The sequence below is a fragment of the Protopterus annectens genome, chromosome 8.part0 (genome assembly GCF_019279795.1).
Source record: "Protopterus annectens isolate FY-2018-M chromosome 8.part0, PAN1.0, whole genome shotgun sequence".
NCBI classification, from domain to species: domain Eukaryota; kingdom Metazoa; phylum Chordata; order Ceratodontiformes; family Protopteridae; genus Protopterus; species Protopterus annectens.
The window spans coordinates 1,613,950,329-1,614,022,417 of NC_056741.1; positions in this window are offsets into that span (position 1 = coordinate 1,613,950,329).

Sequence of the window (72,089 nt, forward strand, 5' to 3'; positions counted from 1 at the left end):
ATTTCTCCTCTCTTTATGCTGATCTCCTTTTTATCTTCCACTCTCTCATCTTGATTTATCAATACAATTTTGATTTTTTCTTTATTTACTTTATATCCTCACTCGATCCCATAATCCATCCATATGTTCTAGTCTTTTCCTATGTCTTTCACATAACGTGTCAATATTAGGTGGATGTCATCTGCACAGAGCATTATTTTCTTCTTGATAATCCCCCATATGTATCCCTTACCCCCCATTGTTTTATTGCTTCTGGCAATGGCTCTATGTATAAAGCAAATAGTAAAGAGGATATTGGGCATCACTGCCTTGTCTTTCTCTCAATTCCTACCTTGCCTGGCAATCTAGCTGCATGTATTTGCATAAATAATTTGTAGTTGTTGTAGAGCAGAGTGTGTGATGTGTCTTTAAGAAGCATAACAAAGGACTGAATGTGCTATATAAATAGCAGGCACATGCTATACCTAGTGCCATTTTGAAAGTGCCGCCAGAGAGTAAAAATGCGAGAATGAATGTAGCTAATTTGCATCCAAGTTACCTTAGTTAAAGTTAATAAACTTCAACAATAATGTGTTTGTACATAATAAAGCTGCTTGAACAGAACCCGCAAAGACTCGCCTATTACATCCTGACTAGATGAGTGACATTGCGTCAGAACTGTGATTCCAGAGATTGATATTCAGAGCTACAAGATGCAGAGATAACAGTGAAGGTAAACCAAGTGAAACAAGCATGAAAAAGAGCCAGAAAAGAACCAAAGGTAATGAAAACCTGCACAGTTTACTCTAAAAAACTGAGCATTGCAAGGGCACAAACCACACTATTAAACAAGCAAGAAGCACAAAAGGTTTATTAATTAAGGGAAATGCTTAAGATTAAAATATTTGATAAAATGATTATCAGTAAAGTAAAATGAGTATGTTTAAAGCAAAAGGAGTGCATTTAAAGCAAAATGGGCATGTTTAGAGTAAAACGAGCAGAAGAAAAGTACAATGGGCATGAAAAGAGATTTAACCAGCAAAATGAATATAATAAGTGTAAAAAAAGGGCACATTGAGCATAAATATGACAAGGCGACAGCATGTTTTTGATAAAGTGCTGTGCTTTGGCATAACTACAACTTTGTATCATATCAAGGGCATAACTAGAGTTATTCAAAGTATCTCAAAGTGTGAGTGCTTATTACTGTGCATGTATTCCAAAGAGTTTATTTGTGTGCAAACTGCAACTATTTCATGAAGTACAATCAAAGTGCAGCCATTTTGAAAAATTTCTTGTACTGGGTGTGTCTATTCGCAGAGTGTCACCATTACAGAGTGTTTCTTGCACTGTAAAGAATTATCTAGCAAAGTATCACCATTTGAGGAAGTTTCAGTGTGCCATGTACTGTTTAATCGTAAAGTGCAGTTACTTCAAAATGTTTCTCACTCCAAGCTTCTTCTGCCCAATTCATTTGCACAATGTAGTTATTTGAAATGTTTCTTAAAATGATGATAAATTACTATTGCAGTACAGCCATTTTGAGAGTGTTACAGTGCCCAAGAGACTTATTTTGCAAAGTTCAGTTATTCAGAGGCTTGTTGTCCCATTGGGCAACATTACAAATACTGGCATAAATTTCTGGCATATGTGTATGTGTGTATTCATGCATATTTGCACAACTCTTCACTGGTATGTGTTAATATGGCATGAGATAGATTTCGAAAGCCCTCACCACTTGTATTTGATCAGAATATTCCAGAGAATTGGAGAATATTTGAGCAAGAATGCAATATTTTTATACAAGCAGCTTATTCTGACAAAGTTGCTCACACCAGGGCATTCATTTTGTTAAACCTAGCTGGGTCAGAAGCCATTGAAAAAGAGTGTTCATTTGTGTATGCACCAGCAGTATATGAAGGGGAAGGTGAAAATCACCATATTGTTGTACAGGCTAAATCAGGGAAAGACCCTGAGTGTTTGAAGTGCAAATTCAGGGAAATATGCAACCCCAGACAAATATTACATTAGAGAGGCATTTGTTTTACACAAGAGATCAGTAACCAGGGGAAATGTTTGCAGCTTATATTACTGACCTGAGAAACAAAGCAAAAATGTGTTTGTTTGGTGATGTCAAATATGAGTTAATAAAGGACAGGCTTGTGTGCTACATTACAAGTGCTGCTATGAGAAATATTTTGCTTTGTGAGTAAAGACATTGAGATTTGTCAAATCCATGAAGTTACAGAAAGAGACACAAGTATGCTTGCAGGTAACAAGGGCATGGTTTCAGCAGGCTCCAGGGCAAATGTAGATACCATGCAACACGTGGCAAACTGAAGCAGGCCTAAGCACATGGCAGCTACAGTCCCTGGTGGTTCACCAGGGAAACCATATAGTTTTCCAGAAAGTTCTAAGAAAGGAGCATGTTCAGTGCAGTACAAGTGTGAGTCAGCAAAATCCAAATCCAGTTTTATTGTTAAGTGTCACAACTGAGGTGCCAATCATGAGTCTAAAAGAGAAAAATGCTTAGCATTTGGTCAGCAATGCCACAAGTGTAAAAAATGGAACCATCTTCAAATGTTTTGTAAACCAATTAAGCCTCACATGGTTACAAACTAGGGTCACTTAAGAAAGCAAGTTGATAATATACAGCTACAATTCTACTTTCTATGTAGGTGGTGTATTAGTAATTGGTTAAAGGGCTGACTCAGTGAATTTGTTAGCAAAGAACAAAGTGTTTTGTACTGTCCAGATCAATGGTAAATCCACTGAGTTCAATGTAGACACTGGTTTAAAGTGTAATGTTATATCAGCAGGCACATTTGCTAAGTTGAGAATTAATGAAGAACTGAATGTGGCTAGTAACGTGAAACTTGTTGGTTATAGAGCTGAAGCAATTCAAACCGACGGCTCAGTGATGCTTTCATGTTATTTGGCTAAGAACTGTTACAGCTTGTTATTCCATGTAGCTCAAAGAACTGTGCAGTCATTATTGGGTCACAGAGACAGTTTGATAATGAATCTGCTTTCTTTTACCAAAGAAGTTCATCATATAAGTGCATATCCTAGTTCCAATTTTTCTGTAGACATTTTCTCAGAGGTATGCTGATGTTTTTGATGAGAAGTTGGGCAAACTTCCAGTTCTGTATTCTATGAAGTTAGACCCAGAGGTCAGTCCAGTAGTCAGACCAGTGAGAAAAGTTACAATAGCTATGCATGATAAAGTCAAAGCTCATATCAGATAAAATGGTTCAGCAAGGTATAATTTGTCCAGTTACAGAACCAACTGAATGGGTGTCGTCCATAGTAGCAGCCCACAAGAAAGGCTCAGATTAAATCAGAATATGTATTGACCCAACAGATTTGAACAAAGCATTAAAGAGACCACATCATCCAATGCATACAGTTGAAAAGGTCACAGCCCTAATACCGAATGCCACTTTTTTTCTGTCTAGGATACAAAACGTTCATTTAGGCAAGTGATGCTTGATCGCAAATCCTCATTACTAACCACTTTGGTACCTTGTTTGGCAGATATAGATTCCTGAGGATGCCATTTGGAATAAATTCTGCAAGTGAAGTCTTTCAGCGTGCAATGAATTACATTTTTCAGGATATCCTTGTGCCATAATAGTAGATGATTTATTGGGTAGACGCAATGGTGAAGCAGAGCATGATAAAAACCTTAAGAGAGTGCCAGACATAGCACGTGAAGTGAACTTAAAACTCAATCTTCTAAAGTGCAAATTCAGACTACCAAAAGTTACATATGTAGGCCATTTATTTACCAGCACTGGCTTAAGACCAGACCCATCTGAGCAAGCAGCTATCCTTGACATGTCAGCACCTGATATTATTCAAGCTCTACAGCATTTCCTTGTCATTGTCAACTATTTAGGCAAGTTTATACCAGATTTCAGAAAGCTGACAGCACCTTTAATAGAGCTAGTGCTCAAAAATGTTACACGGTTTTGTCTGGAACAGCATCAAAAGGAATTTGAAGACCTTAAGCAGAAAACTGCCAACCCACCTACATTAAGATATTATGCTGTGAATGAACCAGCCACTCTTTCCTTTGATGCTTCAGAATTTGGTCTTGATGCAGTTATTCTTCAAGAGGGTAGTCCAATAACCTATGCACCTAGAACACTTACCCAAACTGAAATACAGTATGTTCAAATTGATAAAGAACTTTTGGCAATAGTATATGCATGTTCAAAGTTTCATGATTATATCTATGGCTGAGCTATTCAAATTGAAACTGATCACCAGCCTCTAGTTGCTATTCTAAAGAAGCCTATGCATTCAACTCCAGCTAGATTACAAAAAATGAAGCTCAAATTTCAAAAGTACAACTTTAAAATGGTCTATACAAAAGGCAAACAACTTTATCTGACTGATACCTTATCTAGATCACCCAGAAATACAACTGAACAGTTTGATGCAGAGAATTTTGACTTTGACATAATGGCAGTATGTAATTTTTCTACCACAAGACTTGATGAGCTGAGACATCATACAAAGACTGATCCAGTTTTGCAAAAGGTCAACCACTACATTAATGCTGGATGGCTGTCAAAGCAATCCAATATAACACCTGAAGTGCAAACCGATTTTCCTTACAGAGATGAGATGTTGATGGAAGATGGCATTATTTTCAAAGGTCCTAAAATTGTCATTCCTGCTTACTTACAACATGAATATATTCAGATTTTGCACCATGGTCACCCAGTTTCCATATCTACCAAAAGAAGGGTGAGAGAATGGCCTTCATTTGTGAAAGACATTGATAAAGTACTTTCTTCTTGTCCAGTATGCAATAATACTAAACCACATTTGCAAAGAGAACCACTTCAGCTAAGTCAAGTTCCTGAACTACATTGGTCAACAGTAGCCATTGACATATTCGAGTGGAACAATCAGCATTACTTTGTATTGGTAGACTCTTATTTGAACTGGTTTGAGATTGACTTACTACTTAATCTAACATACACTACCATTATTACAAAATTGAAACGTCATTTCTCAGTCCAAGGTAGTCCACACAAAGATATTTCTGACAATGGTACTCAATTTACTAGTCAGTTATTTCATAATTTTGCAAGAGAATGGGACTTTGTGCATGTTACTCATCATTCTCTTTCGGCTTTTCCCGTTAGGGGTCGCCACAGCGGATCATCTCTTTCCATTTCTTCCTATCATCTGCATCTTGCTCTGTCACACCAACCGCCTGCATGTCCTCTCTCACCACATCCATAAACCTTATCTTAGGCCTTCCTCTATTCCTCTTACCTGGCAGCTCCATCCTTAGCATCTTTTTCCCAATGTACCCATCATCCCTCCTCAGCACATGTCCAAACCAACACAATCTCGTCTCTTTTGCTTTGTCTCCAAACTGTCCAACATGAGCTGACCCTCTAATATACCGATTCCTAATCCTATCCATCCTAGTCACACCGATTGCAAATCTTAACATCTTTAACTATGCCACATCCAGCTCTGACTCCTGCCTTTTTGTCAATGCCACTGTCTCCAACCCATATAACATAGCTGGTATCACTACACTCTTGTAGACCTTCCCTTTCACTCTTACTGATACCCGTCTGTCACAAATCACTCCTGACAATCTTCTCCACCCATTCCACCCTGCCTGTACTCTCTTCTTCACCTCTCTTCCACATTCACCATTACTCTGAACTGTTGATCCCAAGTACTTAAACTCGTCCACCTTTACCAACTCTACTCCCTGCATCCTCACCATTCCTCTACCCTCCCTCTCATTTACACACATATATTCTGTCTTAGCCCTGCTGACCCTCATTCCTCTGCTCAAGTTGTTTATTGAGGCCCATACGTTGTACATGTTACTAGTTGTCCAAAATATCCACAGACAAACGGACTAGCTGAATGTGGAGTGCAGAATGCAAAGCAATTACCTGAAAGCTCAAAGCGTGACAATATTGATGTTTTTTTTTAATTTACTTAATCTCAGAAACATACACTGTAATAATATACCTGGCTTGCCAGCTCAGAGACTTCTGTTCAGGCAAACCAGAACAATATTGCCTATTAGTTCCAGTTTATTGAGGCCCAAAGCTAAACACAACAGAACCATCAGACCCCAATTATTCAGGAAGCATTCTATCCAGAAGTCCAGTTATGATAAATCAAGCAGATTTCTTCATCCAATGAAAGAAGAAGAGGCAGTGAGGATACAAACAGCGAAAGTTTTCGACTGGATTGGTCAAGTAACAAGTCTATGTACCAAGCCAAGATCCTACTTCATAGAATCTATGGGTGTGGAGTACAGGAAAAATCACACACTTCTTCTTCCTGTACCAGAATCATTATCGCAGCATTGTTCCTGTGATACAGACTCTAGATCTCAGAGCAGTACAGACAATGTTCCTGTACCAGAACATGTCTTACATTCTGATTCCATTCCTGATGATGTTCCCGATACTCCTAAGGTTAAACATTCAGCAGAGATAGTTCCAGTTGCTAAGCCTTCTTCTCCGTTTTATGTTACATGATTTGACTGCACTTTTAGACCTAGTGTGAAATACACAACGAGTTGGACATAACTGTATACAGTTTTGTATAAATGCATGACAAAAAAGCTATTTGCATTATTTGCATGCCAATTGATATTCTCAGCATCACATGATGCATTTCTCAAAAGGGAGGATGTAGAGTAGATTATGTGATGTGTCTTCAAGAAGCATAGCAAAGGACTGAATGTGTATATATAAATAGTAGGCACATGCTATACCTAGTGCCATTTTAAAGTGCAGCCAGAGAGTAAGCATGTGAGAATGAATGTAGCTAGTTTGTATATAAGTCACCCTAGTTAAAGTTAATAAGCTTCAATAGTAATGTTTTTGTACAGAATAAATCTGCTTGAACAGAACCCACAAAGACTTGTCTATTACATCCTGGCTAGACAAGCTGCAGTTGTGTTTCAAAATGGATATGGGCCTATAGCAAGAAATTACTAAGCAGCCATCCCCCTTTTTAAGAATTGCTGTTATGATTGCTTCCTCCTCTATCTGTATGCTATTATATATCAACTAATTTAGTTATTACTCTTTTTTCATCTCCCAAACCTCTATTAGTATCTCATCATTTCCCAGTGTCTTCCCTCTAGCTGTTCTACTCCACGCCTTCTCTACTTCTTCCTTCATTATTGGCTTTATAAGATCTGCTGCTTCCTGTTTAGTTAGTTCAGTAATAGCTGAAAATTATCAGCCTTGTCATCTTCTGTCAGAGTACCAGCCTCATTTCTTCATTTATATAGATTTTAATCCTAAAGTCCTTTCTAACATCAACTATTCCCAAATCTTCCTAAATTTAGTAAAGTCCAGTTTTTACCTCCTGTTGTCTGAGCCTTATAACAAGGGATTTTGTTGACTTTGGATTAGAGAGTCATTCAGTTGTTACCTTGTTCTTCCATATTCATTCATTTCACCTTTTTTAATCATCTGCTCAAGTTCCTCTCCCTTTCTTTATTCTATGTTCCCCTGACTCTTTTTCTTTTTGTATGGCCTCTAACTCTCCACATGCTTCTCTTGTTAATATTCCTAACCCCTTGTTTTGTTAATTGTCATTGTATTTCTTATGCAACTTGTCTATTTATCTCATTTCATGCCATGCCCATACCTTTCTCTGCTTTATGTAACATTATTGTTACTGAATCTTCTATCCCCCCACGCCCTCCTCCTTATCTACAAATGTGGGCATTCTCCATGCCTTCCAAGTTCTTTCTCCCTACATAGATGTAGCTCTATTTCTAAATGTGCATGATAGGACAGCACTATTAGCTCTGTTTTTATCTGACATACTGCTTCCTTATAGTTTACCTTTATGGACCCTCTATATAGCCTTGCTCAGTTGTTGTGTCTATGATGCCTCAACACTGGCCCAGTAATCAAGGAGCCTCAATCCTCACCACTGGCAACAGTAGGTAATATACACACTGGGAGGCACAGCTATAGAGTCGAGTCCTTAGCCAGCATTCCAAGCCAAGTCCACTCAACACTCTCTCTGTCCAACCAGTGCTTCATATTCCTGTCCAAGTAGCTGACACACACTCTTGGAGATTTGTTTTACACACGCACACCTGGGAAAGGCTGGCACAGGTTTACTAGCTATGCCCCCTTCTGCCCAGACTATAAGGTAATTATCACTGCCACCAGAACCCCTTATCAGCTACTTTAAGGCCCTTAACAAAGGGTGTCCAGTCCTACCATATAATGTTACTAGTAATCCAAATGGTAGTTTGACCATGAGCAAGGCTTTTAGGAGTGGCCTGTACAGTGTCACCAAACAGATATGCAAGTACTCTAGGAGCTTAAATATGTCTCAGAAACATCAGTCACAAAAGTATTATCTCAAATATTGCTGATGGGATACTTGAAAGATGACATCACTTTTGTCATCTGACTGTCTCAGGTGAAAACCCCTGTTGCTAGAAATTGCGAGCATTTAGCATCTCCCTGTGAAAAATACATATCCCTCAGATTGTTGCAGCTGCTATAAGACATTAAACAATAAAACACTTACAAAACAATGCAGAAGTTGAGACATCCTGTCTCCTTGCTGCATTAAAACCATCTTTTTTCTGCAGTTATAAAACAATTTAATTTCAACTGTTTTCATGAAGTTTTGCAAGTTAACCCTTTATGTTCTAGTTTTCACTGTTAAAACATGCACATTTACACAGTTACAATAGTTTATATACATTTCTTTTCTTTTCCAGTAGGGTACAGTGTGGATACATCTTTAAGCTCAGTACTGTACAAACCTTTTTCACACACACTTTTGTACCAGCAGCTTGATATACACATAACATATAGTTCTAATACATTTGTAACACAAGCATATGAATCATGTTGACATTCAAAATTGACATATAATCATTTACAAAATTCCAGATAGCTAGGCTGACAATATTTCCTTTTGTGACAGTGCCTTCATGAAAAGATTGTGTTATCTACTGTTCCAGTTCCCTTATCTTTGCTTATCCTCCCCACATCCATTTTATCTATATATATATATGTATGTGTGTGTGCGTGTGTGTGTGTGTGTGTGTGTGTGTGTGTGTGTGTGTGTGTGTGTGTGTGTGTGTGTGTGTATATATCTTTTGGGTCTTATCTACCTGTCTGTTAACATAATCCACTCCCTCATGTACAGGCACATAACATTCTCATATCTTGCAGTCTAGGTTAGAAGTTCTTTGTGATGGTATGTGCACTGTCATTATGGCAATTTTAAAGCAATCTAGTGTTCCTTTAATTCCTGCATACTTTCTTTCCTGTCTTCTAATTGCTCTTCTACTTCTATTGGCCACATTTTCTTTTTTTCAGAATCATAACCCCCTTCTCTTCCATGTTTCCCAGGAAGAACTTGCTACTGTATGTTTTGCGATTCTGTTGTGAGAGATGTGTTTTTTCTATGGCTAATGTTTGGGCACTTCCTTTCCTCATGTGAGTTAGCACTCTCAGCTTATTTATGTTCCAGGACCTACATTTAACTAGTGTGTCTTCCATCCTTACTTACCTGACTGGAATAAATTTTCTCTCCTTTTTTCTCATCTTCTTAGCCCCTTTTACTCTTTTTTTGCTTTGCATTTCTTCAGGATTTTGGTCTTTCCTCCTTTGTTATGTTCAGTTATGAGAAGCCAATTCTTTCAGCTGTTGTATCTGTTTAATATTTTCCCATCCCTAAGAAAGCTGTATAAATATATACAGTTAAGATTTCCTTCTACAGAGATTTCTCTACAATCTGTAGTATCACCAGCTCTTTGAACATTTATTCTGTCGACTCCACAACAGTACAATTTATTGCTCAAAGGGTCTCCTTCTGTACTCATCATTCTAGATTTTGTACCTCTTACCATTACTTAAATCTTCCTCCATTTATTTTTTTTTAGTTTCTTTCCTCACCTCAACGCATACCTCTCAAACTCTTAGTGCAATAAATCTGGACAGTGCCTAAAATAATTTTGGGGGGAGGGGGAAAAGGCCCAAAATAGGGACATATTTTAAGTATTGCTCTTATAAACTTAGAAAGTTGTTAAAATTACAGGATTTATGTTAGTATGCATTTTCTGAAAGATACAAAGTTTGAAATTCAAATGCATTTCATTATTTAGTGTCTTCATTCATTAGTAATTTGCCAGAAAACTACAGGTTTTATGAGGAACAGATTAAAATATGAGGCAAAAATCAGGACATTCTGCAAAAATCTGGACAGTTGAGAGGAATGCCTCTGCCTTCCATCCAATAGTTTGGTAGCATGTCTGTCATTTCCCCTGCTAACTGCTTCCCTCACCATTTAATAGTGATATATAAAACTACTTCCCTTAAGGCAGGGAACTTCTCTGTTTACCTTCCGACTTCCCCCAACTGCTTTTTATAACATCCTAACCTACCTTCACTTTATTTTACTCTAGTTCCTTTACCTGCTATTATTTCCTGTCTTAAGTCAGTTTTCTTGGCCTTCTGACCCTTATTTATTGTGTTTACTGTCTAGTATTACCTACTATGTTCTTCCATCTCTCCCCATCTCTCTCTTAAAAAATGTTCTGCCTTCATCAGTGATGCACAAGTGCCCTAGTATATGCCCAATACACAACATATACAATTTAGATATTGTTCATTCTCACAATGTCATTATCATATTTCATTTTGATTTTCTGTTCATCGAGAGCATTAACTGGTGTGTTCCCTGGTGCGACTATTGCCTCACTGATTAAAGAAACAGCACATCAATTTTGGCCTTTAGATATTTATTGTTTGTTTTGCATTATTACACTCATATATGACTGTTCGTTTGCTTAACATTCATACTGACACACATTAAATGCATTATTTTACTAACCTACATACCGCCACCCATCCAAAAGCTTCTTAACTCATCCCCCCCAATACAGCTCTTTTGAGTATGCACCTTTAACTCCTAGTGGGTGTGGCTTGAGACTTTAAAAATAAGTTATCACCTTACAGTTCTAACAAATACTGATTGGCAGAGGTCAAATATCAATATAATTGTGTTTACCATCATGAGTGCTTCAAGATAAAATATTCTAATACCTTGTATGTAGCATGGTTTGGGAATTATTAATGCAGATATGAACACACAATATTTGATGCCTAGAGGTGCAATAGGAGGTAACTGCAGAAACTCCTGGAGGTGCACTCAGCTGTAATAAGTTAATCATTTTATTCACTGATCTTCCCCTTAGTCAGTGCCCCAGCGACCCCTTATTCAGTGCCCCCTCATTCTGTATCTTTCCAACAGTCATTCTCAGGGCATGTCCATGTCCTCCTCCACATGATTTAATTCATAATGGGGGACCATACAGATGAAGTCATTGTTTGTTAGGTTGCATTAGACCCAAACCTGAATATGGAGTAAAAATATGGAAACCTTATTAAAAAACAAGCATGAGTAAACTGGAAAGAGTATATCGGAAATATGCCAAGGGCATCCATGAATGTGAAAACTTAAGTTATTATGAATGACTGAAACATCTCAACTTGTACAGTGTTTCACACAGATATTTAAGAGGAGATCTTATTCAGGTATATAGGACATTTAGAGACAACTATCTCTGAGAATGTTTGGGATTATCTAAAAGTAGTAAAGAATCATCAGACAACCTACAGTATGTAGATAGTTCCAATAGTAGTAGGAGCAGTGGGTCTTATAAAGAAAAATATCCAATCATATTTAGATATGTTACCAATACATGTAACTCCATACAAATTACAGAAGGAGTCATTACTGGGCACATTGCGGGTGCTGCAAAGAGCACTTTTGGCTGACATCAAAGAGTGAAACAATTTAAGTTCATGCACTTTAATTGTACTTCGACTTAGGAATGGGGTTTATTCCCATCATGGTATTAGAAACCCAAAGGATTTGGAGAAATTAAAAAGATTTTGTAGGAATGAGAAGTGTACTAACTGGTTCCCTGAGACAACAGCTGATGCATGGAACAGACTACCAAACTACATTAAAGCAAGCACTAGTCTAGATATAGGATCATGAGATCATAGTCGGTTACTAGGCTAATGATCCTAGGGCACTTACAAGCCTAGCCAACTTTTACTCTTATTTCCACAATTAGCACCTATCACCCCTGTCCAAGAGGGACATAGTTGGAACCCCTGAGGTAAATTTATGATTACCCATCCAATTGTCCAGACTGTATTGAAGAGCACCAATGAGGTGCTCTACTTGACATGAAGCGGGAGGCTGTTCAAAAGGTGTGGTAACCTCTGAGACAAATCTGTCCCTCCAGCATGTTCTATTAATGCCACATACTGGGCAAAGACCATTAGAGTGAGTAACCCGTGTACCATTTGACTTACGGATATGCAGCATTTTGAATAAAGCAGGGTCAAAGATTGCCTTATATGCAAGACAGAGATTACCTCTGAGTAGTCTGTATGAAACAGAATAAAGTTACAATAATTTCAGAGAATCATCATAGAACAGATGCTGAAGACCTTGAATTTTCTTTGCTACAAGTGCTTGGAAAGGTACATACCAAAAGGGGCATTGTACTCAATTATTGACCTGATGAGGGATGAGTACAGGGAGGTTATAACCTTTTTTTTCTGGAGGCAGTCCCTTACTTATGAGATGAGCAATATTCTTACTACTATGGAGACATAGTGATCAAACGTAAGGCTGCTGTCAACCTGTTTGCCCAGGTCTGTCACCACTCAGTGCGTACTTAGGGAGTCCTTACTGATGTGGTAGTTAGCAGGAACATCTCTCTTACTGAAAGGGATGAAAATGTGCTTTTTTGTACTGAGTTTAAGACCATGACTTTGACAGCAATCATTTGTTTGTGTAGGACCCTCTTGTAGGATATTGACATCATTTGGAGTTTCTATGACTACTCCCAGTTTGCAGCCATCAGCATACTTTGTCCGCCAAAGTCCTTTAGTTTTAGCTTGCACTTCAGAGAAATAGATTCCAAACAGTACAGGTCCCAGGACTGAACCCTGTGGAACATCACTGGTTACAGGTCTGCTATTGGGGGTGGATTCCCCTATTTTGACTATATGGATTCTATCAGTGAGCCAGCTTGCAACTCATGTAATGATATATGGCTTGATACTTAGCTGGGTGAATTATGCCTGAGTGGGGGAAAGAGTCAAAAATCTTGGCTAAGTCTAGGTAGGCTATATGCACAGATTTCCTCTAATCAAGGGCCTTGGTGACTGTCATGAAGAAGTCCACTAGTTTTAACAGGCATGATCTCCCTTTGACAAATCTAAATTGATTAGGGTCAAGTGTTTGGAGATTACCAATATCCTTGTTGAAAAGTTCTATGATGATTCTCTCCATGGCCTTACAGATAAAGCTAGTCAGGCTAATAGCTCTATAGTTCCTGGGATCAGTGGAAGCATGCCTTTGTCCCAGAGGATAACTACAGCCTTTTCCCATTCAGCTGGGGTAAAGCCAGTGCTTAGTATATGAGTGAAAAGGGTACCCAATGGTGTTACTAAGTCTTGTTTGAGCCCATGTAGGATACAGCCTGGCATGTTCTCAGATCCTATGGATGTTGTATTTTTGATCTTAGAGAGGGCATTCATGACTTGCTCTTTAGAGATACAAGGTACAGGACAGGTAGTAGAGATGTCTTGGGGGTAAGTGTGGCAGGGACAGGGGAGTGATGTTTTCGCAGAACCTGTCAGCTAACAGGTCATCAATGTCCACCGGCTCAGTATTTGTGCTATCATTGACTACCAATTTGGCACAACTCTGGGCATTTCCTTTTAGGTTATGGATGAAACTAAAGAATGCCTTATGGTTGCCATTAGCTAATTTAGATTTGTAGTTAGTTTTGGAGGACTTCATAAGAAGTCTTACTTGCTTGTTTGAGCTTAGGAGGGGGGTGTTTCTAGTTTAGGGCTTGCTCCGTCTTACTTTTAGACAGCAATTTCTTCCTCTTATTGTAAAGCCTGTTAATGACAGTTGTCCACCAGACAGGTTTGCTTTTCCTTGAGGAGCTTGTTTTATCCTATCAGGTATGGCCAAGTCAATGCAGTTGTTCAGGTGTTTGTATAAAACAACTTGGCATTGTTGCAAGTTCCGTCTGAGGGGGGAGGTGCAGTGAAGCTATTTATACCATCCTGTAAGAGGTTATAATCTGCTTTGGAGAAGTTTTTTAGTTTAGTTTAGTTAGTGCTGGGGGGGGGTCAGGTCAAGTCTGATTGTTACTTTGAATGAGACTGATTTGTGGTCAGATCTCACCAGGAAATACCTCACAGTGGGGGTGTTACAATGGTCCCCCATATTAGTAAGCACCAGATCCAGGATGTTGGCACCCCTTCTGGGAGTGTCAACTAGCTGGTCCAGGGCGCTGGAGTTAATGAAGATGACGAAGCTTTTGGCAAGTGAGTTTGTGCATGAGTAATGTCCCCAGCCAATGGATGGGTAGTTAAAGTTGCCCAAAGCCATGGTGCTCAGATGTATCTTGATAGACTCAAATAGATCCAAATAGGGAGAGTGAAATGTCCTGATTCATGGAGGTGGTCCTGTAGCTGACAATGACTTGAATAGGTATCCTACCAAAAGTTAATTGCACTTGAAGTATCTGCAGAGAATCATGCTGTCTAACCAATATGAAGGTGTATTTAGCTTTAATTAATATTCATACACTGCCTCCTTTAGTTTTCTTGTATTCAGTTTGTGGTCTGAATGTGTGGAAGCAGGTGTAGTCCAATATTGCTGAGGTGGTCTCCACAGCCTTGAACCAGATCTCCATGACTGAACAAATGTCTATATCTTCCAAGGTGAGGACTGTTTCTAGTGAATGCATTTTCATGTTAAGACTCCGAGCTTTTAGGAATTTTGTCCTTGAGACAATGCCTAAAAAAGGCACTATGGTGGTGGCAAGAGCCTTGGCAAGTAGCCGAAATACCAGGGGTGACAGATGAAGACCATCTCTGGTAAAGCATCAAGGTCTGTTGAACATGTAATCTCAGGTTGACAGATACTGTATCCCCTTGGAGTGATACCAGAAACTAAGCCAATTATTGAAGTCAACCATTTTCTGTTTGTATTGCACTGTATTTTTAAGAACAGCCTGGACACTTATTATGGGAAGACCTGTTTTGGTATATTAGCAGTTTAGAAGTGCATTAGCACCCATTCTTGAAAAATTTATATGTATACAGTGATTGATAGTCCAGGTTTCAACATTTTATCATATCCTATCTCATTTTAATTGGATAGGCTCCTAGATTCTTCAGCTACATGAAGTCTCTAATCTCCCAAACTGGAATTTATATTAATCCCTAGATCTATTTAATTTTGTTTTAATGTGCAGCTTAATGGGGGTGATGCACTTCTGAGTGAGTCATCCTTTGGATGAGATGTTTAACTAAGGTCCCATCTGCTGGATTTGAAGATAGCTCAGGTGAATGTAAAAGATCCCTCAGCACCTGTTGAAAACAGTATGAGAAGTTCTTCAATGCCCTGGTGAAATTTTCCCTAGTTGTAAAAATACCACCTCGGGTCTCCCCTGAAAAGAGGCCACCAGCTATTGAGACTAACCCAGTCAACAAAGGATAAATAAGAAATTATAATAAAACAATGCAAATTAAATAGGTTACCTCTCTCACCTCCTCCAATGTCCAGTAGTAAGTTAAAGGAGGACAGATGTCAATGAATAGAATACTTTACCCCTCACTAATATATGTGCCATCACTTAGTCTTTTGTTTAAATTGCAGCTACTTCCTCTTCTGATTCTGTTTCTCCTCTGCTGTTTTCTGTCTGGATTCTTTTATTCAGTCTGCTTTCTCCTTCATTTTCTGCTGTTGCCTGAACAGGAGGATAGCCTGTTTTCTTTTTGTTATTCCCCTATGACGGCTGACTTTGTTTACTTCCTCTTATATATTATGTCCTTCTTTGACCAATGGACTTCTCCTGTGGTTTCTTGGCCTTTTGAGAAATTCCTGGTGCAGTACTGGGTCCATGAGTGAACTGGCCGTATGTTAAATAAAAATGTGGATTTTCACCAGCTAGATTAACTTAAATGTTAGGCTGTTCTCTCATCAAATCCTTGTAATAGATATGAAAGCAGTCCTTTTTATCTCTGTACTGTATGAAAAGTCCTAGTCTATGAATATATGTACTTATATGTTTATTGTATTCACTGGCTTCCATATTTTTTCTCAAAACTTTTTTCTTATCTCATAGTTCTGGATTCTCAGTAGGACATGGCAGGTTTGTTGGGTACCTTCACTTCTTGGTCTCCAAGCTTTCCAGTCTGCCTTTTCAATTTTTATCTCTGTTAATGGAATACAAGTCCAATTCTCCAATTGCTCACTTGTAAACTTAATACAGGCTGCACTTGCCTTTCTTCCTGGTACTCCAACCACCCTGTTTTTGCATCTGTACCTATCTCCCAAATCTGTGGTTTTGTCCTCCAAACAGTTACGGAGAGCCTCAACAGAATTGGCCCTGGTTTTAAACTCTACATTCTTGGCCAGATGTTCTTATATCACATTTGTGTGGTCACTAAGGCCATCTGCTCGTCTGCCAATTTTTATTCATGTGTATTCATATAATCCATCAAACACTTCTTTACTTCTGTTAACTTCTTCTATATCATTTCGAGTGTTTTCCAGTGAGAAAAAAAGTAAATTCTATTTTAATTTTTCACACCATTAGTAATGGAACAGTAGCAGATCTAATGAAGAGGGGGCATTAGAAGTGATAGGGCATAACTGGGGTGTTTATGAAATTTAGTGCTTGGAGACTACACCAGACAGAAACATAACATTGTCTCTGTATCGTGCAATTGAAAAGTTCCATAGACTATTTAAAATAAAACATAGTAGAAATATAGTCATACAAACTGAAAACACTGTTGACTGTACAGCATGCAGGAAAATGCATAACACCATTTACTCCTATGCAGCATGAGGATCACACATGTACTCCAGTCTGTCCACAACCGGTACCGTTATAACTCCGTCATAGTCCATGCTGGTGTGAGTGCCTTGAAATGTTCCTCAGTGAACTATATGAAGAGAGACATGACTAAGCTCTTTGAATATGTGTCTCAGGCAGATATGTCACTAGCTTTGAGCAGCATAATACGTCCACCTAAGATGATACCACAATATAAACAAAAAAAGATTGACTTCAATGATTGGCTTAGTTGCTGATATCATTCTAAGGGGATCCAGTAACTGTCAGCCTAGAATGACATGATAGATAGACCATGCTGCCTTGCCAGAGATAGTCTTTATCAGTCACCTCTTGGATTTTGGTTACAGGTTAAAGCTCTAGTGCCCCTTTTAGGCAATGTCACAACAACAAAATTCCCATCGTAAAAATATCTTCAAAAAGTATCCTCAAGCTTATGCTGCTAAACATTAGGAGTCTAAACATAAAATTGGTTATCACTGGAAGCAGCCCTCATCTTAGAAGATGCTGATCTTTGTGCAGTCACAGAGACAAGGCCGTGGAAACACCCCTGACCGTACCAGGTTATAACGCCTTCCACACATTCAAACCACAAACTGAAAGTGATGAACTAAAGAAGGTAGAGTATTGATATTCATCAAAGACAAATCCACGTCTAGAGTGGTTAAACAAAATGAAATAATGGTCTCTGAACTGGAAGCATTTCACCCTCAGCTTAAACAAGTATATAAGACACCTCGTAAGGCATTCTAAAGCTAACAATGAATTCAGATTAGCCTGTGTTGCTAAGGGTAACCATAAGGACTTCTTTAGCTACATCAGAAACCTTAAAGAAAAAACAAATCTGCATAGAACTGGTGGTTAATGCCACCACATATAATGAACCTGCAGAAATAGCCAACCTGCTAGCTGACAGGTTCAGTGAAAACTTCTCCCCCATCCCTGCCACATATCCACTAAAGCATCATTACCACCTACCCTCTACCTAATATCTCCAAGGAGCAGGTCTTAAACACTCTCTCCAAAGCCAAAAACACAGCCTTTATGGGACTTGATAATATCCCAGGCTGCATTCTAAATTATTAAAGCAGGAACTAGCAGTACTGCTGGGTACTCTTTATAACCACAGTCTAAGCACTGGCTTTGTATCTGCTGAATTCAAAACAGCAACCATTATCCCGTTACATAAAAGGAGGTGCGTCCACAGACCCTGTAAACTGTAGACCCATAAGCCTGACCAATTTAATCTGTAAGGCTATGGAAAGAATAATCATGGACCTTAGCGACAAAGATATAGTAGACGGCCAAACACTTGACCTGACCCAGTTTGGCTTTATTAAAGGGAGATCCTGTCTCTTGAACTTGGTGGACTTCTTTGAGACAGTCACTAAAAGCCCTGGACGAAGGAAAATCCATGCATATTGCCTACCTGGAACTTGCCATTGCCTTTCACACTATTCCCCACTCAGGCATCATTGATAAACTCAGCCTGCTGGAGATCAACCCGTATATTATCAGGTGGTTTGCAAACTGGCTTGCCGATAGAACATACACAGTCAAAACAGATGAATCTACCTCCACCAGCACACTCGTAACCAGTGGTATTCCACAGTGATTGGTGTTGGGCCCCTATAGTTTTGAATCTATGTTTCAGATGTACAGACTAAAACAAAATGCCTTTGGCTGACAAACATACCTCTCAACTGTCAAAATTTTGGCAGAATGTCCAGATTTTTGCCTCCTATATTAGGTCTGTTCCTCATATAATTTGTGGTTTTCGGTCAAATCACTGAGTACTGAAGGTTCTAAATAATAACATACATTTGAGTTTTATACTTACATTGTTGCCTCACAGCTAGAGGTTCTCTGGTTCGATTCTCGGCTGGGGTGCCTTCTGTGTGGAGTCTGCATGTCCTCCCTGCATTTGTGTGGGTTTCCTCTGGGTGCTCCAGTTTCCTCCCACATTGCAAAGACATGTATCTGGAGTGTTTCCCCCCGGGAATCCACTGAAAATGGCTCATTCCAAGTTGGACTTTCCCAGTTATTAAATGTAAAATAAATAAATATCCTTCAGAAAAGGGATGTTAACACAAATCTTGTTAATTTAGCAACTTTCTAAGTTTATAAGAGCAATATTTAAAATCTGTCCCTATTTTTGGGGCTTTGTTTCCTCATTATTTTAGGCTTTGTTCAGATTTCTTGCTCTAAGAAGTTGAGAGGTATGCTGACAAAGTTTGCTGATGACTGCAAACTGGGTGCAGTCACTGAGTCCCCAAATGATGTCAACATCCCACAAGAGGAACATAGATAGACAAACGACTGGTGCCAAAGACATGGGCTAAAACTCAATGCAAAAAAATGCATTATCACCCCCTTCAGCAAGGGCGATGTCCCTGCAGATTACCACATTAATAACAGCACCCTAAGCATGCAATCAGTAGTGAGAGATTTAGACACACAGGTTGACAGCAACCTTTCCTTTGACCACCACGTCTCCACAGTGGTAAGAAAGGCTTTCTATGTCACCCACCTCATAAGTATGGGCATTGCATCCAGAACAAAAGAGGTTATAACCCCCCCCCCACTGTAATCCTCACTTATCAGGCCAATAATAGAGTACAATGCTGCCCTTGGTATGTACCTTACCAGGCACCTGCAGCAACTGGAAGGACGTCAAAGGTTTCTTACAAAGAAAATTCAGGGTCTTCAGCATATGTCAAATATTGACAGACTGAAGTAACTGTCACTGTACTCTGTGTCTTATAGACTACTCAGAGGCAACCTCTGTCTTGCATATAAAGCAATCTCAGATCCTCCTCTAATGAAAATGTTGCACATTCGTAAAATAATATGGTATAAGATGCACTCGCTCTAGGGAACTCAACCTAGTATATGACACCAACAGGACTTGCTGGAGAGACAGATATGTCTCACAAATGTTACCTCTCCTCTGGAACAATCTTCCAATTCAGGTGAAGCAGAGTCCCTCGCTGACCCTATTTAAGCATAATTTGGATGACTGGATGGGAAACTGTAAGTTCACTTCTGGAGTTTCACTAGTGTCCTTCTTGGACAGGGGCAGTAGTTGTTAACATAGTTCCACTTAATTCTTTGATATTCTTGAGAACAGGGATTGTATTTGGCTAGGCTTGTGAGGGACCTAGGACCATTAGCCTAGTAACCTCCTATGAGCCCATGATGTCTGAAATTGTTATAATTTACAAATCACTAATGTAGAGCTATAGCAGCAGTCATGTGATGACATTAGGCATCTTACAGCTCTCTTATCAGTGACATCTTCATCAACATCAGAATCATTCAATATGCCTTTCAATCTTTCCATTCATATATCCGCAATCCGTCTTGCTATATTTCTGAAAAACAAGTAATTCCTTATGCATAGGATTCACATATGTACATTTCGTAATGCAATATCAGTTCAAATCCCTTACAGCAGTTGGCCTTGCACAGTAGTATTGACTAAGGCTGCGTATGAGTCACAAGTGACCAAAAGATGTTCATGATTAAACTGGCCAGTAGTAAGGATATATTAATAAAATTAAAGTTGGAAATATTTGTTTGGGAAATACTATGATATGTTAAATAGGCATGTTACCAAATATGGGAAATTACTATTAGCAATAAACTACTGGAAAAATAATTGTGAAGAAATCAATAGAGGCATTCAAGAGGCCATTAGACAGATGAAAAAAGGGAAAGTGGAAAGGCTATGATGGATGGGGAATACAATATTACATGTACTTATACTACAGGCAAGATAGACTTTTGCTGTCAATCAAATGTAAATAATGTAAATTGTGTTTTCTTTTATTGGTTCTGTATTATTTTTCTGCTGAGCTTCTGCTACTAGTTTATTGTATAAGCCATCATAGCTGACCATATAGTAGCTTTTGCATTCTTGTTAGAAAGTTGAGTTATCTCTATACAGAACAGCTACATGCTAAATGGGGACAAAGGCTAACAGATGCTCTAAAATGCTATTACACTATTTAAAATCATTAATGACATGAGAACGTTTATAGAACCACTGAAGCATAATTGCAATTATAGTAAATGTATATGACCACCCCCCCCCCCAAAAAAAAAAAAAAAAAAAAGCTTTACTAAACTGTATTTCCATCCCTGGTAACGGCATTCCATACTGCTAGTATAAAATGTCTCATTAAGGTGTGATCTTAAAAAAAATGGCATGTTTCATATATATGAACAGAGTGAAATTAAAATATCTCAGAGTTATGTATATGTATTTACCAGACTACATGTACTAAATGAGAAAATGTTGTTCCATTAGTGTAACTTCCCATTATGAACATTAAATCTTAATTCAAGTTAAAATGTTTGTAGAACAAGCTACATTATAAGCTTGGTGATGAAATAATGAACACTGCTAATGCTAACAAGGGATTTTTGTATCATATGTAATATCATAACACCAGTTATCTTCAATTATTTTTGCCCAAATTTTGATTAAGTTGATGACCAATATGTAGGAAATTGTAGAAAGTGATAAATGATCATCTCATGCCCAGATATTTCAAACAGTAACTCTGGGAATGACTTTAGGATGGATAAAAGAAAATGTGTAACAAAATGCTGTAGCTTATGAACCCCCCCCCAAGTTGCATGTGAAAGTCTTTGTCTAAAATATTCAGGAATTCTCAGGGAAAATATGTGAAATACAATGTTATGGGGAATATGAACACAACATTTTCAAAAAATTAATGTTGTGTGTATCTGATGAGTCTCAAGTATCTCCCATGGATTGAGTTGCACTTCCTATCTGCTGTTAACTTGTAGGGTAAGGTATTATAGTTAGGACAAAGAAAAACTTCACTTACCATCAGAAAAGTGTTGTACTTGGATGCTCCAATCTCCTTCATCCTCTTTGGAGAAGCTAAAAAGCAAGTTCTGGTATTTGACAAAATGCTGGATATTGTGAGAGAGGGGTAGCAAAAACAAATGTGACTAATGCTCTGAGGTTGCCACATAGCGGAAGAGAAAAAAAAAATATGCGGGGTTTCTAAAGATCAAAGTTTTCTTTTGCAGTCATGTGACAGTTTCATACCAAGAAAATGGCAGATTATCTTTTAGTTAACACTGTATTTGTGATGCCCTGAATGAGAAGTGTCTCTGACATGCACAGTGCCACTCATCTGTATTCATCACTCAGTTACAGGAAGCAAGCTGGAAATATTTATGGAAGAGGATAGCCTTCTAGCTCTAGAATGGAAATGTGGGAGAACTTAGACATGCTTGTACTCATCTGCATTTTGTGTCTCTATACATTTTTCTGATTATTTACATGTTTTTGTGAGTGGTTGTGTGTGTTTGTGGAACAGAGAAATTTTGTAGCTAGTATGGACAATAAAGCAGAATCTAAAGATCTGAACAGAGGACAATGTTCCATTTTACCAAGGGGAAGAAAAATATCTTCTTTTAATGAAAGTACAGAATTTTATCCCTAATTTTGACACCTGGTATGCTCTCCCATCAGGAAAGCAAAATAAGACATTGAAGAATTTTACATCCCATCCACAATGACCATAAAAATAATGTTGCATGAGAGCATTTTTGCAAGATACTTTGTTTTTGCTTTATCGGCATTTGATTACCTGAAAAGTCCGATTGGGTTGGAGCTTTTTCAGAGGAGGCCCAGGCAGAAAAGCTACAAAGTATTACAAAACATTTTAAGAGCAATACTTTACAGTCTTTAAACAAATGCAAAAACAAATACAGTTGAACTTATTATACCATATTAGGCATAATATAAAAACATTGGTTAGGAATAGAGTCAAGTTGTATGAAAATGATATAATAGACAAATTATAGCCAGTTTATAGAGAAATTAAAAGTAAGTTAGTATAATATAAACAGGAATTGCAATGCAAAGTGAGAGAAAAGCAGGCTTACAGTATATTTAGACAGAAAGGCCGGGGTCATAAAATTGACAGAAGCAAAGAAGTGACTTAAGAAGGGAGATTAAGGAGATGTGAGGTATGAAGAGGCATTTGTTCATATTTAGGGATATAGTTTATCCTGGTGTTGAGCATGAGCAGAGCCAGCGTTTGTCTATTAAGTCCTTCAGAATGATTTTGAATGATAGGAGGGAGGGTGTTGACCTGACAGAGATAAGGAGTTCCAGGCCATAGCCACAAGGTATGAGTGCAGACAATGATTTGGTTTGACCAAAGAAAAAACTTTGTTTTTTAGGAGCTGTAAAATTGGGAGACTGCATTTATAAGTATTTACTTAAATCAGAGAAAGCTTTCTTTTTGTTCTGGTGTCAGGCCTCATGTTATGTCTATGATCAATTTTCCTTTTGTAGAATTTACTAAAAGGACACAGGAAGGCTTGTTCACCAGAATTTGGGTTGTTTTGCCTTGTTTGAAGTGGAACAAAATTCTGGGAGAATGCACCACCAGTGTCTTTTTAAATTTGTGAAAAGGTATGACACAATCACTGCTTGATGGTAGGAAGAGAAAAAATTCTCCATTGTCTCTTCCTCTTCCACAAAGAAAAGGACATGACTTATTACTGCTCAACATTAATTTTCAGAGCACCTGCAAAAAAGTTCAGGATTTCTACAGATGCATTACTCACTACTCCCCAGATATAGCATTTGCAACAGAAACCTGGATAAAACCAGCAATAAATTATAATGAAATGCTTCCAACAGGCTTCAATGTAATCCGGATAGACAAAACAAAAACATGGAAGAGGCATAGCTATTATATATAAAAAACAAATGAACATAATCTTGTAACCCTATCACACTCTCCCCCACACTTTCCAGAATGGTGAAATACTAATGGCATTTTTAAAAATTAACAATTAAAAACATTTGCATTACTAGCTTATACACTCTCCCAGACAACAACTCATTCACTGTGGAAAAAAATCTACTGTAGCTACATAACAACATCAAAGAAACCATTATTATGGGGTATGTAAACTTAGATTTGAAGCAAGTTAAGTTAAATAAATGTGGCTTTACACTAGTAGATGTCACAACACAAATACACAAATAACTTAAATCTATGTAGCTTCACACAATTAGTAGATGCCATAAAACGAGTACATAAAAAAGCAAACAAGGAATCCACTCTAGACTGGATTCTTACAATCAGAACTACAGTTATAAATTCAGCAGGAATGTTACCAGACATCAGAGATCACCTTCAACTTATAACATCAGACAGCAAATAAACAGCCATAAACAAATCATCTGTTAGCAAGTTCACAACCTTACAAAATTCAACCCAGAAAACTTCACACTAAGCCTTAAACAATATAACTAGGATATCCTTAAAACATTGCCTTTAGACAAAACAGTGGCACACTTTAACTAAGCCTTCTCAAACACAATAAAGGAACATGCACCCCAAAGAGGGTTACATCTAACCCAGCTCCATGACTAACTAGATCCAGTATGCAACTACTTAGACAGAGGGACCTTGCTTGGAAAACATGAGCCAAAAATAAGAACCAGGCCACTCTCCAAAGATTTAGGCACCCAAGAAACCTTCCAAAACATCACATTTGAAATAAAAAATCCTATTTCTCCAACCTACAAACCAACAACCGAAATAGTTTCAAACAACTCTGGGCTACTGAATAAAATCTATTGCAAAGAAGACAAACCAGCTGTTCCTCTTCAAATATGAACCCCTCAGACAGTATTGCCACACTTTTCAATTCCCACTTCATTAACTTGATTATATCCCTCAGCAAATAATCATCCAGTACCCTCAAAATCCAAATGGCTCAAAATAGTAATACAGTATTATTAACTTCAATCAAGTCCCCACTTCAGTAATAAAAATAAAGCTACTAACCTTAATCCAACTACAGTGGCAGCAGACAATGGTCCTACAGAATACGGTACCTGAAAATTGCAGCTGAAACTATTGCATATCTTGTCTCTATCTGTATCAGCAGATCCCTAACAGAAAAACAACATCCTAGAAATCTAGAAAAAAAATCTTTCATAATACCACTCCACAAATGTGGCAACTATGCTGACCTAATTAACTATAGTCCAATTGCCATACCAGCACCACTGTCTAAAATTCTTGAAAAATGTGTCCACTCCTAACTTCTGCAAAACTTTAACAACAGTCTGCAGTTCTGTTTGTATGAATCCTTATATACAACATGGCTTCCACCCAAGAAACAGTATTACAACTGCTGTCCTCAAATATACCAACACAGTTAACCACCATAGGAAAAATGGCAGATTGGTTTCAACCTTCTTCCTTGATGTATCAAAAGCATTCAATACAGTATCTCATCAAAAACCTCTCTGTGAACTTTCTTCCCTAGGATTTACTTACCTAGCCCTTTCCTGGTTTCTCGGCTATCTATCTCATAGACAGTAAGCTATAAAATAGCAACATGAATTCTTCCCTTTCCTAACAGTTAAAGTCAGAGTACCTTAAAGGTCTATGTTATGGCCTATCCTATGTAAGATATTTATTAATAAACTTCACACTGCCACCAAAGAAGAAATCTTTGTCCAGTACACAAATTACGCCACACTCATCTGCTCAGCTAAGACAATAGAAAACCTCCAGGACATTATATAAGAAGCATTCCTTTCCATTAAATCTTGTCTGTTGGATCCAGGCCTACTGGTAATAAAACCAAACTAATACTCTTTACCCCCAGTTGCTTCTCTGTACAAAACAACAGTTCCAAATCTTATCATCAAACAAGATGGCAACTGAAACTGTGTTTCAAGCTAAACTTCTAGGATTATTACTCAGTGATGATTTAAGATATGACTAACATATACAACAAGTCTAGAATCATTCTACAGAGTCAAACAATTACCCACAGATAGCACCAGAAGGTCCATATGTATAACGTGTCTACACCCTCCCCTCTTTTATGTGTCACTAATCTTATTCAACCTAAACATCACTATCAGAGCAAAATTAGGCTCATGCTATCACAAAATAACAAACCTTACAGTAAAACCTCAGAGCCAATACATCACTGTAAGGCCCAAAAAGACATAAACTGGCTCAAACTACCACAATACCTATAGTATGCCAAACTACTAATTGTCTACAATCAAATATACTGCCCAGACTAATGCCCATCTTTAAAAAAAACTTACTACAACCTTATGCAAACATTAGATCCTTATGTTTCAACAATAAATCACAATGGCATCTTTGGCAACACCTTATACTTCAAACATCTAAACAATCTGTGGAACTCCATACCACTGTAAAAAACTTCTCCAAAGCCAATTTTGGGCTTCTAAAAATAGAGGTCGCTAACCTCACGACACCCACGCAAATGGAAAAGAGGTGCATGACTGCTAAATCATACACCAATGCACTGTATGAGCACATACACAAGCGCATGGAACGGGCCATACCAAACAGAACCAAGACGCTCTCCTCCAAAGAAAGGAAGCCAATATGGTGCCCCCCCCCCCACCACTATAAACAGGCTCTACAACAGATAGAAAAGACTGTTGCAGAAAAGGGTGAATTTCCAAGACTGGAAAACCTCCCTTGTTAGCCTCAGCAATAAAACTGAGATCCCCTCTAAAGCGAGCTATGAAAACAAAATTGCTGCAGATTCTAAAGACAGCCACAAGGCATTCTATAGTTATATCAAGAATCTACATGACAAGACCCAGATCTGCTCTGAGTTACAGCACAATGGCAATACATATACAGAACCAACTGATATTGCCAACATATTGGCCAACAGGTTCAGTGCGAACTTTACCCCTTTCATCCCCTAAAGGGCCTATCACAATACCTGAGGAATGCCAAGTCCCTATTATCGCAGCTACACAGGTAAAAAATGCACTGTCCAAAGCCAAGAATACAGATTCCATAGGACCTGATAATATCCCTGGCTCTGTTCTACATAAATTACAAAGTGAACTGGCACCATACCTGAGTACCCCATTTAATCACAGCCTCATTTCAGGCTTTGTTCCTACTGAATGGCACACTGCTATGATTATCCCACTCCACAAAGGGGGAGTGACTACAGCCCGTGGGAACTACCGGCCCATTAGTATGACGAGTCTGATATGTAAGGCTATGGAGTGCATCATCATGGACCTTATAAATAAGGATGTAGGGAATCTCCAAACTCTGGACTCCTTGCAGTTTGGGTGTGTGAAAGGGTAGATCATGCCTGCTCAACCTGATAGACTTCTTTGAGTCTGTCACCAGAGCTGTGGATGAGGGCAAGGTAGTTCACACAACCTACCTAGATCTTGCCAAGGCCTTCAACACCATCCCTCACTCAGAAATCATAGATAGACTCACTAAACTAGTCATAAACCCCTATATCGTAAGATGGGTTGCCAACTAGCTCACTGATAGAACCCACACTGTGAAAGTAGTGGACTCCAAATCTGACTACCGACCAGTTACAAGTGGTGTCCCACAGGGATCGGTCCTAGGTCCTCTCCTGTTTGGCATCTACTTCTCTGAAGTTCAAGCTAACACAAAGGGACTCTGGCTGACCAAGTTCACAGATGATTGCAAACTGGGAGCCATTATTGATTCTCCAACTGATGTAGACATTCTACAAAAAGACCTCACTGGCACCAGTGACTGGTGCCAGAACCATGACTTAAACTCAATGCCTAAAAATGCATTGTCATTCCCTTTGGGAAAAATTCGGAGCCCATGAACAACCACAAAGGCGGTAGTCCACTAAATACCGAAGGTGTGATAAGAGACCTGGGGACACAGGTTGACAGCAACCTCTTTTTTGATAACCACATTGTCACTGTAGTCAGAAAGTCCTTCTATGTGGCACATCTCATTACAAAAGGTTTCTCAACCAGGAAGAAAGAGGTCATAATCCCTCTCTACTCATCTCTCATTAGACCTATTATAGAATACAATGCCCCATTTGGTATGTACCTCACTAGACACCTACAACAACTGGAAAGGCCACAAAAATACCTCACTAAGAGGATCCTAGGCCTTAGACACATGCCCTATATGGATAGACTCAAAATACTCCAGTTATATTCTCTTATCGCCTACTTAGAGGCGATCTCTGCTTGACCTACAAAGCCATATCTGACCCACAGCTGCTAGATATGCTACACCTAAAGTAAAGTAAAATGGAGTTTAGAACTCTAAAAGAAAACAGGTCTAACTTAATGCATAACAACTTGACTAAGGCGGAATTCAATGTGTTATTAGATCTAACAAAGAATGACACCATAAGAATTATGAAACTAGACAAGAGGGGTGGTGTAGTCATTATGGCTATGACTACAATGCCAAGATGTTTGAATGACAGCATATATTTCACAATGGCTTCCCTTAATGAGATAAATATATTTAATACAAAGCTTGACATGATGCTGGAAGAGCTTTTACAGGAATATACATTTAGTGATGCTGAGATGAAATATCTCAGGGTGGGAAATCCTCTGATTCCATCCTTCTTTGGGATCCCAAAAATCGATAAATCGGTTGAAAATCCATCAATAAGACCCATAGTGGCAGGAAGGGGTAGTAAGACAGAACCCCTAGCCAAATTGGAGGACTTTCATTTAAAGGTATTCTTTGAAGGGAAAGAACATGCATTAAAAGACTCATTGCATCTGTTAAAATGCTTAGCTAAAAGTGAGTAGAAGGAGGATATTATATTCCTCACTGTTGATCTAAAAGACTTATTCCTGACTATCTCACATGAAGATGGAATGGAACTGTTTCAGGACGCACTTAAAGTGGGTTCTAGATTTTCTAAAGATACTACATATGTGTTGTCCACCCCGATGGAACTGGTATTAAAAAATAATTATGTATGGTTCCAAGAGGAGTATTTTAAATAGACTCAAGGGATGGCAATGGGTGTGGCGGCAGCACCCATTTTTGCTAATATAATATTATGGCAGTGGGAGATTACGTTTATGTTGGGTTCTAATTATATGAAGATCCTTTTCAAATGCTATAGATTTTTAGATGATATACTGGTGTTGTGGGCAGGTGGAATGGAAGAGATTCCAAACTTTATTGATAACATCAACAACACCACAGATTTTTTAACATTTACTAGTAGAGTTGAGGATGAGGCTGTGGACTATTTGGATGTCCACATTTATAAGAACAGGCATGAGGGTTGCTATGAGTCATCCATTTTTAGGAAACCAACTTACTCAAACAGCTTTCTACATTTTAGAAGTGACCACGCCTTTTGTAAAAAAGGAACCTAGTCAAAGGACAAATGATTAGGTTATCCAGATTAATAATGAAGGAGCAAATGTTTAGGAATAAATTGGAAAAACTGAAAGAAATGTTTAGGTTGAGAGGTTATTCTACAGCATTATTAGAGAGACAGGAACAGTATGTCACCAGTAAGTGAGTAGATACATATCCCCTTTTACTGAGAAATCCAGAAAGTGAGATGGGAAAGAATAAAACACAGTATGAGTCTACTTGCCATGAGCTGATTTACGACCAGTATTCCCCAGAAGTGAGAAAAATAGTAGAGAAGAATTGAAACTGTGTCTTTGGGGCATATGGGTTAATTGATAAATCATGACACAAACTATACTTTTGCACTGTGTATGAACATTATGCTTTTCAATGAACTCACTGCTTATGTCATGTGGGTCCTACTGATGCTAAGGATTGATTTATTCTTGTGGAATCCATCAGTCACATTTGATGTAGAGTCATCAGTGACTTAGAGATAGCTGGAGTGGTCATTCCAGGATAGCTCTCTTTCCCAAAAAATAGACAGGTAAGTGTTTACAAGGCACAGGAGCCCTGAATGAATTTTCTATATGCACAGTATGCTGAAACATATAGGTCAGTAGAGTTTCTGCAGGATTCAAGAAACTCCATGTAGGGTTTGTGTAGAGCCTATACAGAGCGTTTCCATGTGCACAAAGTTGTGCCTGTGGTGGTGCTGCAAAATACATTTTAATGAAGTTCCTTGTACTTAGACAGGGCTTTGTGGTGTGCAACAGTGTTTTTATAGCCACATAAACTCTTTAGGAATCTGGATAGCATTTCGGTGTAAGGTTGCTGTCTGTAGCACTGCATTCAGACCTCTCAATCTCATACAGCAAGAAATCTGAACAAAGCTATAAATAATAGGGGGACAAAGGCCCCAAAATAGGGACAATTTTTCAATACTGATCTTACAAACTTAAAACATGGATAGAATAACAAGATCTGAAGTAGTTAACTTCATTTGTGCAGCAACCTTTGGGAATCGGATCCAACCTCGGATCCGAGCCGGCAGTTTTCAACAGCTTTAGATCCAAGCTCCAAGCACCTCCCCCTACCCATAATTCCCTGCCAACCCTGACTGACCCCAGATCTAGTTTGCCGTGGTTTCATTCAGCAGCTTGATCCTGAGTCTCCTGGTGTTCTCATCTCTTCGTGAGAAAAAAATTTAACTTTTTCAAATCTTTTACCTTATTAGTTTTCCTTCCCCTACTCGTGGTTCTGTCAGTGTTGTGTGTGTGTGTTGGGGCCTTGTGTGTGTGGGTTACCTTCTCAATATGTCTGAGGCCCCAAAGTTAATGTTCTCTAAGTGCACCGAGTGTCCCCAGCGGATGGCCACACTCGGTGTGTATTGTGCCTTGGGGTTGAACACCTGTCCTCTGGTTGTACCATTTGTGCAGCGTTCAACCCCAGGGCACTTAAGGACCGGAGGTCTAAGCTGATTCTGGTGGGTCTTCTGCCTCCGGATTCAGCTTCTACCTCTGGTCCTTCCATGGCTCCCGCAGCGGCTGCAGTGGCTGCCACTCCTGCCTCCCTCCCCCCGGCCGGGACTCAACCTCCCACCTTAGGCTCGGAGGAGAGGGAGGCCAGGAAAGAAAGGAAGAGGGAGAAGCACCACAAGCGGCAGGCCGAGGCTTCAGCTTCGGCCCCCCTGGCTAAGCGGTCTTCTCCCTCTAGGTCTTCTGGTTCTCCTCCTTCTCGGATCCGGTCCCCGTGCTTTTCACCGGGTCCTGAGGAGGAGGAGACCTGATCTCCATCGAGGTCATTGAGGGGACACTCCCGGCCCGCCTCAGTGGCCTCATTGAGATCCACAAGAAGTCTCACAGATGCAGATTTGGACCGGATGATGAGAAGATTCCTCCAGGCCCAACTGCAGATGGGAGTGCTCCTGCCTCCCCCCCCTCGGGGGGGGGAGCTTGACCCCCTTCTTTACCCCGAGAGCTCCTTCTCCAACCCATTTTCCAGGTTCGGAGTCTTCAGAGCCGGGCAGCCTTGGAGCCGGGGGTGTGTCGGCACCGATAGTCTCGGGTACTTCAGCGCCGACACTTCCATCGAGTCTGTCGGGTCATTTTCTTCGGATCCAAGCTCTCAGAGCTGAGGGCTGAGCTTCGGATCCAGTGGTATTGCTATTCCTTCGGCTCCGTCCGGGTCGGAGCATGCTGGTCCGTCGGATCCGATCGCTTCGGCACCGGCCCCGATCCATCCATCAGATCCAAGGGAGAGTCTGCTTTCGGATCCCAGAGAGAGCAGCTCTGCCTCGGCATTCAACGTGGTGGAGAGGGTTCTGTCGAGGGATTCCAGGCCCCTGACCCTTGCCACGGCTCCACCCTGCACTCCTTCTCAGTTGGGCCCGGCTTCCATCACCCAGCCCCAGGGACAGCCTGCTTTGACGTCCCAGGAAGTTCCGGTGGAACAAGACGTTGCTGGTGAGACCTCCTCGGACAGACCCCCCGAGGTGGTCCCTCACAAGTGAAGGTGCAAGAGGAGGCACCTGGACTCCCCCGAGTCCTTGACTGAGGACACGGATTTGGAGGAAGGGGAAGGCTCCCCAAGATCACCCCCAAAGATGTCTCATTTGGTGACATAATGGAGATGCTTAGAATAAAGGGGGGGATGGTCTGCCCCAAAGCCTACCTCGGACAAATCCATGTTCCTGGAGGTGTTTGAAGCAGGCCAGTTTACCTCTTGGGTGTCCCCTCCGGCCGACCCCCTGGTAGATTTGATCACTACCAGGGTGTGGAAAGAACCGACACTGTGCAGCCAGTCCCCAAGCATCCAGACAAGATCCTTAGCCCACCCCCTGACAAGTCACACTGGAGTAAGGGTCCCCCGGTAGATGCCATGTTGGTGGCGGTGGCCACCAAGAGGGAATTTGCTCAGGAGAGTCCCTCGGTTCATCCCCCTAGCAAGGAGTCTCGGTCGATGGACTACCTAGGAAGCGGGTGTTTAGTTCAGCGACCTTCTTGGTGAGGTCACTGAACTACATGGCACACGTGCTCCAACTGCAGCGGGACCTTATTAAAGAGAACGCTGCGTCACCCCCCCGAGTCCATGTCAGCGGAGGACAAACAATTGCACTCCACCTGGATGGCCACTCTACGATCCATATCTAACACCTCTATGCGGCTTCTGTCTCATGCCACAGAAGGAGCTGCTAGAGCCAGTGGAGCGGGCCTCATTATGAGATGTCAGGCCTGGCTCCGACACTGTGATTTCGTGGAGCCCTTCAAGGCGTCATTCACTAATGCCCCTTTTGATGGTTCTGACCTCTTTGGCAAAACCATGCGAGATACCTTGGTCCAGAGTGAAAAGGACGGGAAGACGTCTGCCGTTGGAGTCCGCTTCTCTGCTCACCAGAGGTCCTTTTCTAAGAACCAAAAGGGACAGAAGAAGATGTGGTTCCGGAAGTCGCAACAGTCCCGTTCCGCTCCAGACTCCCAGCCCTTCCACGGCAGAGGAGAGCAGGGTAGACACCACCCTAGAGGCAGAGGGGGCCCGCGGAACTTTGAATCCAGAGAACCCTTCTCAGACCAACCCACGCAACACCCCTGAGGGGTTGCCCGACTGCTCCACTCTGAAGGCAGTCGGGGGCATTTCTCGAAGCACCCAGCAGCTTGGGAGTCCATCACATCAGACTGCTGGGTGCTTTGCATCATATCCAGAGGATATCAGATTCCCTTCTCTCATTACCCACGCAGCCCCAGATACCTCCCCGATGTCCCACCCGATCAGAGGGAGGCCACAGCAATGGAAATCCAACATTTGCTGGGAAAAAGAGCCATCTAACACGTCTCCCCAGACCAGTGCGGGTCCGGGTTTTACTCCAGGTTCTTCTTGGTGCCAAAAAAGACGGGGGACTTAAGACCAATCCTCGACCTTTCTTCCCTGAATCTGTCACTAACCAAAGAGAAGTTCCACATGGTCACTCTTCAATCCATTCTCCCCCTCTTACGGGAGAATGATTGGATGTGCTCTATAGACCTCAAGGATGCGTACTACCACATTCTGATGGACAGGCGATCCAGGAGGTTCCTCCGCTTCCGGCTAGGAGCCAGTCATTACCAATTCAGGGTCCTCCCCTTTGGTCTCACCACAGCCCCCAGGGTGTTCACCAAAGTGTTAGCAGTGATAGCGGCCCACCTGAGGCTCCAGGGAATTCAGGTCTTCCCGTACCACCCCAACAAGGCATCTACTCTGTTCAGCCAGAAACTACTTTCTCCATCTAGCTCCCTGGCTGGGGATCACTATCAACATAGAGAAGTCGTCTCTTACTCCAACTCAGATTATAGACTTCATAGGGGCCAGATTGGACACAAACAAGCTCCTAGCTTTCTTGACCATGGACCGGCTACTATCCCTGAGGCTACATGTGCAGGCCATTCTACAATCTCCAGCTCCCCCGGCGGAATTGGTCCTGAGGGCTCTCGGCTCGATGGCGGCCGCGATCAGCCTACTGCCAATGGCATGTTTGAACATGAGAGTCTTACAATGGACCCTCCAGGTCCAGTGGTCCCTTCTTCACTACCCTCTGAGCCATCTCATCCCCCTCAGCAGGGCCTGCAAGAGGGCCCTCCTATGGTGGCTCCAATCTCCAGACCTTCAGCAAGGATACCCCTTTTCTATGATCTCTCCTGTAGCCACGGTGACCACGGACGCCTCCCGCCTAGGGTGTGGGGGGGCATTGTTCAGGCAGGACAGTCCAAGGCACGTGGGACCTTATGGAGACCTCACTGCATATCAACGTCCTAGAGATGAGGGCAGTGCTGTTAGCGTTGCAAGCACTTCAGGACCTTCTTCCCGTAGGAACGATCGCGATTCAGATGGACAACATGTCGGTTGTCTGGTACATCAACAAACAAGGGGGAACCAGGTCTTACCCACTCTGTTGAGAGGCCATGAGAGTGTGGGAATGGGCTGTCTCCACCAACCGCTTTCTCATTGCAATGCACATTCTGGGACGGTCCAACATCCTAGAGGACAAACTAAGTCGCACCATCCTGTTACCATACGAGTGGTCTCTGAATCCCGAGATAGCGAATCGGATCTTCGCCAAATGGGGTCAACCCTGTTGCGATCTCTTTGCCTCTCCCTCGAACACAAAATGTTATGACTACCTTGCTCTCATTTCCCCCTCCGGTAAACCCCCGAGAGACGCTCTGGTGCATGCTTGGCCTTCCGGTCTTCTTTATGCTTACCCTCCTCTTCCTCTAATGCTGAAGTTTCTTCAGAAAGCCAGATAATTCTCATTGCCCCATTTTGGCCTCGTCAAACCTGGTTCCCTTACCTTTGGTCTCATCTCATGAATCCTCCTTGGATTCTGGATCCCCGTCCGGATCTAATATCCCACCCCCTAGATCTCCCAGTCCCGAACCTGGACAACCTCAAGCTCACGGCTTGACTGCTCCAGTTCCACTTGTAGCTAGGACTCCCGGTATCTCTTCCCCAGTTAAAACCATTCTAGTAGCTGCGCACAAGCCTTCTACTAGAAAGATCTAGAGCAGCAAATGGAAATGTTTCTCCATTTGGGCGGAACGCAAAAATTTGGATCCTTTTGCAGCTCCTCTGCCCTCTGTATTAGACTTTCTGTCAGGACTGTTTCATCAAGGAGCTAGTTCCTCCACAGTCAAGGTCCAACTAGCAGCTATCTCTCATTATCACATAGGAAATGAATTGGGCCCTTTGATCACCATGAAATTGTGTAAGACCTTTTTGAAGGGCACCTTTTTGCTCAGACCCCAGTGAAGGAGGTGGTCCCTCCTTGGGATTTAACATTGGTGCTTCAGGCCTTGACAGCTCCCCCTTTTGAGCCTGCAGCCTCCATAGATCTTAAATTCTTATCATGGAAAACGGCCTTTCTTGTCACTATCACCTCGGTTCGAAGGGTCTCTGAACTACAGGCCCTGTGTAAAACCTCCTTACTTGACCTTTCACAAGGATAGAGTTTACCTCAGGACCAATCCCTCCTTTCTTCCCAAGGTTGCCTCTGAGTCAAATATTAACCAATCCATCAACTTGCTGGTCTTTTTTCCTAACTATCTTAACAAAGGGGAATACAAATTACATTCATTGGATGTGCATAGACAACTTCGCTTCTACATCCACAGGACATCTTGTCATAGGAAATCCGACCAGTTGTTCATCTCCTTTTCTAAATTTAACTTGGGTAAACCTGTATCAAAAGTCACGCTCTCTAGATGGATTTCACAATGCATCCTTTTAGCATACGACAGTTCGGGCAGGCCCGCACCTTAAGGAGTCCATGTGCACTCTACTCGATCTATGTCTACCTCTGTGGCTTTCAAAGCTAGAGTTTCTTTGGATGATATTTGCTCGGCAGCCACTTGGGCTTCATCTCATACTTTTATCAGTCACTACAAATTGGACATTATCTCCAGAGGGAGAGCACCTTTGGCTCTGCAGTGCTCCGGAACATCCTTCCATAAAGGCCGCCCAAGGTTCAGGTAGCTGGGGACTCTGTCCCAAAGGTTGCTGCACAACTGAAGTTAACTACTTCAGATTAAGAAGTTAAGTACTCACCATAACGTTCTATCTGAGTAGGTAAACTTCATTTGTCAGCAACCGTCCCTCCCTCCTGCCCCCTCACTTGCAAATGTTCTCTTACTCAGGTCCATGGGTTTTACCTATTTATCTTGGGATTAGTCATTGCTAGCAGTTTTCTGCTGTTGGGCAAACTTGATCTGAGGTCAGTCAGGGTTGGCAGAGGATTATGGGTAGGGGGAGGAGCTTGGAGCTCGGATCTAAAGCTGTTGAAAACTGCCGGCTCGGATCCGAGGTTGGATCCGATTCCCAAAGGTGTCTGACAAATGAAGTATACCTACTCAGATGGAATGTTATGGTGAGTACATAACTTCTTATTTTGCAGTTGCATGAATGTTCCAAAGGGTATGAAATCTGAATCTCAAATGTTTGTTGTTATTTTCTGAATGCAATCCCTAATGATTTTCCAGTGATTTGCCAAAAACCTACAAATGTTATGAGAAACAGACCAAAAATATGAAGCACAGATATGGACATTCTGCAAAAATCTCTACAGTCGAGAGGTATTGTTTGCCCTTGTTCAAAATTTGGCAGGGTCCCAAACACATTTAAATAGAAAAATATTGTACAAAGGATCCTGTCATAGATATATCATTCTGCATTTATTAATTTCATAAATTTTGTTTTTCATTTCTCTCTCTCTTTTTGCACATGTTTGCATGATGCTTAGCTGGTTTGCTCATTCTGCAGTTGTTTTATTTTCTGTTTTTCACATGTTTGCGTGATGCTTAGGTCATTTGCATGACTGGACCACCCATGTATCAGACATGAACCAAACAGTCAAAAACAGAAACCGGATGCATTCAGTTCATTCCACTGGGTATTGCACAAACCTGATAAGCAAGATTGCACTGAGGTAACACTGTCAAGTTAACAAGGAATACTGATATGGTGGATGCCATGTAACTAATCCTGTAGCAGTAGGTAGTAAGTCTAGGACTGGAATGTAAATGTTTCTGGGTTCTAGTACAGGGTGAGCAAACATTTTCTATTACTTTGTGGACATTGCAGATTATACAAATAAAGTACAACACAGACATGTTTTCTTAACTTTCTTCTGGCAAGAGCTGTAAGTTTAGGACTTAAGTACACATGGTTGTGGGTTTGAAAACTGCATAGCCATGCACTTTTAATGTTTTTCCACATTATGTCATATTTACTCTTACCCATAACACCTGACATAGTGTAGCTGATATTAATATTGACATGTATGAGGGCTGAGACATTGATATTGTATCAGTTATTTTTACCTATTCATTTATATGGACATTGTGCATTTATTATGAAAGGACTGTGGGTATAATGTGTGCTATGTTCATGCAAGTATATTTCTGCAATCTCATTTGAAGAGCAGAGCTACATAAGTGGGTGTATAGCAAATATCCTTGGAATTGCATTGCTTTTCATTTTTCTTGCTTTTCTATTTTTTATTATCTAGTGTTGGGCATTGCTTACCATCACACAAATAGATGCACCCTGGCTTACCTTGTTTGCATGATGGTAAACAGCATGCAGCTTTTTCAAATGTACCAAAAACCAGACAGTGAACACTCTCAGTAAGTGCAATACATGCAATTGGTGGGAAAGCATATATTTAAAATGGAATTGACAGGAAATGTTCATTAGAGATTGAGCTTGATCTTTAGGAGACAAGGCTGGTGTTGGAGAGGGTGTGAGCTTTTGAGTGCAGCATTGGGGTGTTCAGGAGTCCAAAGTCTTTGTTGGGCTCCAAGTTAAGGAGTATGACCCATGCCTATTGCAGAGGGACTACTCAGGTTCTCACTATAAGTCTGAGGCCTGGACTAGTTTGGCTAGGGCTTTGACCAGTGCGACAGGTGTCCTACACACTGGTGAGCAGCGTCATCATTATGATGATCTCCGTAGGAGGAAGAGGGATACCCTTGATCAGTGGATCAGGGAATGTTGAGCAGGCAACACTCCACAGAAGTGTAAGTATAAAATGCATTGACCAGTAGTAAAAACTATAGCTGAATACAGTCAAAACTGGTATTCATAACGGCATTCTGTATTGTTGCTGAAGAAAGGGCCGCAAATGTAAGGTCTCATGGATTCTGCCTGGCAAGGATGAGGGAAATATGTGGTATGTATGCATATAAAAAAATACTGTTATTGTAGCCTTAACTGTTAAAGATAGATTATGTGTTATTTCAGAGAGATGAATATAATTAAGCATGCATATCTCAACTATAAAAGAGAGTATGCATGGCTTACTCTGTAGCACAAAACAACCATTTCACATTCTTAAATAACAGTGAGCATGCATGTATAAAGTGTAAAAGGAAAGTTTGCATGCATTAGCCTGTAGTCCAAAAGAAAAGTACAGTATTACAGTAGTCGGCAGTTGTGGGTTCAAAGACCACACTTACCACATATACAGTAGTGTGAACAATAGTGTGTACAATAGTGTTAAGTTTTCAGCATTATATACACAATACTGTTAGCTAACCATCATTATAACAAGTTACTTTCAGAACTCAATATCTCTGGCATGACTGGCCTGCTGTTGAGTGCAAGCATGCATATGTGCAATATATGCGCACATGGAATGATTAATGGCTGCAATCTGATCAGTACTACAGTGTCCATCTGTTAGTAACTGGGTAGTCTTCAAAGTAGTGAAAACATTTCTTAGCAGTTGATAGTGTTAAAAGTAAAATTTAACAGAATAGAGTGAAATAATTATAGAAAGCTTTTGTACATTAACTCTGAAGTTAGTCATGTTTTCCTGTTTTTTCTGTCACTCCACCTCTTTTCTTCTTTTTTATTGTTTGTTTTCATTTTCTTGTTATTATGTATCATTTTGTTTTAATTTATTATTTCTGATTTTGTTTGTATTTGTTGTTATATAATTTGTTTTTCTTATTATGTTTCACTTTTGTTTTTTTTTGTTCACATATTTATTTTTTATGTGTAACTTTTTTCATTTTTTCATTTTATAATTATATGTTCATGTTTTTTTTTTTTTTTTTTTTTATTACAGCACAGCAGGGTAGGCAGGTCCCCTGTGATCCTTTTACTCTCACTACACTGGCTACAGCACCGAGGCCCAGCACGTCTGGGCTGCAGCCTGGCAGCACCCCCTCTGCTTCACCTGCGCCCCTCAGGTAGTTCTGCCCCAGTGGATAAGCCTGCAGTCTCTTCTGGGAACAAATGTGGAAGGGGTGCATTTATTACCCAGAATGATTTATCAGATATGGTGTATAGGGCTGTGCCACACACAATGGACACTTGCCTACACTGGATGGAGTGCCTGCTCTCTGTCCTGGTACAGAGTACCTGTCAAAGACACACATGCTGGGCACTGCAGCCACTGAGCATTCCTGCCCTACTTTCACTTTGTTCTCCCCTCCTGCTTGCTCCCCATTTCACCACTTTCCTATCTTCGCCATTTCTTTTCTTTAAAGAATCATTGCTCGATGGTGCACGATGCACTCCATAGCTAAGAAATGGCAAAAGGCAATAGTATCAGTAAATGTATGTAAAATTAGCATACACAGTTGTAAAATTCATACTTATACCCCATTTCAAACCAGTACCATCTGCCATCAACAGTAATGCATTAACACATCCAGACAGAGTTAGTTCTTTAGCAGGTGTAGTTTATACAATCAATATTAACATGTTATGCTCATATTTACCCTTTGTACTACTCAGTGCTTGGTCCTTATATCACCACTGTCATATTGTCAACATTAACTGTGTATGAAGCATCATTGCATGATAGGCATTAATGTTCTATAAAGCCTTAGTGCACAATCCCCATTTATTTTTATAAAGTATGTGTGCACCATGCTGTATGTCGTACAGCCTCGCTAAGCGAGGCAAATAAAAATGTTAATAAATGACAGAAATGAGAATAGTAGTGAATAGTATTGGCTACAGCTTTATTTGCAACCAGTTCTTTGTGGCTAAAGAAAGGAACTTATCACTCACTGAAGTCAAATACTACCTGCAGCCAAAGATTCAGCTAACTAGTAGGTGTATGCAAAAGCAGTGAAGTCTGCAATTTTCTATGCAGTGTGTAAAATACACCTGCTACTCAATTCTGTAGCATCATCTTCTAATGCACTGATCAAACTTTGTTTTGGTTGAGATGGTATTGGGTTCAAATACAGGTGTATGTAACATTTTCACATACTTTTAAGTGTTAAAAAATATTATAAATTGAAATACTTATGAATCTGTGTCATCATTTTCATGGAACATGGTAGTAGATTCAAATACAGGTTTATATAATAGCTGTAATTGCTTTTCCTGTAGGCATGGGTCATTGCGCGATGCACACCATTGTGCATCATCATGCACAGGTTCTCTAAAGAAAAGAAATGGAGAAGACAGGAAAGTGGTGAAATGGGGAGCAAGTGGGGGGGGGGAACAAAGTGAAAGGAGGGCAGACATGTGCAAGAAGAGTGTAGAAAATAACTACAACTATCCATTTCTGCAACAGCAAAACCTGATAATATATGAAGAATATTAGTTGAATTTGGATTGTCACCTCCAGAGACAGAGGTGACCACAACACAATCATGTTGTGTAGCCAAATAGACCAAGTCAAGGATGTCATGAAGACACTGGTGTGAAATGGAGAGCTATGTATGGGAAGATACTTTTTTTGAGACGGGTGCCCTTTTTTTTCTCTTTTTGCCAGAGAGACAGGAATGTTGGGGCAGGGACCTATGTATGTGTGGGTAAGGTAATGTGGGTAGGTGAGGAAATCAATGGCAGATAGACAGAACTGGCAAGATGAGACAGAGGCATGTTGAAGGACAAAAGAGAGGGTTTTAAACCATGGCTGGGAAGAGGGGGGACATCAAGAGCCCATGGATGTCAAGGTTGGAGATAGTGAAAATCACATCTACACCCACTGGACTGTCATCACTGTCACCTCATTGCACTGCCAGCTGCAGTGTCTGACATCTTTGTGTCCTTGTATTATTCAAAACAATGATGGAAAGCAGTGTCTCTACCCGGTGAAGGCATGCATCAACTGTGTGGTACACAATCCTACACATCAACCCTAGTAGTTTATCACAGATGATAAAATCAGCCCCTTTGCCACTGCTCCCAGAGGGAACCACTGGCCTATCCTGCAGGGCAGAACTACCTGAGGGCCCAGGTAGTACAGGGGAAGCAGAGGGGATGCTATCAGGGTGTGTCCTTGATGTGCTAGGATGTGGTGCCATAGCTAGTGGAGTGGAGGCAGGTGGCTCCCATGGAACAGGCCTACCCCACTGTGTTGTGGAAAAAATGGATAAAAAAAAAAAGCAGGACATAAGGGGTGGGGAAAGAGAGAAAAAGAAAACAGAAAACATTAGCGGCATCGTAAGTTAAATATAAAGCAGTCATAGAATTATTTCACTCTGTTATGTTACCTTTACTATAAACAGTACAAACTGTAAACAAAACTTTTTTATAACATTTCTGAATACCCAGTTTAATACAGATGCACAGTATAGCACAGATTCCAGCCAGAAATCTTTGATGTGCAAATATATTGCCCATATAGAGGCTCCAGTTCTACTAATTACATTTTCCAGCAAGCCATTTCTGCCACTGCTAGAGAGGTCTACAGTTACATTGCAATATTGATAACAACATAACAGTACTTGCTGACTTGGTAACTGCGGTGTTTGTACCAACAACTGCTGACTATTTTCTACTACCATAGTGTTCTGTGTTCCAACAGAGTACTGCATACATACTTTCCTTTTACAGTTGCGAGACGTATGTTCTATTTTATAGTAGTGTATTCATAGGCCTCAAACTCTTACAGCAATACACTTGGTTAAAGTCATATGTAATAGGGGGTCAAAGTCTGAAAAATAGGAATGACTCTTACATACTTGCTCTTACAAAGTTATTAAGGCGATACAGTAACAGGTTTTGTACTTGTATGACTTTTCAGAAGGGTCTGGAGTCTGAATCTCCCATGTCTGATATTATTTAGTGACATCAGTCCTCAACCCTTATGCAATTATTTGACTGAAAACCACAATTATATCTGTAACTATATAAGACTGGACAATCTGTGGAAATCTATTACTGCATTCTATACCAACTAAGTCCATATCTCACAACCTCTTACAGCCAAACACGTGGACCAAGCAATAAATATTGGGGTAAAAATGTGCACAAACAGTCACACATTTTACATATTCTTCTACAAACCTAGAAAAATGATATGATAAGAATCTTTGTAGTAGCACAGATGTTCTGAAAGGTATGAATTATGAGACACAAATGTCATTTTCGGACTGCAGTCCTCAATGTTTTGGCTAAGATTTATTTGGCAGACAAACACAATTTATGAGAAGCAAACCAAAATTATGAGCCAACAATGTGAACATTCTGCAAAATCCATACAGCTGAGAGGTATTATGAAGCAGTTTTTAACTTTAAATGCTGCAATAACAGTACTGCTGTGATGCATAAATAGCATATGCATCCTTGCCAAAAGACTTTCATGGGCTCTAACATTTCTTCCTCAGCTGTGAAAAAAAACAGAACAGAACACAATACCATTATGAATACCAAGCCTGACTATATGCAGCTTTAAACTACTACAAGTAATGTCTGAACTGCATACTTACACATCTGTGGCATGCCATCAGCCTGACATTCCTCAATACAATGGTCAAGGGTATCCCTCCTCATCATCATGAAGGCTCGGTAGTGGGTCCTACACTGTTCACCAGTGTGTGGGATACCATTAGCACTAGTGTGAGCCTGGGACAGACTTTTCCATTCCTCTGTTCTTGATTGTGAGCCATAATAGTGCCTCTGCAGGAGCCAGGGTCCATGGTTATTCACTAGGAGTCCATCAAACAATCTGGACTCCTGGGCACCCCACCTTTGAGCCTTAAATCTCAAATCCTGTCCAGAAATGTCTTCCATGTCTGTCACAAAGGAAGTTCAATGTAGAATGATATTTTCCCACCAATTGCATGTACTGTGCTTACTCAGAGGGTGCTCTTTTTAATCTGGCAACATCTGAAAAAGCCGTGCGTCGGTTACCAAATCGCAAACAGGGTGCAAAGAGTGCAACATGTTTGCACGATGGTAAGCTGTGCAGAAGTTTGGTAGCTAATGCAATTTTTATGTTATTTGAGATACAGGCAATTCTGCAACTGTGTTGGTCCACTGGGAAGCCACATAGCAGGATTATACTTGCCTGAACATAGTACACATTATACCCACACTCATACATTTGCTATTAACTAGACAATACATAAATTAATAAATAATTACATAACTGACACAATATTACTGTCTGACCTAAGTCATATAAATATTATATAAGCTACACTATGTCACCTGCTATAAGTGAGGGTGACTATAATGCGAATTGGTACAACTTAAAATTGAATGACATACACTGCATTCAAATCCTGGACCATACGGATTTTAGTCCTGCAGTGATAAGTACTATCATAGGAAAGCTGGGAAATCCTTTCTTTATGTGTCAGTTCATTGCTAAATACTGCAATGTCACAACAGTAAATAAAAGACTGTACACCTTGTGCTCAAATGAAGGACCATCTAGACTTCAGACCTAGACTTAACACCTTCTGTCATAGAATAAGTTACATACCATCACCTAAGTTAACACTCATTGTTAAGTTCTCACTGTTAACTGCAGCACAACGGAGCTTAGCAGGTTTGCACAGTACACAATTACATTACTAGAAAACATCCGGTTTCTATTTTTGGCTGTCTGGGTCGTGTCTATTCTCTGGATGGTCCAGCCATCCATTTTGCACAGTTTTGCTCTACACAAAAAACTGATTAGCATAGCCAGACCTGTTTGTGCTAAGTGACACATCACACACATGCACCCCCGCATCACCCACTAGAGTAGGACAGAAGGAGAAAAATAAAAGTGAAAATATAGTTTGTTACTACACAGTAGGTATATCTGCAGAGGTCTGGATTTCTACTCTCACTCAAATACACCTTCAGAAAAATGGGTGCCTTATCCCTGTTTTCCACACAAACAGCTTGGCAGCAAACAACAAAGTTACCCACCATACAACAATCTTCCACAATGTATTTTAACTGATATCAAGCCCTCAACTGTTATTTACCCATGTATTATATGAAATAAAGTTGAATGTGCTGGACTTAGTGATCACACAACCTGTTAGGACTACTGCTTGAAATTATACCAATCTGTGTTGCCTGGCCATTCAGCAGTTGTCTGACCAGTATTCAAAGATATGCAGTGTGAAAGCCAGTCTACCTCATATACCTTACACTGTGTGTGTGTGTGTGTGTGTGTGTGTGTGTGTGTGTGTGTGTGTGTGTGTGTGTGTGTGTGTGTGTGTGTGTATGCATGTGTGTGTATTAGATAGGAATAGTCTGATATGCAGTTGTCAGTAAATGAAGGCCAGGTTGGATGGTACAAAACATATATACTGTTCTTTTGGTGGTGGGAGCAAAGGTGAATTCCTGTTATGGCACATGCAAGGGTACACTGTTCTTTCAAAAGGGTGGGCCAGGCTGAGGTCATGTTATGGCACAACGTCTCTATGTAAAGATATTCCTTTACAGACATGTGTTGCTAAACTGAGGCCATGCATGTTATGAATGTGTAAATCTTGCATGGCTGAAGACAACTACTTTCTAATGGACACATACAAGTGAAATAACTCTCTGCTGTCACATGTTACTTGACTTTCTGTACACATCTCCCACCTTTTATCTGCTTACTGTACCACGTGATGAAATACGAGTACATGCCATAATAGTATTATGCATTATAGTACATGTTTAGGTCTTGCCTTGTAAATACTGTGTCTGTGCTCCACACTTTGTGACATCCCTAGGAAAAAACAGCATGGAGTCTACATGGATACTTTATATCTTGTTGACCAGCCTCACAAGATTGGTTGATCAGCATGCAATTCACTTGCTTATGCAGTAATTAGCATCTCTTGAGCACAGACTAAGACAGGTGCAATGCATTATTAATGTACTCCATTATAAAAAGGCAAATGTGTAGCTAGCTAAACTGATGTTGAGGAGCGGTAGCACATTGTTAAACCCACTAAGACAACCATATTTCCTCACTCCAGCAGGTATGTTCCTGTTTTGCTACCTACATAATACCTACAGTTATAAGCTTAATTTGAGGTTGTCAACCACATTCTTGTTGACATTTGAGGTACTTCAGATATAGAAGTATAAATGTATTACCCCCTGTTTTACTGGAATGTAGTTAAGAATAAATGTGAAATAATGGCTTTCAAACTTTAATCTGTATGCATTACTTAGAAGTGTAATTATGGCATGACCTTGGTTGTTAAGCCATTTTAGAGGTACACAGCATTGAGAATAACTGAAAAGGAAATGCTGTGTTATAAATATGTACACGTTACAAGGACAGGTCCTCTGATAGCACTTTTAACGTTTCAAAAATGTTTTGTTAGCACAGTGGGTCCTTAGCCTGTCATTTTGTTTGGGAGGGGACAAAGATGAGTTAGTGCTATACCACTGACTAGACTGCACTGTTATTTTGGGTGGGTTAGCATATTGCATTTACTGCTATGGCCTAAACAAGAATATGTTTCTCTTGTTAGATACCTTGCTTTGTATCCCCTATCTTGTTATTTTTTGAAATATGCAGACTCTTTCATATTTGTCCGGGGGGTGGGTGGGGTACTGACAGCCTTCCTTTGCTGCTTTATCTGTAAACAGTTAATTTGTAGTTATGTGATCCTGATATGTTTCATCATTTTTTTGTCTTGTAGGACACAATATGTCTGCTCGTTACAGGCCTCCATTTACAGATGCACAGAATAATCTGATAATTGATGCCTTAAGGCAAGATGCTGCTGTGCTGCTGTCCACGGGGTGGGCCAGTATGGCTGAGCATACAGCCCCCTGGGATGAATTAGTGTCCAACATTAACACCGTTGGGCAACAAAATCACACATATAAGCAGGTGCATGACAGAGCAACAGATGGCAACTGCTGCACGTAGGTGTGCAGCTGCAATGACATGCAATTGTCAAGTCCCAGGTGAAGGCCCTGCTGCAGAACCCACTCTCACTGCCACTGAGGAATTCCTGGTGAACATTGCCACCCAGGACAGTTCCCAGCAATCCACAGCACAGTGCATTCTGAATGTGGGAGCAACTCCTGTATCTCAAAAGGAGCTTCCGGGTTTGTTTTGTTATATGATAATTAGAATACTGTGGCACAGTGCACTAACTTCAGTAATGTATATGTTTATGCCAGTTGTTTGTTGGATGGGTGGATTTAGGATCACTAAAGTTATAAGCTTAATTTGAAGTTGTCAGCCACATTCTTGTTGAAATTTGCTGTACTGCAGATATAGAAGTATAAATGTATTACCCCCTGTTTTACTGTCAAATGTTATCCTGGGTGTTCTCGTAAAAGGAGCACATCCAGCAGACTACAGTCACATTCAGGCAGTAGAACAGCATCTGACCTTGAGCATAGAGGTGCCAGTGCATCTCCTGGTAGAGCCAGGTCTCATGGTCAGGGGTGATAATGATAAACTGACAACTGTACCATGCGCAGCTCACACCTGACCAACATACCAAGATGTTGAGCTAGCACTGAGCTTAGCTGTGTTCATACAAGCTGTCGCATACCACTTTCACATGGAAGACCCCTACAGAAACACACACAACAGTTACATGGTTTAGCTTGCCTGCTTCCCTGTTCTTACTCACACACTCACCACCTTTGTTGTCAGCCTAGGCCTCCCCAGAACACCCTGTGCAAGTATGATATATGTGCTATATCCCTGATTTCTCTCTTTTGGATTCAGGAAAATTAAAGCTTTGTGTCTGATGTACAGGGTGCTTAGCTACATTATTGTTAAATATATCTACATTTGTGTTGTTTAAATGTTAATTGCACCTGTGAATTATATTTGCCTTGTCAAGCTGAACAGTGGATAGCATCATAATTTCACTACTTTATAGTGTATTTTCTTGTAAGGGTTTTGAAGTCAACAACTGCAATGTGTCTCATTACTTTCTAATTGTTCTCTTTAATGATTATCCAATACAAACGTATGACGCACCTCATAAGTTAGCCATCACATTCAGATCTCTGCATTGCATGACAGCACTGTAGTATAATCTGATCAGAACAATACAGTATCATGCTCTCCGTTTCATGTAGTTCACTAGAAACATGCATCTGTAGGACACCCCACAGGGCTTTCTCATCTAGCTAACACAAAGCCTACAAACCATGTCATGATGTATGTGTACAGATTAAAGCACATGTCACTTTAATCTGTCTTGCATTGCTTGATGTGATGTCTGCCTGACTTACAGGCCACTGTCTGATCATGCCTTGGTGAGATACCTGCATATATTCTTCTTCTTCTTTTGTTTTTTCCCAGTTAGGGCTCACCACAGTGGATCACCTGTCTGCTCATGACTGGCAGTGAAGTTCTGCAGTGTCAAGTTACCAGCCTGGTGCCCGACCTTCCACAGAAGGCACACTCACACACACACACACACACACACACACACACACACACACACACACACACACACACACACACACACACACACACTCATGCCTAGGGCCAATTTAGAGTGTCCAATTCACCTACAGCATGTCTTTGGGATGTGGGTGGAAACCAGAACACCTGGAGGAAACCCACACGACCACAGGGAGGACATGCAGACTCTGCACAGAAGGCACCCCAGCAGAGGATCGAACCAGAGAACCTCTTGCTGTGAGGCAGCAATGCTAACTGCTGCACCACCACAGCCACCCTATCTGCATATATAATACTCTAATATAACCGATGACATCAGCATTGTCTGTTGTGTGTATGGGAATAAGAGTGCCCACCTGCTGGTGTAAAATGTTGTCTGCAATATCAAGTTACAGCTGACTAACACATGCAAACTTGACTGCAGTGAGAATAGAAGCCCTAGCTATTTAAAGCACACAGACTACAGAACACAACAGACATGCCACAGCAGAAGTCTGACTTGTGCTTTGTCTAACAACCCTATATAGCTAATGACATCAGCAGTGTCTGTTGAGAACAAGATGTGTGTCCCACCTGCTCATGTAAAATGCTCTCTGTAATATCAAGTTACAGCTTACTGACACACACACACACACACACACACTTGACTGCAGTGGGAATAGAACACCAATCTATCTAAGTACACCAATTACATAACACAGTACTTAACACACTCTGCACTGAACAAGTCTAACTTTTATACAGGTGTGCAGATGGACTTAAAGTACATGACATCAGCAGTCCCTGTGGAAGACAACAGCTTAGGAGGCCAGTATGGAATGATGGTGTAGGGATGAGCAGCTATCAAAATAATGGCCAGCCATGGCATTGGGAGGTACCTGTAGGATACCACTTATAGTCTGCTGCCTAGAGTCTTTCACACAAACACACACACACACACACACACACACACACACACACACACACACACACACACACACACACACACACACACACACACAGAGCCAACTGAAGTGAGAACAGAAACCCTACCTATCTACATGCACAGACGACAGAACACAGTACTTAATGCATGTGCCACAGAGCAAGTCTGACTCATACATGAGTGCAAGTAAACTTATAGTAGAGGACAACAGCAGGCCTTGTGCGCAACAACAGCTTGGGAAGCCTGTATAGACACATGGATTCATAGTATCTTATGAGGCTAATAGCTTAATAGCACTAGGCTGCTTAGAGACCTAGCTGTATAACAACACAAGTACCCTTACTGTGCATATCTGGATGTTTGAGTTTAGTAGAGCAAGGTTGTGAGTGCCACTAACTGGCACTGTCCATGAGGGAGCACACAAAATTATAAATTACACTTTGTTGTGTGGTTGATATATGTGTGGAAAATATAAACTGAGACCCCAGGGTTGTAATGTTTGTGGGTATGTGGCCAACACTTGGACTGAGATCAGACAGCATCATATACATTTCCATAGCATATCGGGCCATACCTCTCAACCATTTATAGCAAGGAATCTAGAAAAAGCCATACATATTGAGTTGAAAATGGCCAAACATAGGGACATGTTTTACATACTGCTCTTACAAACTTATACAGTTGATATAATAACATGTTTTGCATTAATGTGAATTGTCTGACAGGTAGGATTTTAAAATTCAAATGTCTGTCATATTCGGGCTTCAATAGTCAAGTATTTTCAATTTGCCAAAAAAACAACTTTTTATGAGGAGCAGGACAAAACTGTGATGCAAAAATTAAGACATTCTACAAATATCTAAACAGTTGAAAGGTGTGCATTGGACAGCTGATTTGTACTATGATTAACTAAGTGTATGTGCATGCAAGATACAGCTGTTTGTGCATACATAAGCAGTGCGGAAACATGAGCTGCATTGCTAATATGTGAGGTACTTCATACTGGGTATCTGCGATGGCCAAAAGCACTTATTGAATGTATCTAATTTCTATGTCTGCCTGCCTGCCTGTTTCCTAGGTGGTCCAGGTTCAGCAATGCCACGCTTCACACAAGCCACATAAGCCCAGCTAAACCTGCAGTCATTTGTTTGCACTATGTGGCACATCTTGAAAATAGTGGAATAAATAAAAGAAAAGTAAGAAAATAAATGGAAAGGGGGATATACATGAAATGAGCAAAAGCAAGATATGACATACACACTACAAAATGATACGACCCATCAGATATTTCTACATAGTTCAGAATTTTAACTCCTATGCCACAGTAGATTCAGAAAACAGGATAGATGCCTTAGCCCTCTTTGCCACAGAAACAGCTTTGTAGAAAAGAAATGAGGCCATTATTCACACAAATACATGCATCAGAATGTTCGCTGCTATGAGATCTTCAGCTGTGACTTTTACCTTTAACCCTCTTTATTATATTTGGACATAGTGCACTTACTGATCACACAATCTGTTAGGCTTCTGCTTGCAAATATACAGCTTTGTCTTACTTGTCTGTGTTTCTTGGTACTTCATCAGTCATCTGAGCTGTACTGTGAGACATTCAAATGTTTAAGGCATGAAATATCCTTGGCCTTAACATGTGTGCGGATATTAACTGCAAGTTGTATGATATGCATTTGCCAGCAAGTGAAGGCCTGGTTGGATGGCACAACCACCACCATATACTGTTCTTTTGGGGACACCATTGCTGAGTTATTGTTATGGCACAAGCAAGGCTACACTGCTCTTGGGGGGGAGGGGAGATCATGTAGTACTATGTCACAAACAAGCATAACTTGTTATTTTGTGGATAAGCAACGTTGATACTGCTAAAGGCCAAATGCGATGTTATTCTGCTTCTTCTGTTTCCTGCCTGTTGCTTGATCTTGGGTTGTGAAGTCCAAAACTGTAATGTGTATCAGTACTGTTTAACTCAGTGATGGTGTACCATTTGGGCTCAGTGTGTCAAAAATTCAGAAAATGCATATCTTGACTCTGCTGGTGTGTCACCCCCCCTGCACAGTATGTAAAGAAACAATTGTTTACATATTCATTTACTTAAAAAATACAGTCCAGCCATGTGTGCTGCTGTGTATTATAAAAGTAAAAGAAAATCAGTGACTTACAACAGAGAAAATGATAGGAGCACTGATAACTGGGCTTAAAATAGTATCAAACAATTACCTACTTTTAATAGTAATTTTGAATTGAACTGGAAAAATTATGGAGCACATTACATTTGATTTGATTAACATCAATTAATGACTTTTTTGTTTCTGAGTTTTAATAAAAGAGTGCAGGGTCACATATTTATTGTATTTTTATTGATTCTGTTTCTTTGTTAACTTAGGTGTTGGTAAACACTGGTGTGTCACCCAAAACATTGTGGTGTGTCACCTTTGACATGCGTGTCATAGGTTCACCATCACTGGTGTAACTTCTCTCTTTACAGATTTTCAAGTACAAAGGTATGGTGCAAAAATAAGGCCATGTAGTGACCATCAGTATACTTCAGTGGTAAGACTGTGTGAATCTTTGAAACCTGAGGTCTAGTACTTACTAATGGACACATATGAGTAAAGTAAAGGTCTCTCTGTTGTCACATGTTAAAGTACGGTTTGCACAAATCCACTGGACTATTTACTTAATTACTGCTCCAAACTACTAAATTCAGGGATAAGCCATAGTATCATTCAAAAACTACACTCTAGATTCAGGAATTACCTTACAAATGCAGCAGTGGACTCATTTTGAGTTAAGGGCTGATTTTATCTGATGCAAGCAGTACACAGCCAGTACTTGGGGAGGTACAGGATGTGTGCGTTGCCTGCCATCAATTTTACTATGTGTGTAAGTAGGAGAAAGGTATTAGGCACCTAGGTGGTCAGTGAATGTGCTATGTGTTGTCTTTTAAACAAACAAGGGCATACTGTGCATACCTACATCTGATGCAGGCACAGCAGCTGGTGGAGCCCCCTCTGAGCATTCTTCTGACTGTGATAATGGTGACCTAAGCACTGTTGGGGGATGCATGCCCCTTCCCCTAGCTGAGCCTGCTGCAGTTGTTTCCACAGGGTCAAATTGTGTAGCGTTGCACATACTGTGAAGACTTGTGCACATGTATCTGGATTTTATTGCAGGGCTCCACCAGATCTATTTAAGCAGTGCAACAGCCCAAACACATGCTTTATGATGTTTCTGGTTTGAGGGTGTGCCTCATTATGGTGTTCTTCCATGGGTGCGTGTGCACTTCTATGGGTGTCATCATCTACGTTTGCAGTGCATAGTCAGTATTGCCCAGTAAATGGCCCTGCGAGATGTCCCCCCTAGAAAACATCTGATGCAGCTGTGATGTGTGCCAGATATGGGAGTCATGATAACTGCCAGGTTTGCCAGCATACACATTCAAGATTATTCCCTAGGAATTGCACATGACTTGGCAGTTGATGCAGTGGTATCCCTTGCGGTTCATGTAGGTCCTACCCTGCTTACCAGTTGGTGCCTTGACATGTACATGAGTGCAATCTATGGTACCAAGTACTTCAGAGTAGTGCACTACAGGGTAGAACTGTTTCATATTGGTAGCCCTCTCCACAGAACTATGGGGAAAACACATGTGCTCACTGGAATGTATGAGCATAGCATCCAGGAACTGGGGGAGGATCCTGAATGCTGATGTCTGTGACACACCCATCATGTCTCCAGTTGGTCTTTGAAAAGAATCTGTAGCTAATATTCTAAGGCTACACATATATTAGTTTCCACTGGGATGAGTTCCCCTCACTTGGTTCTTATGTGTTGACGGTGGCAGACCTCACAGTATTCTTGTAAGGTGTCACTGTCCAACCTGTAGCACTCTACAATTTCCAACTCATGTAGCACCTGGAAGGTTACTCTGGGCCTGAACACTTTTCCTTCTCTGCCTAAGCCTAGTGTCAGCAGCACCAGCAGCATGGACTTCTGCCTCTAGCACATGCAGATGTAGAATAGCTGTGGCAGCCCCTAGCACTGTGTCAGTCAAAATGTCCTTGTCTCTACTGCAATGCTATTGAAGCATTTAGGAAAACAAGAATGGAGGTTACATGGATGATTTATAGCATGTTGAATAGGTGCACTATGTTGGATTGGTTAATCAAAATGGAATTCACGTGCTTATACTGGAATAAGCATCTATTGCACACTTGCTGCTTGCTCATCATTGTGCTAGGTGCACCTCTGTGCACCCCTGCACACCCCCGCTCAACCCTGTGCAGCTATGCATAAATAATCATGGCAAAATTGTAATTACTTTCTTCCATTCTCGTGATATCATGCAGACATTCTTTATGAAGAGTAAAGCTTGCCTACTCTCTACTTGAAGCAAGGATCTTCTGCACTCAAGTCCTACACATACATGTGCTGTGACAGGACTCTTGACAGGACAAGCACAACAAATGCACCATTGAGCAAAGGAGAGTATAAAAAATGTACAAACATTTGAAATGGACAGGGAAGACACATTTTACAACTAAATTATGAGGATGACATACAACCTGTGATTTGTGCATAGCTTAGATTGACTTTCACCCTCCACAGACCGACCTGCACAACTTTGAGAGTGTAACCTGACACTCCACTGTGATGTCATCACTCACGGTTGACATCTATTGAAAACAAAAACACAGTAGTAGTGCCTACACGGAGTGAACATCCCTACAGGGTCACTCTTTTTTGAGATTCAACAATACCAATGAGTTCTTACCTATTTTGCATCTTCACAGTGCTGACAGCCTGGAATCTGCATGGTTAGTAGCCGTGTCAGTCGAGAAACTGCATGGGAGCACAATGTTTTAAAGACAAGAGAGGCTGTTCCTTTAGCCATATATCTACTACATGATACATATGATTACAATACAATATAATACTCTTTTTCAGTATGTTCAAACATTGTAGCAGCCTGCATTATGTACAATTACATTTTCTTTTAGGGGTGGGGGAGAAAAGGTGCATTTATGTCATGGTCTTTACAAATGTATTTTTTATTTTGTAACTCTGATATTCTAGCATCCAGTGTGTAATTTGGGGCATAATATGTGTGGGGATACATGTTGAGGTCAGTTCTGTACAAATTTTAAAAGCTTTTACTTGCTCTTTCTTCTGTGTAGACTCCATTCCATGGCTGTATTCGGAAAGTTTCCAAATACACAACCAACACGAACACAGAGTCTATATGGTTGCTTTAGAGGTTGTTGAATAATTCCACCATATTAATTTGCTTTATTAGCATAAAATTCAGCTACTTATGCTGTAATTTGCATGCCAAGAAAGTTTCCGTATTTGTGCTTGAGTGTAAACTGCTGTCCGGAGAATACTGAATCTAAAACTTGTTGTGCCCATGTGCGAATCACGCCATGAAGCTCACACAGTGAAAATTATCATGTAGGCTCATCAAGTGCTTTTATTCTGCTGCATTTACTACTGCTTATTAGTATTCCTGATTAAAATTGTCTGTTATTCTAAACCTCTTAGTTCTGGTTTTAGCACTTGGGCTTCCGGACAGTTATTTTACATTTAAGAAGGGTTTTGTGGCCTACACCCTTGTGGACAAACCCTTATCAAAATCTTTTCCCTATAAATCCATCCAAGTTTCAGAACACTATGTCTGGACAATTTCCATCAGTTTCTACTGCTAGCCTGGTCAACATAGGCATACTGAGACAGTGAAGCAACAGCTTCATGTTCACTGACAACCGTCTTCTCCTAACAAATAATTATTCTGCCTGTGAGAAATGGATCAACATCAGTAACCTGGAATCCATGCTCTCTCATGCCACAGTCAGTACTCCTGACAAAGAGGAGATTGCCAGCACAAACACCACACCACCCACATCATATAGCCAAGCACAACACAAACACACACAAACACACACACACACACACACACACACACACACACACACACACACACACACACACACACACACACACACACACACACACACACACACACACACACACCTATGGTACTCAATAAAAACTTACCTAAACAGCAGGGACCTCCAAATCACATTCACAAACATTCCACACACAACACCAAACATATGACAGACAGCAGAAACCACACCATTGTCTCACACAGCCCATAAGGTATAACAATAAACCAACACAGCCCATAAGACATAACAATAAACCAAACATACAAGTCATTTGTGACTCATTTGTGAGACACACCAATGTCCCCATCACCAGGCTCAACAAGGAGGAAATCACAGCCAGTTGTCTGTCAGGTGCCAGAATCTGTCACATCATGCAGGCACTTAAGTCTCTCCACAATAGGTACAAGTATGATTCTGTCATTCTCCATGTTGGTCTAAATGACTTGAGATGTATCTCCCTGGACTAGATGAAGAGAGACATGATTGAGCTCTTAGAGTATGTGGCCAAGACAGGTATGACCCTAGCCCTAAGCAGCATCCTACCTTTACCAAGAATGATACCACAATACCAACATAAACTAATTGATGTCAATAATTGGCTTAGTTTCTGATGTCATTCCAAGGGGATCCAGTATCTGTCTGCCTGGGATGACATGATTGACAGGCCTTGATGCTTTGCCAAAGATGGCCTCCAGCTGTCACCCCTCAGATTCCGGATTCTGGCCAAGGGTCTGGCCTCTCCCATTGTGCCTTTTTAGGCAATATCCCAAAGACAAATCTTCCAACATAAAAGATCTGTCAAAAAGCAAATTGAAGGTCATGCTACTTAATGCTAGGAGCCTTAACCTACAACTGCACTTACTGGAGGCTTTCCTCACACTGAAAGATGCCGACATCTGTGCAGTCACAAAAACTTGGTTCAAAGCTGCAGAGAGCACCCCTGCCTTACCAGAATGTTCCTCATGCCACACATTCTGACTCCAAAATGAGGTCAAGAAGACTAGAGGTGTTGGGGTCTCTATCTTCATTAAGGACAGGCACACATCTGGACTGGTTTGCCAGCATAATGCACTAGAACTACTCCAGGTGCAAATGACAGTTGGAAAGACACCCATCCAAGTTATAGCCAGCTATAGACCCTCCTCCATGACTCATGACACCCACTCCTCCTACCTGGACCTACTTGACTCAATCAAGGTATCCCCTTACACCCTGATCCTTGGTAACTTCAACTACCACACCATAGACTGGGTGAACTATTCCTGGGCTAATACACTCACACAATGATTCCTTGACCTCATCAATGCTAACACACTAGACCAGTTCATCTCATCCCCCACAAGGCGAGATAACATTGTGGACTTGGTTATCACCAACATGGGCGACCGCTATACCACCACCATTGTAAGTTCTTCCCTGGTGAGATCAGACCACCAGTCTGTCTCATTTGAAGTTTCTATTCTGCCCAACCCCTCTTCCAAGCCGTGATCAGGCTAAAAAACTTCTCAAAAGCTGATTACAACCTCCTAAAGGGGGGTATCAGTAGCTTCACCCCCCCATGCAACCCAAAGGCCCATTCAACATTCCTTATATTTGTCTTGCACCTCACATCTCTGTAGATCAAGCGTTAAAGGCCCTATCCAAGGCAAAGAACACAGCCTCCATAGGACATAATAGTATCCCAGGCTGTATTCTGCACCATTTCCAGCAAGAACTAGCTTCACCCTTGAGCACCCTATTCAGTCACAGCCTAAGTACATGCTTCATTCCAGCAGAATGGAGAACTGCCATTATCATCCCCTTGCACAAAGGTGGTGCCACTTCTGACCCTGGAAACTATTTCCCCATTAGCTTCACAAGTCTGATCTGTAAAGCCACAGAGTGTATTATTATGGACCTCATAAAAAGGGACATAGGCAACCTCCAAGCACTTGATCCTACCCAGTTCAGATTCATCAAGGGAGATCTTGCCTATTGAACCTGGTTGACTTTTTTAAGACTGCCTCCAAGGCCCTGTATGAGGGGAAAGTCAGTACATACAGCTTAACTTGACTTGGTCAAAGCTTTTGACACAATCCCCCACTCGGGCATCATCGAAAAGCTAATACAACTTGGCATAAATCCCTATCTCATCAGGTGAGTGGCCATCTGACTCACCAATAGGAATCTCAAGACCAAAATAGGTGCCTCCACCTCTGACAGCAGACCTGTCACTAGTGGTGTTCCACAGGGCTCTGTTCTGGGACCCCTACTGCTTGGGATCTACATCTCAGAGGTCAAGACAGAGGCAAAAGGCCTGGGACTGACCAGATTTGCGGATGACTTTAAGTTGGGTGCTGTCATTAACTCCCAAAATGATGTTAACATACTACAAGAGGATCTCACAGCAACAAATGACTGGTGCCAAAGTCATGGCCTTAAGTTAAATGCAAAAAAATGTATTATCGTACCATTCAGTAAAAACATGGTCCCTACTGATTATCACGTCAACAGCAACCCCCTAAGCACGCAACTTGTGGTGAGAGACCTGGGTACACAGGTTGACAACAATCTCCCATTTGACTATCATATAGCGACAGAGGTCAGAAAAGCCTTTTACTTCCTTCATCTCATAAGTAAAGGGATTGTATCCAGAACAAGGGAGGTTATTGTCTCTCTGTACTCCTTCCTCATTAGGCCAATAAGTGTGTACAATGCCCCGTTTGGTCTGTACCTCTGGAAACACTTGCACCAGCCTGAAAGGCCACAGAAATACCTCACAAAGAGAATCCATGGTCTCAAACACCTGCCCTATGCGGACAGGCTCAAATCACTATCACTCTACTCAGTATCATACAGATTGCTGAGAGATGATCTGTGTCTCACCTGCAAGGCAATCTCAGACTCTGCCCTGCTAGAGATGCTCCATATCCATAAATCTAACTCCTCACTCCTTACCCACTCAAAAGGCCTAAAACTAAAAATGTGACATTAACAAAACCTGCTGGAGAGACAGGTTTGTCTCCCAGAGGCTGCCCCGTCTATGGATTCAGCGCAACCTTGATGAGTAGATGGGAAACCACAAATTTGTTGAAGGGGTTCTACCTGTGTCTCTCATTGACAGGGGTGACACGTGCTGACTGAGGTTTCTTTTTTGGGGATACACATTTGGCTAGGCTTGTAAGGGCCCCAGGGCCATTAGCCTAGTAACCTCTTATGATTCTATGATCCTATGAGGACTGCTTTATATATAATCACCATCTAGTTTACCCACTAAAAAAAATCGCTCTTATTTTGTGTTATCTCCTCTACCTACAAGAAGAGTCAAGACAATTGCAAGATATAAGTGAAATGTACATACTTTTAGTCCAGAATTTGTCAAACAATCTCTTTTTCTCTCTGAGCAGACTCCTTATGGAAACTGTACCTGTGGAAGTGAAGCATGAATATCAAAAAATAATTGCTTTTTCTTGTAGCAGATGTCTTGCTGTACATCACAACTTTCTTCTTCTCATAAGGATTGACTGCAGGGCCCTTCAATGGATAAACTGGTCTGTTGCATTAAATGATTCATGAGAAACACCCACACCCATGTCTTTCCTATCTGTCAGTATTTCTAGCATTTAAAGACCCCCCCTGATGGTCACTTGGTTTAACCCTCATAACTGATGCCTAACAAGCCACCTGTCTTTGTAAGGTAGGTAAATTTCATGCATTTCTACTTTTATAGTCAAGACTGCGACTAGGTGTTATCAATTATGGTTAATTGTTAAAACTCTAAATCCACTGCCTTTGTATAAAAAAAAGTAAAGGTTTGGATGGAAAAAGACTAAGGATAAGTTTTCAGAACAGTAAATGTCACCTTTTCATCTTTGTTTTGGCTCTAGATCATATCTTCACTTATGAGTTAAATAACTCATTTCAAAATACATACATGCGTGCACATTTATGCCTGAGCAACAGGTGTATTTTACTGCTTTGTTTGAACAGTATTCATCAATTCTTAACTAGGAACAATTTCAGCACAGTAACTTTTGATAGCCCCATGAAATAGAAGGAAATATAAAACAAAAATATAACAATAATAATGAAAAACAAGATTCTCTTAATTTAGGGAAGGTTTATTTCCATTAGATAAATATGAATTTTGCTTATTGTCTTTTGTGACACAGAAAGTTACTCAACAGACATCATAACAAGAACCTTACATTTGATATTTTCATTAATACAAGTCCCCATTTTACTGCTGGAAAATGCCCTGATAATATTGTTAACACTTTCATCACTAAATCTGTTTAAACTCATATTTGTTTCAAAACTGGGTCACGTATTATAAAAAATATTTTCTTTCAATGTATAATTCTGATCATCAGACACACACACACACACACACACACACACACACACACACACACACACACACACACACACACACACACACACATTGTAAATATACAGAAAGCCCTCTACTTAATAACTGCTACAGTCACAGAAGTAAAAGGAAAGGAAAAAGTTAACATTAGCTCTTATTTTGGGTATTAAACTCATAACTTCAAGAGTACCTTGCTGTTCACAAAAGTGCATTCAAGACTCCTTTCCACTAAAAAATAAAAAAAATGTCAGTGGAATTTTATTTTAAAAGTAATTTTGTATCTCTACATATAGCTTTTAGCCAAATTTTAAACATGATTGTTGCTTATAAATGTCATAACTGAATATATATGTGTTAAAATGACTGTAGAACTTAACCATTGAATTAAGAGTGTTCACATAAATATTCTCTATTTTAAATGACATCTCCTCCTTAAATTTGTAGAACATTAATTTTTTTCATCATCTTATTGAAATTAACATATTCATTTGCCATTTCTTTACTGAGAACTACTCGTGTGCTTGTAACACATAATGACTATGGAGGTGTGGAACAGAATTAAGCTGCATTTTAGAAAACCTCAGCAGTACATTACAGGATCTGTGTAATGATAATATTGTGCTGATGAATCATCAACATGCACAGGTAATAACCTAGGAATGTGCTTTGTTGTTCCAGAACCCATGAATGGCATACCAAATAGATGCAAAGAGGCATTAGGCTTATTCCTTAAGGATGTGCACTGTGACACATTGCATGGCCCATATTTTGGGATATATGTGAAAAAAAATGTCAAGCAATGTATACAAACTGCTATAAAAATAGACTGAAGTAACCCATCAGGCCTTTCTGTGGTGTAGGGGGATAAAATCCTAATCATGTTACAAGAAATCTGAGTTTGAATAGTCTCTCAAACATCTGTAGAAGCTGGCAAGAGAGAATAGGAGTGAATGACTGCTGTCTGTTTACCCATTCCAGAGAAGAAGTAGGTGGATCTGACTTGTCACATGGGTGACACTTAATGGGAGTCTATCAAGCCTGGCAGCCAAGTAAAAGTTCACATTGTGACAGTAGGAGGTAAGAGGACAGCTACAACAGAGCTCAGAAGAGTTACTGCATGGTAGGGGGTGGAGGAGGGTGAGTGTTCTGCCACCACTGCACAGATGAGAAAGGGGGAGTGTTCCGCCAGAAGATAATGTGGGCCACCTCACAACACAAGTAAAGCTGTCCTGCTCCCTACCACCTGGTTGTTGAATGAGTGAATGAGTTCATGGAGGATACCCAAGCAGGAACAAACATGCCATAGACCTCTTACCTGCCCAGGAAGCCTAAGCTCCTATGATGATGCCATAGAGCTTTCACCTGCACAAGAACCTCCAGCTCCCATGATGAAGCCATAGAGTGCTCACCTGCCCAGAAATCTCCAGCTCCCATGATACTCCCTTAGAGGTCTCACCTGCCCAGGAACCCCCAGCTCCCATGATGATGGCATAAAGTTCTCACCTGCTCAGAAATCCCCAGCTCCCATGAGGATGCCATAGAGGTATCACCTGCCTGGAAATCCCCAGCTCCCCATGGTGATGCCATAGAGCTCTAACTTGCCCAGAAATCCCTAGCTCCCATGATGGTGCCATAAAGCTCTTAGATGTCCAGGAATCCACAGCTGCCATGATGATGCCATAGAGCTCTCACCTGCTCAGGAATTCCAAGCTCCCATAATGATGCCATAGAGGTCTCACCTGTCCAGAATTCCCTAGCTCCCATATTAATGCCATTGAGCCCTCACTTGCACAGAAATCCACAGTTCCCATGATTATGCCTGAGAGGTCTCACCTGCTCAGGAATCCCCAGCTCCCATCATGATGCTATAGACCTCTCACCTGCCAGGAATCCACAGCTCCCATGATATTACTATAGAGCTCTCACCTGTCCGGGAATTCCTAACTCCCATGATGACAATGCCATAGAGCTCTCACCTGCCCAGGAATCCCCAGCTCCCATAGTGATGCCATATAGCACTCACTTGCCCAGGAATCCCCAGCTCCCATGGTGATGCCATAGAGCTCTCACCTACCAAGGAATGTTCAGCTCCAGTGATGATGCCATAGACCTTCACCTGCCCAGGAATACCCAGCTCCTGTGGTAATGAATGTGTCAATTAAGTGTAAGCTCATGTATTAATTTTCACAACGTCTCCTAACTAATCTCTTCTCCTACCCATACTAATAAGCCATCCAACTCCAGTTCTTTTATTGAGTGGATACTAGTCTCAAATTCACACAAATATCACCACCCAGCAACACTACCAGACTCTCTAAGTGACTACTGTCCAATTAAAGTTCTAGGATTCTCCCCACACCACACCAGACCACACAAGTATATAGAATGTTGTAAACTCTCTAACTTCCATCCTGATACTTTCAATAACCTCTTCCCTGCAATAAATTGGTCCTTCTTAACTCATCTACCACTCAATGAGGCAGTACTAAAATTCAGCTCTATATTCCTAAACATTCCCAACCACCTTGCCACCTTATGTACTGTAAGAGTTACATCAATTATATCCCCCTGGCTAACACATGCTACCCACTCCTTAATACAAACAAGAGACAAGGCATGAAAAACCTGGTTTAAATCTAAGGTCCCCACCCATTTTTAAAACTATAAAATGCCCTGTAACCTTACCAAAAAATACATTAACAAAGAAAAGAATTTCTACAACAATCACCCAAGCTCACACATATCCAACCCAAAAAAATTCTGGCACTCCGTAAACCAAATACTAAATCCAGGTAACCCCTCATCTCCTACCCCTCCCTCAATAATACTCCCCTAGGAACAGCGTACATCTTTAACAACTACTTTATTGACTCTGTCAGTAAAATGACTAATCCTACAAACTCTGACACCAATGCTCTCAACCACTCGAACCTTCCCACCACCTCTAAATTCACAAATAAAGTCTTTCTTAAACCAGTATTAATCATCTATATAAAATCCTTAATTCTCAAACTGAAACCCTGCTCCACCTCAGTAGATAACCTACCTTCACTCTTCCTTCAGACAGCAGCCATCTCACTAGCCCTTCCTATCTCCATACTTATCAACTGATCTATCACTGAATCCAAAGTTCCATCAATCTGGAAACAATTCTTTACCCATACAGAAAGGAGGCAACTCCACAGAACTTGCCAACTTCAGACCAATAGCAATTTTATCATCTCTCTCTAAAATATTAAAAAATGTGTGCACAGACAAATACTGGATTATCTATGTGACATGCCAGTAATCTAGGAGCCTGAATCTTCACCACTGACACTGGTAACACTGGTAACAAATGTTCACATGGAATATAAATGGATACACTCAGTATTTCCAGATGCAGACCTCTCTACATCAAGCACAATGTCCCTTAAGAGCATACAGGGAACACACTCGGCCTGGTGTCTGGATTTCTCTATATCTGTCTCTCCCCAGGTCCCCAGTAATGATTCCCACTGGTACAGTTGTAGGGTTAGGTCCTCAGCCAAGTATCCAAGCCAAGTCCTCCAGCATCATCTCTGTGAAACCAATGCTTCATGTCCCTGCTTCAAGTAGTTAACACACATACTCTTTGAGATTTAATTTTCACACACACACACACACACACACACACACACACACACACACACACACACACACACACACACACACACACCTGGGAAGACTGGCACAGATTACTCACTCTACCAAATCTGCCCAGACTATAAGGTAGTTTTATGCCACCGATCAGTTACTATAAGGCTCTTAAAAGGGTACCCAATTACACTGAGTGAAGGTAATATTAATACAAATGGTAATGTTGACCAAACAGACAGGCTTTCGGGAGTAGCCAGAGCTATCACCAAATAAATATGTGCAAATACTGTCAAAACTTAAATATTTTAAAAAGGACCAGCCACAATGAAAAGTTTAAATATATTTAATAATAAATAATAAAAGAAAATGAAAATACTAAATATTTATTTACAGTAAAAGCCAGAGTTTCAGACACAGGAAGTATTACAAATAACAATAATGGAAAGTTTCACACAGTTATAGAAAAACAGTATTTAGTCTCACTATCTATTCCTGATTGACTAAAATAATTAATGCCCCTACTTACTGACTAGTGCAAGGCAAGATGACTTGGGTGAGTGGTCCTTGTTGTCAGATCCAAGACAGAATACAGACTGCTACTGAGACTTCAGTCTCCTCTAATACTAAAACATTATTTCTGTACAGAATGACATCATATACATCAGGTCAACTGACTCTGTTTCACACACTACCCCTCATCACTATAAGCTACCATAGTTTAGCACCTATGTGTTACAATACAAACAGATAGAGCTTTGCTCAGATGTGATGCAACTGCCGAAAGTCATAAAACCATAAAACCATTTCACTCTTCCTACTGGACCCACCAACTATTCTCTCACCCAGACATTGCTTCTCTGGCTCCATTCAAAACTGTGGGATAACATCTTTATGGCTTAATCTATATATTAATTTCAGGTGGATTAAGATTAACCTCTTCACTTCCACTATATGCTGTTACAAAGTAAACATTTAATTCAGTTACAATACTACAATAATGCATGTACATTTTTTTCCTTCCAGCAGGGCACACTGTTAATACTTTTTAACACAAGCAACCCTCACAAATACATTTTCAGCACAAGCGTCTGTACAAATCACTTTGATATACAAATGGCATATAATTATTTACAAAATTCCATCTATCTGTGCTGGTATATGTTACAGATCCACTGTTCTATTTCTCCTGGAATGGCTTGCAGTACCTCTTAATGTCACAACCTATTACAAGAAAACTTACCTCCATACAACACAGCTTTTGCCCAAAACATAGTACATCCACACCTACTCAAGAGACAGTAACAAACTGGTGTCATGCTTATTTCTCGATTTCTCTAAAATGCTTGACACAGTCTCCAACCCCCTGCTGTTGACCAAATTCTCTGACCTTAATCTTTCCACTTCAACTATTTCCTGGTCTGCTAATTACCTCAATGACTGACAGCAATATGTAAAATGGCTCTCTGCACTTTCCCTGCTCTTCCTAGCAAGATGGGAGTTCCTCAAGGATCAATTCTTGGTCCATTACTCTTTAACATCTTTACTAATCTATTATATACTTATTTTCCACAATCATCACTCGTGCAATATGCAGATGACTCTAAGGTCATCATCATTGCTGATACTCTCTCTGATCTAAACACCATTATCCAAAAATCCTCTATATCCATCAAAAACTGGCTTTCAATGAATCATTTACCCCTAAATCACAAAAAGGCTAAAGTCTTGCTTTTTCTTCCAAAACCCACAAATCACATTAAATCTACTTTCTCTATCTCTTCTAGCAACAATAAATCTATCACAGTTGAATCACACACAAAGCTTTTAAGGGTCATAATAGATGACCAACTCAAATTTGACCTTCACATACACAACTGCATCAAAAAAAAAAAAAAAAAAAAAACTTAGTCTTAATTAGAGAAATAAAAAATTCCTGTCAAGCTAAGCCAAACTCTCCCTCTCCCAAGCTTACCTTCTCCCAAGCCTATTTTACAGCTCACAAGTCCTCACCAACCTTCAGATCTCCCTCTTAACACAATTAGAAACTACCTATAACAAAGTCGCCAGATTTGCTGCAAACCAGACCTATATGTCTCATCATTGTCTTTCTCTTTACAGCTTGAACTGGCTAATATTTCCCTACCAGGTACTTCTCTCTCAGCTTCATATCATTCATTCCATCTTGTATCTGGACTTCTTCTGTGCCAACATGTCAACTCTTGTCTCCCTCTACACCCATTCCAGGACTCTGAAGCTCAGACCAAAATCTACTTCAAGTCTACAAATCAAAAAGCAAAATGAGAGAAAACCTTTATAGCTACTCCTCTGCCCTCTCTTGAAACAAACTTCCCCTGGATAATAAAAGTATTAAGCAAGCAAACCAATTCAAAACTGCTGCCAAAAACATTCAAAAAAACAACTCGACCTGCCACTGCACACACCCCCTTAACTGTCTACCCTCATATCTTCAGCTGTCTCCTACTACCTCTCCCCCCTTTTTTCTTTCATCCTTACCCAGCAACTGTACTGTGAAACCTACTTGTAAATAGCTTTGACTCCCTCCTCTAATTGTCTACTCTAATATGTTTAGGGCTAAACTTTTTTTTGACTATATAACTAGTGACTAAATGCTGTAGGTAGATTGGACACTCTAAATTGGCCCTAGGCATGAGTGTGTGCATGTGTGTGCCTTCTGTGGAAGGTTGGGCACCAGGCTGGCAACTCAACACCATAAAACTCTACTGTGAATCATGAGCGGACAAGTGATTCACTGTGGCGACCCCTAACTGGGAAAAGCCGAAAGAAGAAGAAGAAGAACTAGTGACTAAATGCTCGCACAAGTTCCTTTCATATTCTATGTTGCTATGTAGCTATATCATCAGTGACAGTGCTATTGATCATATTGTATACTAACCTGGTCAACAAATGTCAAATATAAATAAATAATAATAAAGTAAGTAGAAGAGTCGTTAGGCTCGGTTCTGAGCAGACAGAAAAACAAAAGTAAACAAACTAACAAATAAATAACCTTCCCCATTAAAGTATCCCATGCACTGCAGTTCCTCATTCTTCCAAAGCATATCAGTAAATTACAGTTAAACTTCTAAGGGGGAATTCAATAAAGCCTACATGGATTAATTTTCCATGTAGGTATAGTGGCACAGAGCTTATATGGAATTAAGCAACCATGCAGTCCAGTAAACAGTGCAGAGGGGCGTACATGAGCTTGCGGACACAGAAGTGTCTGTGGCATGCAAATCACTTCATAAGCAGGTGAACTGCATGCAAATGAGGGTGCTGGAGTGATCAAACAAGCAGATAGGCTGTTATGCAGACCTTGTATTGTTGTCCGAAGTGTACATGGAGAATTTCCATGTACAAGAAAATAAAAATGGAACAGGGGCTGTAAAAGCCCATTTAGAAGGTCAGAAATTGTACACTAGGCACAGGTATGTGCAAAACTAGGCCCTGTGTGGCCAGAAAATAATGCAAAATAATGCAATAAGTTAATTTTTAATGCCATTTTAGTGGTTGCTAAGGAAGCAGGCCCTGAAATAGTGAAGTATCCAGGTTGTGTGCATGGAACAGTGTGCAAATGAGCTGGGGTTACTGAATAGCAAAAATGGACTACTGTGTCTGCACATAAAATCTGTGTAGCCCCAGAACAATGTTGATGTCCGCAGAAGAGCTATCTGACATCAAAAGAGGGTGTGTCACTATATGCTTAAGTGGATTAGAGCTCAGCAGCACCCGATCGCACGGCTCACTACTCAGCTAAGCGGGGGGAGGGGTGTCCAGTGCTGCTAAGCTTTGTTTAGCTACAGGGTGCATGTTTTAGCTGGTTTGAACTATGCTAAGCATGCCTGTGCATGAGGGTGTGTCCAGACTGCTGAGCAGTGTTTATACCAGAGCCATGGGTTTGCAAGCTGTGCCACAATGCTTAACAGGGAAGGCAGTTAAAAAAATGAAGATACCTAGGAAAGCTGATCATGTATAAAATACTGATAACCCCTGTTCCACTTACACTGGGTCATTAAACCCCTCAATGATGTACCTGGCAGGTGGAATGCATCATAGTTATACAATCACACAGGCTGCATCTGCACCAGAGCACTATAAAGTATGCAAACACTCTACAATTGATTTTTCCTCCATACTCTGCACCAATAGAGTACAGACTTGGGAATTTTAACTGACAGAATGCTAGGGTCTACTGCTGCTCTGCTACATTTTTATGTGCTAGAGTCTGAGGTCAGTGCTGATGCTGCTGCTGATAGTAGGCCTAGACTGAGAAGGAGAAGAGTGTTCATGCCCAGGATAACCTTCCAGGAGCTACATGAGCTGAAGATTGTAGAGTGCTACTGGGTGGACAGGGACATACTACAAGAACTCACCAAGCTCTGCCACCCTCAACTTAGACCCAGAGCCAACAGAGGCAAACCCATCCCAGTGGAAACAAAGGTATGTGTAGCCCATTTATTTACCTTGCACCCCATGAGGAGAGACCCAGCAGTATGCATCTCTTCTACATTGTAGCACACTACCCTGACGTACTGGGTGCCATAGACTGCACTCGTGTACACATTAAAGCACAGTTCAGTGAGGACGGTAGAGTCTACATCAACCACAACGTGTATCACTCCAGCAACTGCCAAGTTGTGTGCAGTGCTCAGGGCATTATCATGAATGTGTGTGCAGGCAGCCCTGGCAGTTATCATGACTCCCCTATCTGGCACGCATCACAGCTGTACCAGACGTTTGCCGTGGGGACATCCTGTACTGCCATCTACTAGGGGATGCTGGTTATGCACTCGAACCATGGATAATGAGACCCATCAGAAATGCACACACACCTACTGAAGAATGCCACAATGAAGCACATGCACAAACTAGGAATGTCATAACGCATATGTTTGGGCTGCTCAAGTCACAGTTCCAGAGCCTCGATATATCTGGTGGAGCCCTGCAGTACTCTCCAGCCACATGTGCACAGATGGTCATAGCATGTGCCATGCTACACAATATGATCCTGTGAAAACAGCTGCATCAGGGTCATTACTGGGTAGGGACACACAGCCCCCCCCACCAGTATCAAAGTCCTCACAGCCACACCCACAGAAGTACTTGGAGGAGGAACCCCCTGAGCCTGCCCTGTAGGCAGATGTAGGTGTGCCCAGTATGCCCTGGCCTTAGCAAAGAGGCAAAGCATAGCACATGTACTGACAGCCTAGAGTCCTAGGGACTGACACCTTACTCTGACTCACATACATAATAAAAGGATGCCAGCCAAAGCACACAACCTGTATCTTACCATGAACTGGCTGTGTACTGTGTACATTAGACATAGTCAGCCCTGAAACACAGGTATCTCAACTGCTGTACTCACAAGGTAAGTCACTCTCCCTTATAACAAATGTATGGGGTATTAAACTATGGTAGCATATTTATGGACCTGCTGTATGTATGCAAGGGAATAGTGTGGGTTACTGGGCTACTTGCAGAGAACTAACAGCTATGTGGGAAAACAGGTACTCTGTCCAATAGTGGCTGCCCCATAATATGCATTAGGCCACAAGGTAGCAAAACTCACTGCAGTATGCAAGGCAAATGGCAAACAGTGAGGTCATAGGACAGACACATGACTGTCAATGCTCGAGTCACCTATACCCAACACAGCCATGTTCCCATACAACTGCAGTAACAGTATACATGCAACGATATAGTAGCAGACCACACAATCCCAGGGCTGTCCCAGACAACCTGTTTACATGTTCTATTTCCACAATATGCAAGGGTCAAAGTGTATGTCTGTCTACTGTTGATAGTGTGAGGAATTAAACCTCACTTTCTAGTGGCTGGTGTGACTCAGTGGGCTAAATACATTAACATGGTTATCATATCGGATGTTACACAGTTGTGACATTTTGTTTCAAAAGAAAAATATGAAAATTCAACGAGACACACAGAGATATGCTCAGAACCAAGCATATCCAAAATCCGGAGGCTTGAAGGGCAAACACCATGGTAACCAATACACAGAGAGTTCTATGGCAGTTACAGATGACGTCAATCCGCCGTATGAGGGTGATGACGAGACAGATATTTGCAATGGTGGTGAGGATTACATGGAAGAAAGTATCAGGAGATCTAACCGTTTAAGAAACCAAAACGAGTACAACAACCAGCAGGAATTCAATAAAAAAGGCGCAAAACCAAAGCAGACTTTTTTGGGACATTACAAAACAGGCGGAAAGCGGAAATAAATGTACATTCAGGGGCAGCGGCACAGGTTGTCAGTAATGGAGTAAACAGTGATTTTTTTGATCTCTCTCACTTTCATCAGTCGCAAGAAGTTGACAATTTAGTTTTGAACGTTAGTACGCCGTGCCTTGATTCTGCCTCAGCTTTTTCTAAACATGAAAAATATTGTACAAGTTTAACATCTGATTATAACAATTTATCTTATGTAGTTGATTCATTTATTGACTATGATATTAATACATGTGACATGTGCTATGGTAATTGCCCTTATATTTCTGAAGGGAAACAATATGTTTGTGACAATGTGGTTGACGATGTACTTTTGAATTTGAGCATATATCAATACAATGATACTGAGGTCAACGATAAAAGAGAAAATGCACATTTTCAAAATACTGATAAGCAAACACATGGTAATGGAAAATGTCATCATGAACAATGCAATGAAGTTAATTTTTATATAGATTGTAATCCAGATCACTACTTTGTTAACAATCATAAGTGTATGGAATTGCAAATTATAGAAACAGATATATATTCCAATGAAGATATAGTGACTGATATTAATGATCATGTTTTTTTAAGTAACCCTACTATAGTGACAAATGAGAAGCACGACTTCAAGGTATACAATTATTCCTTATTTAATATTAATGTGGAGCATGCTAATTTATTCTCTAAAGGGTTCAATTTTGTTCCTTGTAGAAAGGGCAATTTAGTAGAATCCATATTGGACTTAAAGTTGTTTTCACGAAAATTAAATTTAAAAGCATTTTTTCATAATAGAATAGATGGTCAAAGTCAACAATGTAAGCCTTTCATAAAACCTAGTTTACTTAATCCACCCATGAATGATGAAATAGCTAATTTTGAAAAAAGAAGTGAATATGATGTCAGAATGTTTCATAAGAAATATAAGAACAAAATACATTCCAATATGACACAAGAAGAACAAACACTACTTAAAGAAATTAGTGACAATTTGAATGTAAGCATCATGAGGCCAGATAAGGGTAATGGTATAGTCATATTAGACAATAGTGACTATAGCTCTTATATGACTAATATGCTATTAAGTGATACATATGTTGAAATAAGTAAGAATCAAGTGAATATAGCCTTTAAGAGAATAGAAATACTACTAGATGACATGTTATACCAAGGGGAAATTACTGAGAGTGAACATGAATATTTAAATAATGAACATCCAGTAATAAGTGGTATCTTTGGTATACCAAAGATACATAAAGGCCTCAATAATCTACAATTTCGACCTATAGTAGATGGAAATAGAAGTAAAACATGTTATATAAGTCACTACTTAGATTATTTATTCAAGGAAAGTATGAAATGTTTCACTTATATTACAAAAGATTCATGGGATTTTTTATGTAAACTAAAAGAAATTGAAATGGAAAAGGAATATACCTTTGTAACAGTTGATATCATTAATCTTTTTACAACCATTCCTCATGACATTGGTCTTATATGGCTTGAAGAACAACTGTTTGAGACACATTTATACGAGCAAGAACAAATTAATACATTAATAAATTTGATGGAGATTGTCTTAAATAATAATTTCATATATTTTGAAGGAAGTTATTATTAGCAAATTAATGGGGTAGCCATGGGGGCACCATGTGCCCCCATGTATGCAAACCTTATAATGAGCTATTGGGAACACAATTACTTGTTTCAATCGGAATTTTTCAAATATATCAAGATGTATACCAGATATCTAGATGATATTTTCATCATTTGGGATCATGAAAAAGATATATTAAAAACTTTTTTGGAGTATATAAATACCACAGTGAAATTTTTAAAATTTACTTATCACGTTCATAATGAGAAAATTACTTATTTGGATGTAGACATTGTATACAATAGAGAAATAAATACTTTAAAAACACAAATTCATAGAAAATCAACTTTCTCAAACGCATACTTGCATTTTAATAGTTGGCACCCTGACCATCAGAAAAAAGCGATTATTAAAGGGCAGATGGTCAGGGCGGCCAGAATGGTAAGTGAAGAGCAAGACTTCAAAGATGAGCTTGAATATATTATGCAATTTTTTATGAATAGAGGATATCCAGAACAATTTTGTGTAAATGTATACAATGAAGTAAAAAATAATAGAAAAAAATGGAATATATACTGCAATATTAAAATCTGTTTTTTTACATCAAACTAAATTGAACAGTATAGAAAAGGTTGAAAAGAACTTTTGTAACAATGTTCCATTATATATTACTACTTATAATGATTCTTTCAAGGATATTGAAGTAATAATCAGAAAAAATTGGAATTTCTTCATGAATGAAAAAATTTGGAGGCAACTCTTTCAGGGTCCAATAAAATTTGTGTATAGGAAAAGTCCATCATTTAAAAATATATTTGAGAATAAGGGAGCCATTAATAAATATAGTAACAGGACTAGAGGAAATTTTATATGTGGAACATGTACTATATGTAGTTATATACATTGTTCTGGTACTGAAATAATGATCAATGGTTGTAAAATTAAGATATACGGACATTATAATTGTTTAACATCAAATGTAGTATATACGGCTTTGTGCCAACAATGTAAAGCCTTCTATGTAGGGAAAACGAAAAGACAATTTAGAGAACGTATTAAGGAACATCTCTTAGATATACAACATCACAAGAGCACTAATGCCTTAGCTAGGCATGTTATTGAGAATACAGATCATAAATTTAAATTTTTAATTATTAATCAAATTAAATATGATTTACAAGGGAAAATAGTTACATACCACTTAGATATGGAAGAATTAAAATGGCAAATATGTTTGAATTCATACATTCCACCTGGTATGAATGAATATTTAACCATCATGCCATTATTGAGATTGAATAGAATTAATGGGAAATAGAAGATGTGTGGTTAAATTAAACATTACATACATAAATTAATTATATATAATTATATCTGATTTATGGAAACATCAAATCTCATATTAGTGTTTTTTGGATATAATAGTGGGTTACATACATGGAATATACATACACTTATATTTATATCTTTAGGTAAGTTACTAGTTAGTCGCACATGAAACATATGTATATTTTGCATACAATAATATTTTTTATGATAGGACAATTTTTATATATCAAAATACATATGTATTATTATATCAGATAAATTAGTAATTTGAGTTAGTGTATTATTATATACTATCATTGTTCTTGGTATGGTGTTTGTTATTTGAATTTGTTGCAAGTTCTTATATAATTCCAGTAGGACATCATTTATGTCAGTAATACAGTGATATTGGATTGTAAGGTATGTTTTTATGACATCTTGTGCAAATGATGTTTGATTATATGTAAATATTTCATAATGTTGTATTAGTTTTTATTAGTGCACTTCAGTACAGTTATATATTTTTGTGGTCACAGAATAGGATATATATATATATTTTTATGTGTATTTTATACAAATATAGTTGCATTAGGTTTTCATATACATGAATTGTTTGAAAACGGGATGTTTCTCTTTTAAGAAACCATTAGAGATAATTGATGACATCAATTAAACAATTAACTAATATACCAAATAATATTTAAACCTGGTGTTGAAACAGTAGTATGTATTCTGAAGAAGTTCGAATGAACGAAACCTAGGTCAATAAAGAACTTTTTAGTGGAACGTGTGGTGGCTTTTCGGTTGGT